Genomic DNA, 72,089 nt, shown 5'->3' on the forward strand with positions numbered 1-72,089 from the left:
ATTTTAAACTTTTATCTTACTCTTAATAGGTTTTTTTTGAGAAAAAAGTTTAAAAAACAAATTATTACAAAAAAGAATATTCACATACTTATAGAATATATTTTATTTTTATTTGTAAAGAGAAAAAGAAAATTTACAAAAAATATTTATTTATTTTTAATTAGAATTTTAATAAATAAGCTATGGGATTTTTCTTAGTATAATTTAGACTATAGTATAAATATTTAATTTTCTTATATCTATAATATATATAAGTCTAAAAGTAGTTGGCTAATATTTTTCGCTATGTATTTTACTTTCTCTTTTCTTCATTTCACAAAAAAAAAAAAAGAGTATTTTTAAGATAGGTAACTAACGAAAAGAACCAAAAACAAAAGATACAAAATAAGAGTAAACACGACAAAAAGATTTCTTCCTATCCTAACTAACCCCATGACCCCCTCTTCCCAAGCTCATCAGATATTTATCCCCTAACTTCCCCCACCTTTCATGTCTCTCACGATCACTGGCGCACACACACGATCACCCATATTTATTTTAACCACCTGCACAACTCCTACACATAGGCATATATAGAGAAAAACTTTAATCATTCAAGGGGGATTTGTTTTTTGGAGAAAACAATTGGCAGTGAGAAGAAGAAAGCACATATTGGTTTTCTTTGGTTTTTGAGTCGGAGAGATAGAGTAAAGTGAAGAAAAATACATAAATATTTGAAGTTCCTTCATTTATACTTTATTCCGGTCTTTTCTTCTAAGAATAAAAGTTTGAAAATCATGCTCGAAATGAAGTAAATGGGGTTTCTTTGTTCGAGTTCTGGGAGTTAAGGTTCAAGTCAAATTTCTTTTGGTTCGTGCTTTGTTGTCATTGTTCAAGTTTGGCGTTGAATATCATTATATATGCTGGATTTTCTTTTCTTCTCAACATATATTGAAAAACTTCACTGGCAAAAGGTTAATATTTATGTTGCATCTTTTTATTTTATTTTCCATCTGTGATGATTCTCTATGCGCATAATAAGGCCGGATGTTAATCTTTTAAGTGGCGTTTATCTTCTGCTTTTCTTTTTATGTATTTGATAATTCACTTTCTTTACCTTCTTTTCTTTTAATACGTAGGCTAGACTTTGGTAGCAATTTTATATGCAGGTTTTGGTTGAAATATTTTAACTTTATTGTTGATAGTCTTTATTTTAGACTTTTCGTTCCATGTATCCTACGATGTACTCGTTCTTTTATATGTGGATGTAGCGACCCGATCGGTCGTTTTGAGTATTACAACCTCGTTTCACCATTTACTGCTCAATTTATACCTTACATTTGTTATGTGACTTACCGAGGATAATTGGTTCGTGTCCGGTGAGGTTTTGGAATGATTTGGAACACTTAGTTCCAAGGTTTAGAATTTAAGTTGAAAGGTTGACTGAATGTTGACTTATGTGTAACGACCCGAAGAATTTTTGCTAAGGAAATTAAGATTCTTCAATACACTCACAACTCGAGACTATACGTCAAATCAAGACCGAAATCAAGTACCCAATAGCAAACTCTTGGGTCATAAGCAAACTTTATTCGTCACATTCAACCCATCTGAACACATCCCGCAATCACATCATACTTACCATATAACCATTCAATCGCTCATCGAGCCACAAATCATACTCGTGGGGATATTACCGGATATAGGGGTCCATATGTACAAGTTCTCACAACCGAAACTACCGAGCCTAAGATGTGGTCTAACCTCGGCCTCAAGTCCTCAAGACTGGCCCATCAACAAAACACAGACTCGAACCTCATTCATAGAATCACAAGTCGGCGATGCACAACTGATACCGAGCGCTCATATGCGCATACGAAATGCGTGGAAGGAATTCAAAGAGTTATGTTTCAAGATGAATCAATTCCACACGATAGAATGCAAGAAAGTGAAATTTTTCTAAGGGTTTGGTAACCTTTCTAAGATAAGTACAGACGTCTTCGTACCGATCTGCAAGACTCTACTACACTTACTCATGACTCGTGAGACCTATGTAACCTAGTGCTCTGATACCAACTTGTCACAACCCAAAATCCTAACCTTTTGTGATGGCGCCTATCTCGATACTAGGCAAGCCGTCAATATTAGTAAGCCACAATTTCTTATAAATTTGAAAACAGAATGATTAAATTCAGCGGAAGAAATCTCACAAGTACAAATATAAATAGTCCCAAAACCTTGTGTCACTGAGTATATGAGGATTTAATATGAATACAAGTCTGGAAATACGGTCCATAATAGTCTGAGACCAAATGCAGTACATAAGAAGATAGGGAAGGAGAGGCAAGGTCTGTGGAACACGGCAGCTACATCTGAATCTTCGAAAAAGTCCACCGTGTTAAAGAATCAACACACGCTATATAAGAAAATATCTGGATCTGCACACGAAGTGCAGGGTGTAGTATGAGTACAACCAACTCAGCAAGTAACAGTAATAAATAAGGAATTGAAGATAGTGACGAGCTACATAATTATAGTTCATTTTCAGAAATTCCAGCAGAGAATAGACATGTTTTAAATCCAACAGTTTAAGTCAAGTCAATTTTATACAGCTCAAGTTCATGAAATCCAGATATAAAATCTTTCAGAGAATTTCACAACAATGACAGACAGCAATTAAGTGCAACAATAAATGAAAGCAAGTACAACCTCTCAGGGTAACAGTCACTCCACTCGTCACAACAACTCAACCACTCGGCTCTCAGCCCTCAGCACTCACACTCAATGGGTACCCGCGCTCACTATGGGTGTACAGACTCCAGAGGGGCTCCTACAGCCCAAGCGCTATAATCTTCACGGACAACTCACGTGTTGCATGGACAACTCACGTGCCATAGTATAATGGTCTGGATCTGCACGGACAACTCACGTGTTGCAGGGACAACTCACGTGTTATAATATAATATAAGGATCCGCACGGACAACTCACGTACTGCACGGACATCTCACGTGTTACAATATAATATCTCACAATTAGGCCCTCGGCCTCAGTGAGTCATAAATCTCTCAAGTCTCTCGTGCTCTCAGAAATCATGAAATCAGCCCAAATAACAATTATATAATGCATCAATAATGAACAATAGAGACTGAGATAAAATAATCAAGTAAACTGTGAATGAGTACAAAACAACAATTAAGCAGATAGTTCAACATGTACATGACCTCTGTGGGTCCCAACAGTACCAAAATATAGCCTAAACATGATTTCTAACATGGTTTATAGTCAAATTTCCACAACACATAGAGAGCACATAGCTAACAACAAGTTATTCAACTTTACAGTTTCACGGGATGGATCAAGTCACAATCCCCTCGGTGCGCACCTACACGTACGTCACCTAGAATGTGTGTCACCTCCAAAATAATCACATGATACAAAATCCGGGGTTTCATACCCTCAGGACCAGATTTATAACTGTTACTTACCTCGAACAAGACGAATCAAATACCGAACAAGATAAACAATGATCCGAAAATCCCATTCCGCGTGTATCAACTTCTGAACGGCTCGAATCTAGCCACAATAAATTTAATTCAGTCCACACAATTTATAAGAATTAATTCCATATCAAAATACTAATATTTTTCCACAAAATCCGAAAATTACACTCTAAAAAATCACTTGTGTGGCCCATGTCTTGGAATTCGATGAAACTCACAAAATCTGACAACCCATACAATTACAAGTTCAACCATACTAATTTCACTCAATTCCGACTCCAAATCGATGTTCAACACTCAAAATTTGTTGTTTATGAAATATAGGAATTTCCTTCTATTTCTCTTGAAGATTCGATAATCTTACACCAAAAATGAAGATTAATTCATGAAATATAATCACAAGGGAGTCAAGAACACTTACCCCAAGTTGTTTGGAAACGTTCCTCTCCAAAATTGCCCAAACTGAGCTTCAAAATCCGAAATGGTGAAAAATCACGAACCCTCGGACTTAAAGGGTTTTTTCCAATTGTAACGACCCGACCGATCGTTTTGAGAATTTAAGTCCCGTTCGGTGGCATAAGGCCCTGAGCAGCTTCGTATTATGTGTATTGATTTGCGTGCATGGTTGAATTCAGTTACCGGATGATTCAGAATGATTTGGGATATTTAGTCCCTAAAACGGAAGTTTAAGTCTTAGGATTTTGACCGTAGTCGAAACTATATGAAGACGACTCTAGAATGGAGTTATGTCGGTTCCGTTAGCTTCGTTGGGTGATTTTGGACTTAGGAGCGTGTCCGGACTGTGATTTTGAGGTTCGTAGCTTATTTAGGCTTGAAATGGCGAAAGTCGAATTTTTGGAGATTTGGACCGGTAGTGAAATTTTTTTATAACAAGGTTGGATTTAGATTACGGAAATTTGAATAGCTCCATTACGTCATTTATGACTTGTGCGCAAAATTTGAAGTCATTCTGAATTGATTTGTATGTTTCGGCGCAAAATATATAAGTTGGAAGATTTGAAAACTCATAATTCGATTCGATGCGCGATTTGTAATTCTGGCATTGTTTGACGTGGTTTGAAGTCTCGACTAAGTTCGTATTATATTTTGGTACATGTTGGTATATTTGGTTAAGGTCCCGAGGGCCTCGGGTGGATTTTGGAAGGTTAGCAGATTGTTTGGAAATTTTTGTGAATGCTGGTTTTTGGCAGCCATTGGTGTCATCGCATCTGCGGTAAAATTGACCGCAGATGCGCCATCGCAGAAGTGAGGCTTAGGTCGCAGGAGCGAAATGGACAGGTATGGGCAGTGGTCGCAGGTGCGAAGAATTTCCCGCACCTGCGTGATCGCAGATGCGGTACATGGAGCGCAGAAGCGAGAAGCTTCGCAGATGCGCAGTTGGTCATCGCTTCTGCGATTGCGCAGAAGTGAAGAGAATTCTGCAGGTGCGAGGGCCTCTGGTCAGTGGACCTCCATAGAAGCGGATTTTGGTTCGCAAAAGTGGCTCCGCGGATGCGGCAACTTGTCCGCATGTGCAAAACTGGGCAAAATGTAAAGACCCAAAAATGGTCATTTCGCCATTTTCGATTGAGATTTTGGAGATCGGTGTTTGGGCGATTTTGGAGTTCTTCAAGACTTTGACTTGTGTAAGTGTCATATATCCTAAAGTGTTTATATTTAATGAATCTATGATTATATTCATCATTTATTTCGGATTTAAATAGAATAAATCAAGATTTTTGCAAAATCTTCCAAAAATAAATATTTCAAGATTTAGGGGACGATTTGTTATAGGAATTCGATAAAATTGGTATGGTTGAACTCGTATCGAAATGAGTATTCGGATTTCATGAAAATTTTGTCGGGTTCCGAGAGGCGAGCCCCGCGTTGACTTTTGTTGACTTTTTGGAATAAATTTTTAAGTCGACGTATTATTATCCGGAATTATTTCCGATGAGTTTTAATGAGGTTATACAATTAATTTGGATAACTTTGAGAGGTTCGGAGGTCAATTCAAGAAAGAAGGAAATTCTGGAATATCGGCATAACTTCAAAAAGGTAAGTATCTTGCCTAACCTCGAGTGGGGGAAATAACCCCTTAGGCATTGAGTCTTATGTGTAATTTGTGTAATTGAAAACTATTTACGCGAGCTGACGAGTACGTACTTGGGCTATATATGTAAATTACATCCTTAGACGCCCTTATATATTAAATAAAAAATTATTGGTACTTATTAAATCCTTTAATTGTCTTGCCTAAATTCTTGTTTTGTTGGATTTGTTTCTATATGATGATTTGGTAGGATTTCCACCCTGATTCTTATGTGAAATATTATTTGTTGAGTTGTTCACTCCCGGATATATTTGTTAAAATTTTGTGCACACTATGGTCGTGCCAGGGGCTCCTTATTATGGAAATTTATTTATTATTGAATTTTGTGGAAAATTGTAATATTTGAGCACTTGGTGTGCAAAATTGTGATATGTTGTAATAATTGAGCACTTTAGGTGTAGTTTATGAGATGTCATATTGGCACGTTATTTTGTTGGAAAGTTTTGTTCGGGTGTTTGCACGAGGTTTCTATCGTGCTATTGTTACTATTGATATTTGCACATGCGGCGTATATATATATATATATATATATATGGGGGGGTTGCGCATGTGGCGAGATAAGGTGGAAACATTATTATGCACGTGTGACGAGACAAGGCGGGCACTTACTTTATTATTGCACATGTGGCGAGACAAGGTGAGATATGTCGGGAATTGAATTGTGATGTATTGTGATAGCCTGGGGACATTGTTGTTGTTGCATATTTACTTTTGAAACTACGAGACGGTATCGCGGGAGTTCCCTTTTGTTGACATCTCTCTAACTTTGCACTTATCTTTGGTTATTGCATTTCCGTGTTAGGACAACCTTTGTGATCTGTTATGATGTATTATTTGATTTTCACTGTGTGTTTGTATTCCTTATTGTATTGTGTTGGCTTGGGCTTTTTAGTACGAGACTCTAAAGATTTATATTCCTGGTTTTTACCGATTTTGATGACTTAGTTGTTTTAAATAAAAGAAGTTACTATTATGTTTCAAATTAATAAGTTTTACATCTGAAGAAATAGATTATCCGATATTTTATTTTAATTGAAATGTCATTTTTCTTTACTCAAACTATTTCTAAAATAAACTCATTTCTTTATTGAATTCTTACTTGGTTTAAAATTTGTAACCTTACTTTATTAAACATAATTAAATCGTGTGGATTTATGTATTGAAATATTTAGCATGAGAGTTGTTCGTGCGGTTGTGATAAAGATATGGGAACGAGATACCGTGAGAATATGACAAGGGGTTGAGAACTATACCTTATGATTATGATATGAGATAATTATTTGAAAGAGTTTTTATATTCGAAGGATACTTATTGGAAGAAATATATTTGGAGGGTATTCATTTGAAGAGATTATATGTGAATGACTTGTTTAATTGGTTGTACTTATATTCCTTTTTATTTGTCAGAGTAATAATTGTGGTGTTCTTGCTGCCTTACTGTTTATATCACTGCTATTTGTTCGCGATTATTTTAGTACCGCACAGGTTATTTGACTAGTGAGTGTCTTGACTGTACCTCGTCACTACTCTACTGAGGTTACTGTTGATACTTACTGGGTACTGCTGTGGTGTGCTCATTATATACTTCTGCACATTTTTGTGCAGATCTAGGTATTGTCTGGTAGTAGCGGTGCAAGTCGTTGCTGTGGAGACTCAAGGTAAACCTGCTACTGCGTTCGCAGGCTTTGGAGTCACCTTCAAGTTTTTATTTTGCACTGTTATTCTTATTTCTGGACAGTTGTATTTAGAAGTTTTCTAGCAAACACTTTGTAGAGCTTATGACTTGTACTACCGGTTTTGGAAACTGTAAGAGATTTCTATTTAAATAATGTTGTTGTTTCAATTAATGTTAGTCTTACCAAGTCCTTAAGACTAGGTGCCATCACGATACCCAAAGGGATGGGAAATTGGGTCGTGGCAAGTTGGCATTAGAGCACTAGGTTCATAGGTACTACGAGTCATAAGCGAGTTTAGTAGAGTCTTGCAGATCGGTACTGAGACGTCCGTACTTATATTTGAGAGGCTACAGAACTGTTAGGAAATTTCCACTTCTTTCATTCTTGTCATGCGAGTTCATTGATCTCGAAGTTTGAACTTTTATCATTTCATTCTCTCACAGATGGTGAGGACACAAGTTGCAGTTGCTGATAACTTTACCCCCGGAGCAGATGTCACTAGGGGTAGAGGCAGAGGCCGACGAGGAGCACATGCCGCAGCCAGAGCACCTACCAGAGTAGCAGTTAATGAGCCGCCAGTAGTTTCAGTTGGAAGGGGGTAGGTACCGGAGGCACCTGTTGTTACCCCCGGACTTCAGGAGACCTTGGCACAGTTCCTGAGTATGTTTGGTACATTAACTTAGGCAGGATTGATCTCTATTGCACCAAGTATTTCGTGGATTGGAGGAGTAGCTCAGACTCCTACCACAACTCTTGAGCAGCAGGTTCACGTTGGTCAGGTTCATGTTGTAGTACCGGTACAACATGTTATTCCGGTTCAGCCTGAGGTCATGCCGGGGCATCAGAAGTAGAACAAAAGAGACTTGAGAGGTTTAATAGGTATAGTCCACCTACTTTCAGTAGCACAGATACTGAGGATTCCCAAGGACTTCTAGAAAAATTGTCATTGTATTCTCCGCACCATGGGTATTGTGGAAGTGAGCGGATTTTCCTTTACTATATTTCAACTTCCATGCGCAACGTATCAGTGGTGGCAAATCTATGAAGAAGGTAGACCAGCCGAGGCAACACCACCAACTTGGGCTCAATTTTCAAAAATATTCTTGAAAGAGTTTGTTCCCCAGACTCTCCAAAATGTGTGGCGCACAGAGTGTGAATGGTTGCGTCAGGGCACTATGACAATGTCAGATTATGCTATCAGGTTCAGTAATTTAGCATGTCATGCACCTGTTTTGGTTCCTACTGTCAGAGAGCGAGTCTGCAAATTCATTGAGGGGCTCGATTATGATCTTAAAATATGCATAGCTCGAGAATTGTAGTCTGATACTCTATTTCAGCAAGTAGTAGAGATTGCCAAATTGTTATAACATGTTAAGAATGAGGAAAGGGGGTCTAAGGAGGCCAAGAGGTCTCAAAATTCTGGAGGATTTAGTGGATTCTACTCTACATCTAGCACTCATCGTGGTGGAGACTCGGGCAGTCGGTTAGCCCAGTCCGTAATTCAAAGTACTCGTAGTGCTCCAGTTAATACTTTTAGTGCATCACCGACACAAGGTTCTTATAGTAGTTATTCTAGTTATCCGGCACACACTCAATACGAGCAGTCGCGACCTCAGAGGGGTTGTTATGAGAGTGGTGATACTAGACACATCAAGAGAAATTGTCCCAGACTTGGGAGGGGTGGATTTTATCAGAACACTCAGGCTACAAGCTTTATTCCAGTTAATACTCCATGTGCATAGCCGGATAGGGGTGGAGGACAGGCGGGTAGAGGGCGCCTAAGAGGTGGAGGCCCGGCCCGTTGATATGATTGTTATAGTGTGGCTGAGGCCACTACACCAGATGGTATCGTTACACGTATGATCCTGATTTGTTATAAAAGGATATTTTCCCTTAATTTGATTCGGATCTGAATACTGAGGTGAGTTCTCCTATTATGCTCCGCTTATGGGTGGGCTTCGTAATTTTGTGACTCACTTATATGTTTATCCCTATTGGGAGATTTGAAGATGTGAGCCTGTGTCTGTCACTTTTCACTTTTGGGCACCATTGAGGGCTATAAGTCCAAAAGTAATTTTTATTATTCATTACAGTGGGTTTGATGTGTTTTGGAATTATTAATTCCAATTTTATGAATTATATGCCCTATCAGTATGAGGGTTCATTATGTGTTATGAAAAATGTTTACGGAATTTATTGAAAAGAAGAAAGAAAGGAAATTGATATTTCAGTTGGCACAATGTGCAAAATACTTGTGATTCGGAGTTGAGGACGAGATTCTAGCATTTTTTATATGACGTGAAATATTGAAACCAGGCTACAAGCCGCAGTGAAAGTTATATAAGGACGAGGTCCTTGTGGTGAAATATTTATGAGTTTAAATTCTCCCTTTGTGAAGTTTAATTCGTATTATAGTATTAATAGGGAGTCATGCCTGTTAGGCTTATTTGATAATTTTGTACGCATATTCTGTGCATATTTAATCATATTTATGTTGTAATTATTGAGTTTTAGCCTACGAGGTGAGTGCCCAGGTGGCGTTAAATGTGACTCGTTAATTCGGATAAATAATTATGAGGTATTCATGCCTCACATTCTGTTGGCAGTGTTGTGAAAAATTTGAAACGAGGCTTTGGTTAATATGAGGTTAATTGAAAATGTTGTAATCAATTATGAACAACTATTAAGACCAGAGATGTGGTAATGGGCATACATATAATGTGCTTCATGTCCTGATATCATTATGATAATGTAGTGCTTGTAATGCTAAGAGTAGTGTTATTGATATATACATTGTGGTACCTCGTTGGGCTATGGATGTGTTGTTAGGAGTTGTTTTTGTGTTACTCTGGCAGTTCGTTAGGCCATTTACAGGGGAGACTCTGCCGAAATATCTGAAAAATTCGGGAGTTAGAAAAATTTGGGAGATTGTTATGTGCGAAAGAAGAAAAATGTTATGTAATGTGTTTGAGGGCGAACTCTACTTCGCATTCAAGGGCGAATGATCCTAAGCGAGGGAAAATGTAACACCGTACTTCAACACTATCAAGAAAGTTGATGTGTACATAAGCACGAGTTGCTATATCCAGTTGAGACTAATACCGTGCGTTGTTGTGAAAAATCAGGCCTTTTGAAAATGTTTGGAGTGTAAGAAATTGGCTTTAAAGTTTACAAATATGGATAAAAGAAATAATCTCAATTGAGATGGAATTGTCAGGCTTATCTAAAATGCGGTAATGTGGGATCATCCGTGAGTATATGTGTAAAAATAAAAAAATAATCATCAATTTGGTAACTTCAGAATAATTCTTAACACGTTCGAGGACGAACGTTTGTTTAAGAGGTGGAGAATGTAACGACTCGGCCGGTCGTTTTGAGCATTTAAGTCCTGTTCAGCGGCATAAGGCCCTGAGCAGTTTCGTATTATGTGGACTGACTTGCGTGCGTGGTTGAATTCAGTTACCAGATGATTCAGAGTGATCTGGGACACTTACTCCTTAAAACAGAAGCTTAAGTCTTAGGATTTTGATCGTAGTCGGAACTGTGTGAAGACGACTTCAGAATGGAGTTCTGTCGATTCCGTTAGCTTCGTTGGGTGATTTTGGACTTAAGATCGTGTCCGGACTGTGAATTTGAGGTCTGTAGTTTATTTAGGCTTGAAATGGCGAAAGTTGAATTTTTGGAGATTTGGACCGGTAGTGGAATTTTTTTATAACGAGGTCAGATTTGGATTCCGGAAATTTTAATAGCTCCATTACGTCATTTATGACTTGTGTGCAAAATTTGAAGTCATTCTGAATTGATTTGATACATTTCGGCGCAAAATATAAAAGTTGGAAGATTTGAAAACTCATATTTGATTCGATACGCGATTCATAATTTCGGCGTTGTTTGACGTGGTTTGAAGCCTTAACTAAGTCTGTATTGTATTTTGGGACATGTTGGTATATTTGGTTAAGGTCCTGAGGGCCTCGGGTGGATTTAGGAAGGTTAGCGAATTGTTTGGAAATTTTGTAAATGCTTGTTTTTGGTAGCCACTAGTGTCATCGCATTTGCAGTGAAATTGATCGGAGATGCTCCATCGCAGAAGCGAGGCTTAGGTCGCAGGAGCGAAATGGACAGGTCTAGGCAGTGGTGACAGGTGCGAAGAATTTTCCATACCTGTGTGATCGCAAATGCGGTACATGTAGCGCAAAAGCGAGAAGCTTCGCAGATGCGCAATTGGTCTTCGCGTCTGCAATTGCGCAGAAGCGAAGAGAATTCCATAGGTGCGAGGGCCTCTGGTCAGTGGACTTCCGCATAAGTGGATTTTGGTTCGCAAAAGTAGCTCTACGGATGCGGAAACTCGTCCGCATGTGAGAAACTGGGCAGAATGTAAAGACCCAAAATGGTCATTTCGCCATTTTTCTATTGAGATTTTAGAGCTCGGATTTTGGGCGATTTTGGAGGAGTTCTTAGACTTTGACTTAGGTAAGTGTCCTATATCCCAAAGTGTTTATATTTCATGAATTTATGATTATATTCATCATTTATTTCGAATTTAAATGGAACAAATCAAGATTTTTGCAAAATCTTCTAAAAACGAAAATTTCAAGATTTAGGGGACGATTTGTTATTGGAATTCGATAAAATTGGTATGGTTGAACTCGTATTGGAAATGGTGTTTAGATATCATGAAAATTTTGTCGGGTTTCGATAGGCGGGCCCCGCATTGATGTTTGTTAACTTTTTGGAATAAATTTTTAAGTCGACGTATTATTATCCATAATTATTTCCGATGAATTTTAATGAGGTTATACAATTAATTTGGATAGATTTGAGCGGTCCGGAGGTCAATTCAAGCAAGATTTAGGCAAGATACTTCAAAAAGGTAAGTATCTTGCCTAACGTCGAGTGGGGGGAAATTACCCCTTAGACATTGAGTCTTATGTGCAATTTGTGTAATTGAAAACCATGTACGCGAGGTGACGAGTACGTACTTGGGTTATATGTATAAATTACATTGGTTAAAATCCTTAGACGCCCTTATGTATTAAATGGGAAATTATTGGTACTTATTAATTCCTTTAATTGTCTTGCCTAAATTCTTGTTTTGTTGGATTTGTTTCTATATGATGATTTAGTGGGATTGCCATCCTAATTCTTATGTGAAATATTATTTGTTGAGTTGTTCACTCCCGGATATATTTGTTAAAATTTTGTGCACACTATGATCGAGCCAGGGGCTCCTTATTATGGAAATTTATGTATTATTGAATTTTGTGGCAAATTGTAATATTTGAGCACTTGGTGTGCAAAACTATGATATATTGTAATAATTGAGCACTTGAGGTGTAGTTTATGAGATGTGATATTGGCACGTTATTTTGTTGGAAAGTTTTGTTCGGGTGTTTGCACGAGGTTTCTGTCGTGCTATTGTTACTATTGATATTTGCACATGCAGCGTGACAAGGCGGGATATATATATATATATATATATATATATATATATATATATATATATGGGGGGAGGTTGCGCATGTGGAGAGACAAGGTGGGAACATTATTATGCACGTGTGGCGAGACAAGGCGGGCGCCTACTTTTTATTGCACACGTGGCGAGACAAGGTGGGCTATGTCGGGAATTGAATTGTGATGAATTGTGATAGCCTAGGGGCATTGTTGTTGTTGTATATTTACTTTTGGGACTACGAGACGGTATCTCGGGAGTTCCCTTTTGTTGACATCTCTCTCTGGTTGCACTTGTCTTTGGTTATTGCATTTCCCTGTTAGGACAACCTTTATGATCTGTTGTGATGTATTATTTGATTTTAACTCTATGTTTATATTCCTTGTTGTACTGTGTTGGCTTGGGCTTTTTAGTACGAGACTCTAAAGATTTATATTCCTGGTTTTTACCGATTTTGATGACTTAGTTGTTTTAAATCAGAAAGTTACTATTATGTTTTAAATTAATAAGTTTTACATCTAAAGAAATAGATTATCCGATATTTTATTTAAATTGAAATGTCATTTTTCTTTACTCAAACTATTTCTAAAATAAACTCATTTCTTTGTTGAATTCTCACTTGGTTTAAAATTTGTAACCTTACTTTATTAAAAATAATTAAATCGTGTGGATTTTATGTATTGAAATATTTAGCACGAGAGTTGTTTGTGCGGTTGTGATAGAGATATGTGCACGAGATGCCGTGAGTATATGACACAGGGCTAAGAACCGTACCTTATGATTATGATATGAGATAATTATTTGATAGAGTTTTTATATTCGAAGGATACTTATTGGAAGAAATATATTTGGAGGGTATTCATTTGAAGAGATTATATGTGAAAAACTTGTTTAATTGGGTGTACTTGTATTCCTTCTTATTTGTCGGAGTAATAATTGTGGTGTTTTTGTTGCCTTATTATTTATATCACTGCTATTTATTCTCTATTATTTTAGTATGGCACAGGTTATTTGACTAGTGAGTGTCTTGACTGTACCCCGTCACTACTCCACTGAGGTTACTCTTTATACTTACTGGGCACCGCTGTGGTGTGCTCATTCTACACTTCTGCATATTTTTTGTGCATATCCAGGTATTGTCCGTTAGTAGCGGTGCGGGTTGTTGCGGTGGAGACTCAAGGTAAACCCGATGCTGCGTTCGCAGGTTTCGGAGTCACCTTCAAGTTTTTATTTTGCACTGTTATTCCTATTTATGGACAATTGTATTTAGAAGTTTTCTAGCAAACACTATGTAGAGCTTATGACTTGTACTACCGGTTTTGGGAATTGTAAGAGATTTTTATTTAAATAATATTGTTGTTTCAATTAATGTTAGGCTTACCTAGTCCCTAAGATTAGGTGCCATCATGATACCCAAAGGGAGGGAAAATTGGGTCGCGACACCAGTCAATTCGCACCTGCGGACAAGAGGTCGCACCTGCAACTCCCGCTTATGCGGAAAAATGGGCGCATTTGCGAGCCAGACCGCTTCTGCGGAGAGCCAAGCACGGATGCGACTCCGCATCTACGAATAACAATTCCGCACCTGTGCTGCCCGGCTTCCTCACCATTTTCCGCTTCTGCGCCATCCCTTTGCCATACCTCAAATCTAACTCTATGAACTTTGAACTTTTAAATTCTATATCTTGTGCCGAAACACATCAAATCAATTTGGAATGACTTCAAATTTTGCACACAAGTCACATTTCACATTACGGACCTATTCAAATTTTCAGAATCGGATTCCGACCCCGATATCAAAAAGTCAATCCCCCGGTCAAACCTACCAAAAATTTGACTTTCGCCATTTTAAGCCTAATTCCACTACGGACCTCCAAATAATTTTTCAGACACGCTCCTAAGTCCAAAATCACCATACAGAGCTATTAGAATCATCAGAATTAAATTCCAAGGTCGTTTACACATAAGTCAATATTCGGTCAACTATTTCAACTTAAGCTTCCAACATAAAAATTCATTCTTTCAAGCTAACTCTGAAATACCTTAAAACCAAAACCGACAATTCACACAAGTCATAATACCTCGTAGGAAGTTATTCAAGACTTCAAATAGTTGAAAGGAGCGTAAATGCTCAAAACGACCGGTCGGGTCGTTACAAAAGATGGGTAATTAAAAGTATGATTTTTGAGTGTTAGAGTATTATTTATACATGCACATACCAATAAGGTTTATGGAAGGATTATTGAGTTCAAATGGGTAAATATTGGATTGAAAATGGTAGAAATCTTCAAAGTCTTTAATTGAAGATTTGAGGGTCGAGTTGATGTCAGAATTTGGTGAAATTTGTATGGTTGGACTCGTGGTTGGATGGGCGTTCATATTTTATAACTGTTGTCGGGTTCCGAGACGTAGGCCCCACGGATGATTTTTGAGTGAACTTCTGATTTTTATTGGAAAATTAGTATTTCTTTATGGAATTAATTACAATAATTAGTATTGACTGAATCAAATTAATTGTTGCTAGATACGAGGCTTTCGGAGACTAATTATCGGGGCAAGGGCATAGTGGAATAAAGAATTATACGGTTTGAGGTAAGTAACAATTCTAAATTTGATCCTGAGGGTATGAAATCCCAGATTATGTGTTATGTGATTGGTTTTGAGGTGACGTACATGCTAGGTGACGGGAGTGTGGCGTGCACTAGAATTGTGACCTGGTCAAATTCCATGGAACTGTATAGTTGAATTATCTCTTGATATCTTTACATTCTCTATGTGTTAGAGAAAATTGAGCTGAGACTCGTATTAAAAATCATGCTTAGACATATATTGTTATTATTGGTACCCACTGGGGTCATTTCTGTGGTTGAATTATATGTTCAAATTGTAATTTCACACTCAGTCATGTTTATTCACTTCATATCATATCTCAATATCTGTTGCTATTTATTAATACATCATATTATCATTTTTGGGTTGATTTTCATGATATCTTGAGCCCGAGATACTGGAGAGGTTGATGACTGAGTGAGGCCGAGGGCCTAATTGTGAGGATATATATTAGATCGGGTTGCACACCACAACATGTTTCATTGTTATATGCCATGATTGGCTTGTTATAGCGCTTGGGATGAAGGAGCCCCTCTGGAGTCTATACACACCCCCAGTGAGTGCAGGTACCTACTGAGTGCGAGTGCCGAATGTAAGTACTGAGTGCTGAGTCATGAGTGACTGTAAGGAAAGAGTGACTGTGAGGTTGGAGTGAATGGGAGGATCGAGTGAATGTTACTCTAAGAGGATGCATTGATTTCATTATTTGCTGCTTTTCAGCTGTCATATATCACTATTGTGGAAATTTCAAAAAAATATTATTTTCTGTTTCGGTCAAACTTGATATGAAATTTCAGTAAAATCTTAAATGTTGAATTTGAGAGCATGCCTAATCTTTTATATTGGAAGGTACTGTATTTGGACTTAGATGAGAAGCTCGTCATTACTTTCAGTTCTTTATTTACTATTGTTACTTACTGAGTTGGTTGTACTCATACTACACTCTACACTTCGTGTGCAGATCCAGGTGATCCCGGACATAGTGGGTGTTGATTATTTCACACAGTTGATTTTCCGGAGATTCAGAGGTAGCTGCTATGTTTCGCAGACCTTGTCTCTCCTTCCTTACCTTTTTTGTTTATTGTATTTAATCTCGGATTATTATAGACCGGGTTTCCTATACTTGTAATGTATAGATGCTCATGTACTAATTGACACCAGGTTTTGGGAGTGTTGTATCAGAATTTGCTAGATTTTCGGTAACGTATTAAACATTATGTTTTCAAACTTAAAGAAAATAGTGGGTTATTGATGTTGTCGGCTTGCCTAGTACTGAGATAGGCGTCATCACGATAGGTGTGATTTTTGGGTCGTGACAGTGGATGATTCTTATATCTAAAAACAGAGGCTCTATTCATTGAAGATAAGTGAATTTAATTGCTAAAGGAAAGTAATAACCGGGGTATGGTAATTTAGTTATTTTTTAGTGTTTAGCATTTTGAAATTAAAGGATGTTTGAGTTTTAGTATTGTTTGCTTTTGATTTTGTTCTTTTTGTCTTTTCATGGAATGAAGTAGGATATTTAAGGTGGAATTTAGATTATCAAGAAGTGTAGATATAATTATGTTAATAATGTAAGGATTTAATTCAATGTAATAAATTTTCTTTTCTTTCGTTCTCCTTTTTTTTTTTTAGAAGTCTTGTTTATAATTTATTTATAAAGTGCCATAAATGCTTTAGAAATCAGTTGAACGCCAAAGCCATTTCCATTATTGATAGGTTTAAAAACTAATGAATTTTAAGTTGGATCATGTCATGTTTTGATTATATCAGCTTTTTGATTTTTTTTTATTTGAATGACAATGACCATCTTACTTGGGTACATTTTATTCCAACTCCAATTTGTGTCGAGATCTTTAGTAGAAAATAGGATAGGCGATGTTGCGTGTTAAGAACGTAGTTAATTGGGGCTAGACATATTTCGAGGCCTATTACTAGAAAATAGTTATAAATGAGAGATGCATATTACAAATTAATTCAAACTCCATTATGATATATATATATATATAGATAGATAGATAGATAGATAGATAGATAGATAGATAGATAGATAGCGGGATGAGTTAGGAACTAATTCAATACTCGTTGTGATAAGTAAAATATATATTCAATACCAGTGGTCTGCCATTGGCAGTTTTACCAACAAGAATGGCCCGTTCCTACAACAAGAAAGTACGGCCCATGAGATTTGAAGTGTGGCAACTCGTCCTGAGACGTCTTCTCCCGCACCACGAACAAGCTAAGGGAAAATTTGCTCCAAATTGAAAAGGCTTGTACATTATAACAAGAGTGTTGCCAAAGGGAGCGTTGTATTTGGGAGACATCGAAGAAAATGTCTCTCAGACAATAGTCAACGCAGATGCAGTCAAAATGTACTATGTTTGACTCACTACTCGATGTTAACATTCTTTGATTGGGATGACCAAGACTTTCATTCTCACTTCCCAAACACTTTTACCCCTTTCAAAACTTTGAGGCGGATACTTTTTCCTTGATCACCCTCTTTGGAACCTTGTATGTAAAAAAAAGGGAGAAGAAAAGAAAAACAAAAACAAAATAAAAAACAAGGTTCATTTAATGAACTATGTCTAGCCTGATTCCGAAAGGATACGTAGATAGCCTCACTCTAGGGTTCGGTCACACTAATAAAAAATTCACATTCCCCTAAAAGTGAAAACAATAGCAGACGTTACAATGGTTCAGTGATGGGCTTTCCCGAAAGGTCCCAAAGTTGTAATTCAGTCCAAATTCTTTTTACCCAACTCATTTCAAGTCATTCCGATCAATCGGCGAGAATGTTCAAGAATTGGAGGATGCAGTTACTTGGATCAGATGCAACCAAATAAGAGAAATAAAATGAGAGAGTCTTATTGATGAAAATCATTGTGGGCACTGTAGGACGATGGTGAGTAGAGAAAATAAAAATGAGAAAGTCTTGTTAGTGAAAATTCGCAAAGGGGACTATAAGACGATGGCGAGAAGAGAAATGAGAGAGGTCAGCTAGTGAAAACCCGCAAAGGGCACTATTGATTGAAAAGAGGATCCACGCAGTCACTACATCAACACAGTCTTGAGCAAGGTTTCTCGATTTTAAGTCAAAAGTTGTGATGCGTTTCTGAGAGTCGGACGGTTTACACATATCAGGCATCCAGTCCAAAAGGCATGTCATGTTCATTGAAGTCCGCATGTACTCCCAGATAAGTCCTTCTTTATGTTCCCCGAAAGGGACACCTCTTGTTTTAAACTCATTCTTTATTCCATTTTTTGTTTTTTTTAATCCCTTCCGGTCTAACTTTGTTCCAAAAATAAGGCAATGAAAATACGGCAAGACCGATTTACAGGGTTCTCGTTTGAAATGAGTTGATATATTCAAAAGGCGCCCAGCCTCGGCAAGGGAATCAAGTCGACCCCGACTGACCATGATTGGCCGATGCTTTGAAATTGAAAACTTTGGAAGAAGAAAATCATATTGAAGCATCAGAAAAGGCAAAAAAAAAAAAGCTGAAAGGTTAAGCCCCACGTGACTAACAGTCATTCGCAAAGTTTGAAAATCCAAAATTCCCCAGTGCTCCGAAATTGAAAACTTTGGAAGAAAGAAGTCAAAAATGAAATGCCAACAAAGGCAAAATAAAGTTAAAAAAAAGTTAAGTCCCACGTGACCAACCATTATGGAAAAGTTTGGAAAAGCCAAAGGCTCTTCGGGATCAGAAATGCAATTGGTATTCAGGAAATAACCAGTTGCAGTCGAAATCATTAAAGAATATGAACCAAGATTAAGAGACTTAAATAATCAAGGCCACAAACCGACCTCCATTTTAAAATTAACAAATCTTTCTTTGTTCATAACATGAACAAAATAATTTTAGGAAACAGTTCGTGAAAAGACGAATACCACCAGGTGAAGTTCTCAAATCCTTGATTTTCTTCCAATATACATGTAATCATTTTATTTTTAGTTTCATTATAGGGAAACTAACATAGGTCCATGAGAGCCACGAGCCTCATTTAATTGCCAACATAGGGTACGATATTCCCTGGTAGCATCTCAGAGAGCCGTGATCCTCATTTTATCGCAAACATAGGGTACAACATTCCCTAGTAGCATCTCAGAGCGCCAGGAGCCTCAGTTTATTGCCAACATAGGGTACGACATTCCCTAGTAGCATATCAGAGTGCCACGACCCTTATTTTATTGCCAACATAGGGTACGACATTCCCTAGTAGCATCTCAGAACACCACAAGCCTCATTTTATTGCCAACACAGGGTACTACATTCCCTGATTGCATTTTTTATTGCCAATATAGGGTACGACATTCTCTAGTAGCATCTCGGAGCGCCACGAGCCTCATCTTATTGTTAACACACGGTACTGCATCCCCTAGTTGCATTACTTTCTGCCAACATAGGGTACGACATTCCATAGTAGCATCCTAGAGTGCCACGAGCCTCATCTTATTGTCAAAACAAGATACCACATCCCCTAGTTGCCTTCCTTCTTATTAACATAGGGTATTACATCCCCTGATTTCATTCCCTACCGCAAACATAGGGTACGACATTCCCTAGTAGCATCTCAGATTGCCACGAGCCTCATTTTATTGTCAACATAGGGTATGGAATCCCTTATTATTTAAAAAAAAACTATTTCTTTTTCACTTCTTTATTCTGCAATAGCAAAGATAGTTTATTGTATTTTCAAACTCACAAAATTTTTGTTCGCTTTGTTTGTTTGTGATGGCTGGTAGGTTTTTTTTTTTTGCAAAGCACGGATTGGACGTGCAAAAAATAAGATTCTAGCTCTCGCCAGAGAAAGTGGAGCGTTTGATCTCAGTATCAATCGCAACCAGCTTTGACATAATACATGCAGAGACATAGGATCTCAAGATCCATCTTCTCATCATCTGATCAAGAAACAGGCATGTGAGAATATTTCATAGTCTGTTACATCGAGAACATCAAGTTTCAGTCTAAAGTGAATAGAGGAAGCAAGTCAAGAATCAAGACAAGACTCCAAATGGTATTTAGATAGGAATTTTATAACTCTTAGATTTCAAGAGTATGTACTTTGCTTTTCATTTTGATGTAATAGTAGGAACCGAGGATCGGAACCTCGACGGAACTTCGCTCGACTCTCCATCTAAGCATACTCTAACAATCATTTTCCACTTGAACTACACGTGACATGATTCCCTTACAACCCGAGATATGTAGGCTGCCTAAAGCCAAGGTTCGGTCACATCTTTTTCTTTTTCTTTTTCTTTTTCCTTTTTAAATAATAGTGAGGTAAAAAATCAGTCACCTTGTTCATTTTTCTTTTCGTGAAAACTCTTCATGTTTTCAAGCAAAGAGGGGCATGCTGTGAACAACTAATTTTTTACCACACCCAAATTCTATATAGTATTTTAGTATAAATATTTCTTTTAGGTCTAATCTTAATATTTTAAACTTTTATCTTACTCTTAATAGGTTTTATTTGAGAAAAAAAATAAAAAAAAATTATTACAAAAAAATAAATATGTACATACTTATAGAATATATTTCATTTCTATTTGTAAAGAGAAAAAGAAAATTTACAAAAAATATTTATTTATTTTTAATTAGAATTTTAATAAATAAGCTATGGTATTTTTCTTAGTATAATTTATACTATAGTATAAATATTTAATTTTCTTATATCTATAATATATAAGTCTAAAAGTAGTTGGCTAATATTTTTAGCTATGTATTTTACTTTCTCTTTTCTTCATTTCACAAAAAAAAAAAAAAAATTTAAGATAGGTAACTAACGAAAAGAACCAAAAAAAAAGATACAAAATAAGAGTAAACACAACAAAAAGATTTCTTCCTATCCTAACTAACCCCATGACCCCCTCTTCCCAAACTCATCAGATATTTATCCCCTAACTTCCCCCACCTTTCATGTCTCTCACGATCACTGGCACACACACACACACGATCACCCATATTTATTTTAACCACCTGCACAACTCCTACACATAGGCATATATAGAGAAAAACTTTAATCATTCAAGGGGGATTTGTTTTTTGGAGAAGAAAATTGGCAGTGAGAAGAAGAAAGCACATATTGGTTTTCTTTGGTTTTTGAGTCGGAGAGATAGAGTAAAGTGAAGAAAAATACATAAATATTTGAAGTTCCTTCATTTCTACTTTATTCCGGTCTTTTCTTCTAAGAATAAAAGTTTGAAAATCATGCTCGAAATGAAGTAAATGGGGTTTCTTTGTTCGAGTTCTGGGAGTTAAGGTTCAAGTCAAATTTCTTTTGGTTCGTGCTTTGTTGTCATTGTTCAAGTTTGGCGTTGAATATCATTATATATGCTGGATTTTCTTTTCTTCTCAACATATATTGAAAAACTTCACTGGCAAAAGGTTAATATTTATGTTGCATCTTTTTATTTTATTTTCCATCTGTGATGATTCTCTATGCGCATAATAAGGCCAGATGTTAATCTTTTAAGTGGCGTTTATCTTCTGCTTTTCTTTTTATGTATTTGATAATTCACTTTCTTTACCTTCTTTTCTTTTAATACGTAGGCTAGACTTTGGTAGCAATTTTATATGCAAGTTTTGGTTGAAATATTTTAACTTTATTGTTGATAGTCTTCATTTTAGAGTTTTCGCTCCACATATCCTACGAAGTACTCGTTCTTTTGTACGTGGATGATTCTTTTCTCTAATAACAGAGGCTCTATTCATTGAAGATAAGTGAATTTAATTGCTAAAGGAAAGCAATAACTGAGGCATGGTAATTTAGTTATTTTTTAGTGTTTAGCATTTTGAAATTAAAGGATGTTTGAGTTTTAGTATTGTTTGCTTTTGATTTTGTTCTTTTTGTCTTTTCGTGGAATGAAGTAGGAAATTTAAGGTGGAATTTAGATTATCAAGAAGTGTAGATCTAATTATGTCAATAGTGTAAGGATCTAATTCAATGTAATAAATTTTCTTTTTCTTTCATTCTCCTTTTTTTTAGAAGTCTTATTTATAATTTAATTATAAAATGCCCTAAATGCTTTAGAAATCAGTTGAACGCCAAAGCCATTTCCATTATTGATAGGTTTAAAAACTAATGAATTTTAAGTTGGATCATGTCATGTTTTGATCGTATCAGCTTTTTGATTTTTTTATTTGAATGACAATGACCATCTTACTTGGGTACATTTTATTCCAACTCCAATTTGTGCCGAGATTTTTAGTAGAAAATAGGATAGGCAATGTTGCGTGTTAGGAACGTAATTAATTGGGGCTAGATATATTTCGAGGCCTATTACTAGAAAATAGTTATAAATGAGAGATGCGGATTACAAATTAATTCAAAGCCCGTTATGATATATATATATATATATATATATATATATATATATCGGATCTAAAAAAAGATAAATAAATGAAATATTCTAATATGCAATTAGCCCATGTGTTCATGCACGAACATTGAATTTATATGCTTAAATAATAAAAGGATTTGTGCGCATTCTCACATCTCAATACCTTTAAGTTTAAAATAATTATGTTTTAACCGTGTGTACATTCCGTACATTGGTTTAATATCTAATTTCTAATAAGTACTTTGTGTGCATACCACATCTAGGTAAAAAAATAATAAAATATAAGAATAGCCAAAAATTGATTTAAGCCTTACATTAGTCGATAAAAGCGACCTTGCTAGAACCACGAGACTCGAGGGACACCTCACACATCCCATCGGTCAACAGAATTCCTTACTCAATCTTCTGTTTTCGTAGACCATGAGTCAAATCTTCCATTTGATGAGGGTTTCAAATAAAAATGTGACTTGAAACATCAAAACTCAATTCCAAGTGGCGACTCCAAATAATTAATAATCCATTTTCAAAACGTCACTTCAATTGAAAAAACTCTTCTAACTCAACCTCGTAATAGGGTTGTGTGGGAAAAGGGAGGTGTGACAGTCTTGAGAGGTGATCCATAATTGTCATTTGTTACTCTCTTAAGATTTTGACTGTTTCAACAACGTGTTCATCATACGCATCGTCAAGAGTTGGACTTCTCACATGTCGAGGATTTTGACTTTCGCGAACTGGAGTTGATTTATCTCCTTCATTGCGGGGTTTGTTGGTTGAATCATCATATTGAATCATATCTTCACGTTCATTGTGAGCTCCAACATTTTAGGAACTATTGACATTATTAACTGTCATATCTAATTTTTCTTTTGCTAAGAAAGGAATCAAAATTTGTTAGTAACACATGAATGCATCAAATCAATTACACAGTTGTCTATGCCCCACGGTAGGCGCAAAACTATTTACCCGTAAAATGGTACAACTGAATTTGTAACACGATTTATAAACACGTGAATTAATTTGACCCAAAAATATTAAACAAATAAGAACATAAATAAGATTATAAAATGAACTTAAAGGAAATACAAGCCTAGCTACGAATTTTAGCTTCTCTAGTATCAAAAGTAAGAACAATATTAAGAACAGGGTAGAAGAATAATGTTATAGAATGAGAGTTGATTCAAGCTTTTGTGTACATAATATTTTTTTTTCCTACAATGGATACTAATTCTCCTATTTATAGTTATATTTAGGGTGGCAAGATTCTCAAATTAATCTCCTCTTGAATGAGAATAAAACCGTCATTGATGGCTGCATAACGGTTGGATATTAATGCAGATATTCTCTGTAACGTCTGTTTATTGAATGCTATCCGATATCAATTATATAAATATTTGTTATCGGTTACCTTGTCTTCGAAATTTACCCAACATCGGTCACATGCTTGCAACCGGTATCAACTACTTATTGACTCACATGTTACCTGTTTTCAGCACCACATGTCATCTCCTCATTCATCCAGCTGTCACTAATCAATTTTATACGTACACCGACATTGTGGTTCGCAGTCATACATCTTAAAAAATAGCTCCATTTGTTTTCTTGTTTATCTATAAAAAAAAAAGTAATACTAGTTATATGACACGAGGGTCTAATTATTTAATTTTTGATGTAAATTTGAACATAAATATTTAAACGAAAATTTATATATTTGTGGTAAAAACCCCGATAATTTTTTAAATAACATTTTATCACCTTTTAGCGACCTAAAGGGGAAGGAAAAACAAGGAGTATACTTCTTCTCTTACGCAGTCTCCCTTTCCTCTCCTACAGCAGGCTCTCGTCTCAGTTGCTCTGAGTACACAGCCGTAAGTTTTACACTTCCCTTTGTAACAGAGTTAAAACCAAGAAAGACAATGGTTTCAAAGCCATTACCTACTCGTTCAACCTTTATTGATAAACCTGCAGTAAGTACCCTCTTTTCCCCCCACTTATTTTTTTCTTCTTTTTTATGTGCCAATATATTGGAATTCACGCATGTATATTTAATGCAAAAAAGATTGTATTATTTATTTTAATCACGTTCGTGGTGATGTGATTTTGGATCTTTCTAAGTTGACTGTCACGACCCAAAATTCCACATGTCTTGATGGCGCCTATCTCAATACTAAGCAAGTCGACAATCTCAATAAAATACCATATCTTTTAAATTTGAAAATATAATATTTAATTTCAGCAAAACAAATCTCACAAGTACAAATATAAATACTCTCAAAACTCGGTGTCACTGAGTACATGAGTATCTAAATGATAACAAAGTCTGACTGCTAAAAATACTGTCTAAAAATATAGAACAGTACAGAAACTAAGAGAAAAGAAAGTCAAGGTCTGCGGACGTCAAGCAGCTACATCGATAATCTTCAATAGATAAAACTCTGAAAAACTAGCAATCGTCGTGTCCGGAGGTACCTGGATCTGCACACGAGGTGCAAGGTGTAGTATGAGTACAACCAACTCAACAAGTAACAATAATAAATAAGGAACTGAAAGTAGTGACGAGCTTCATAGTTGAGTCCAATTACAGTAATTTCCCATATAATAATGTAGGAATGCTTTCAAGTTCAACATTTTATCCCAAAACAGTAATTTCATGTCAAGTTCAACTGAAACATAAGATAATATTTCTCAAAAAATTTCAAACTGTGATATATGACTGCTGAAGTGCAAAAATAATGAAATCATATGCATCCCCTGAGGACCACAGTCACTCTGCCATTTCATTCACTCAACACTCATCACTCGCACTCAGTATATACCTGCGCTCATTTGGGGTATGTACAGACTCCGGAGGGGCTCCTACAGCCCAAGCGCTATAATCCGCACGAACAACTCATGTGATATAGTATAATATATGAATCCGCACGGACAACTCACGTGCTGCACGGATAACTCACGTGCTATAGTATCAATATTTGGATCCGCACGGACAACTCACGTATTGCACGGACAACTCACGTATTGCACGGATAACTCACGTATTGCACGGATAACTCACGTGCTATAGTATCAATATCTAGATCCGCACGGACAACTCACGTGATATAGTATAATATCTCACAAACAAGCCCTCGGTCTCACTCAATCATAAATATCTCCAGTCTCTCTGGCTCTCAATGATCATGCAAATCAATCCAAACAACAATAATATGATGCATCAATAATGAACAATGGAGATTGAGATAAAATAAATAAGTAAACTGTGATTGAATACAAAATAACAATTAAGCAGATAGTTCAACAGGTACACGACCTCGGTCGGTCCCTACAGTGCCAACACATAATCTAAATATGATTTGTGGTTCAATTTCTCTACTACACGGAGAATGTACAGATAACAATAAATTATTCAACTACATAGTTTTATGGAATTTTTTACCAAATCACAATTTCTACGGTGCACGCCCACACGCCCCTCACCTAGCATGTGTGTCACTTCAAAACCAATCATATAACACATATCCGGGGTTTCATACCCTCATGACCAAATTTAGAATTGTTACTTACCTCAAAGCCGCATAATTTCTTACTTCGCTATGCCCTTGCCTAGTGAATTGGTCCCCAAACGTTCCGAATCTAGCCACAAGTAGTACAATATAATCAATATAGGCTAAAGGAATTAATTCCACAAGAAAATACGAAATTATAGCCAAAAATCCAAAATCAACTCAAAACCGGCCCCCGGGCCCGGTCTCGAAACTTGAAAAAAGTCATAAAACCCGAAAGCACATTCACTCACGAGCCTAACCATACCAATTTTACTCAAATCCGATAACAAAATCCCATTCAAAACCTCAAAATTCTAGTCCAAGAACTCTTTCTTATTTTCCCCCAAATTTCCATCTCAAAACACTAATTAAATGATGAAAACAATGATATATTCGTGTATATTGACCAAATCCGAGTTAAAATCACTTAACCCGATGTTTTTCTTGAGAATCTCTCAAAAATCACTTCTCCCCAAGCTCCAATTTTTCAAAAATGGAAAAATATGGGACGAAACCCCCGTTTAGTAACTTAAAGTTGCTGCCCAGGCCTGGCCTCGATTTTCATGACCTCGATTTCCTGGCCTCGATTTTCACGACCTTATGATCTTGATTTTTCAGGACTCGCTTTTTCATGACCTCGATTTTCATGACCTTGATTTTTTCAGCAGCAGAAATTTCCAGCAGTTGTTTAAGTCCAAATTTTGATTTGCTAACCATCTTAAACTCACCTGAAACCTCCCGGACACAAACCATATATGAATTTCAATCATAAAACACGCTACGGACCTGCTCGCGTACTCAAAACACAGAAAAGAGGTCGTCTTGACCCGATATTGACCATGGTCAAACTCCCAAATTTTTTAACTTTACTAGTCTCTCAACCAATGATCCAAAAAAAGAAATACACCCAAGCCCCCCGGCCCCCGAGACCCGTCAAATCATACCAACAAGTCCTAAAACATCATACGAACTTAGTTGAAACTTTAAATCATGCCAGGCAATGATAGAACCACGAATCATACATCAATTCAAGTCTAATGAACTTTGAAATTTCAAGTTTCCACAAACAACGTCGGATCCTATCAAATCAAGTCCGATTGACCTCAAAATTTGCACACAAGTCATAAATGACATAACATACCTATTAAAGTTTTCAGAATCAGATTTCGACCTCGATATCAAATAGTCAACCCCTCTGTCAAACTTCCCAAAAATTTGACTTTCGCCATTTAAAGCCTAATTCCAATACGGATATCCCAATAATTTTCCGGACATGCTCCTAAGTCCAAAATCACCATACCGGGCTATTGAAATCATCAAAATTCAAATATGAGGTCATTTACATATAAGTCAATATTTTGTCAACTTTTCCAACTTAAGTTTTCAATTATGAGACTAAGTGTCTCATTTCACTCCGAAATTCTTACGGACCCGAACCAACTAACCCGGTAATTCATAAAATAACTGTAAAGAATAACTTAAGCAGTAAATGGGAAAACATGGTTATAATACTCAAAACGACCAACTGGGTCATTACATTCTCCCCTCTTAAATAAACGTTCGTCCTCGAACGAGTTTTGAATTATACCTGGAGTCTCAAATAGGTGTGGATATTTGCTTCGCATCTCCTGCTCAATCTCCCAAGTAGCTTCTCCGACTGGCTGCTCTCTATTGTACCTTCACTGATGTTATGTTCTTTGACTTCAGCTTTCGAACCTGCCGATCTAAAATAGCCACCGGCTCCACACCATAAGTCAAATTACTGTCCAGATGCGTTGTACTGAAATCCAAAATATGAGACGGATCCTCGACATACTTTCGGAGCATGGACACATGGAACACTGGATGAACACCTGATAGACTAGGTGGAAAAGCAAGTTCATAAGCCACTTCTCCAATCTTCTTAAGTATCTAAAAAGGCCCAATATATCGAGGGCTCAACTTGCCCTTCTTCCCGAACCTCAAAACACCCTTCATGGGTGAAATCTTGAATAGAACCTTCTCCCCAATCATGTAGGCAGCATCACGGACCTTCCGGTCAGCATAACTCTTCTGTCTAGAGTGCGTCGTGTGAAGCTGCTCCTGAATCAATTTAACCTTCTCCAAAGCATCCTGAACCAAATCAGTACCCAATAGTCTAGTCTCACCTGGCTCAAACTAACCCACCGGAGACCGACATTGTCTCCCATATAAAGCCTCATACAGAGCCATATGAATGCTCGATTGGTAGCTGTTATTGTAAGCAAACTCTGCCAGTGGCAGAACTTTATTCCAAGAACCTCCAAAATTAATGACACAAGCGCGTAGCATGTCCTCCAATATCTAAATAGTGCGCTCAGACTGTCCGTCCGTCTGAGGGTGAAATGTTGTACTTAGCTGAACATGTGTACCTAATTCTCGCTACACTGATCTCCAAAACTGTGATGTAAACTGTGTGCCCCGATCTGAAATGATGGATACTGGCACACCGTGTAGGCGAACAATCTCGCGGATATAAATTTCAGCCAATCGTTTCTAAGAATAAGTAGTACCAACTAGAATAAAATGCGCGGATTTGGTCAACCGATCCACAATCACCCAAACATCATCAAACTTTCTCAAAGTCCGTGGGAGCCAATTACGAAATCCATGGTAATACGCTCCAATTTCCACTCCGGAATTTCAAGTCTCTGAAGTAATCCGCGTGGTCTCTGATATTCATACTTCACCTGTTGACAATTTAAATACTGAGCTACAAACCAAACTATATCTTTCTTCATTCGCCTCCACCAATAGTGCTGCCTCAAATCCTGATACATCTTCGTGACACATGGATGAATGGAGTACCGCGAGCTGTGAGCCTCCTGGAGAATCAACTCACGCAATACATCCACCTTAGGCACACATAGCGTACCCTGCATCCGTAACACATTGTCATCCCCAATAGTGACTTAATTGGCATCACCGTGTTGAACCGTGTCCTTAAGGACAAGCAGATGAGGACCATCATACTGGCACTCTCTGATGCGATCATATAAAGAAGATCGAGAAACCACACAAGCCAAAACTCGATTCGGCTCGGAAACATCCAATCTAACAAACTGGTTGGCCAAGGCTTGAACATCCAAGGCTAAAGGCATCTTTACTAGCGGTAAGTATGCTAAGCTACCCAAACTCTCTGACTTACGACTCAACGCATCGGCCACCACATTGGCCTTTCCGGGATGATAGAAAATGGTGATATCATAATTCTTAAGCAACTCCAACCACCTCCGCTGCCGCAAATTAAGATCCTTCTGTTTAAACAGATGTTGTAGACTCCGGTGATCGGTATAAACCTCACAATGGACACCGTACAAATAATGTCGTCAAATCTTCAAGGCATGAACAATAGGTGCTAACTCAAGGTCATGGACCGGATAATTCTTCTTATGTACCTTTAACTATCTGGACGCATAGGCAATCACCCTACCGTTTTGCATAAGCACTGCACCGAGACCAATACGCGACGCGTCACAATACACAATATAAGATCCTGAATCTGTAGGCAACACCAATACTAGAGTTGTAGTCAAAGCTGTCTTGAGCTTCTGAAAACTCTCTACACATTCATCTGACCACCTGAACGAAGCACCTTTCTAGGTCAATTTAGTCACAAGCGATGCAATAGATGAGAAACCCTCCACGAAGCGACGATAATAACCAGCCACGTCGAGAAAACTCTGAATCTCATTAACTAAAGATGGCCTGGGCCAACTCTGAACTGCCTCTATTTTCTTCTGATCCACCTTAATCCCTTCACTGGACACTATGTGTCCCAAGAATGCCACCGAACTAAGCCAGAATTCACACTTAGAGAATTTGGCATATAGTTTCTCCCATCTCAGCCTCTGCAATACAATACCCCAAGTGTTGTGTATGCTCCTTCTGGCTACGAGAGTACACCAGGATATCATTAATAAATACCATGATAAATAAGTCAAGATACGATTGGAATACACTATTCATCAAGTGCATAAATGTTGCTGGCATTGGTCAGCCCAAAAGACATCACGAGAAATTCATAATGACCATAACGGGTCCTAAATGCCGTCTTTAGAATATCCGAGTCCCGAATTTTTAACTAGTGATACCCCAATCTTAAATCAATTTTTGAGAATACCTTCGCTCCCTGAAGTTGGTCAAATAAATCATCAATAAGCGGTAAAGGATACTTATTCTTGATTGTAACTTTGTTCAACTGCCTGTAATCGATGCACATCCGCATAGTACCATCTTTCTTTTTCACAAACAGAACTTGTACACTCCAAGGTGACACATTAGGCCTAATAAACCCCTTTGCAAGGAGTTCCTGAAGTTGCTCTTTCAATTCTTTCAATTCAGCAGGTGCCATACGATACGGAGAAATAGAAATGGGTTGAGTTTCCGATACCAAGTCAATACCGAAATCAATATCCCTGTCGGGTGGCATACCCGGCAGGTCTGCAGGAAATACATCCGGAAAGTCTCGCACTACCGGTATTGAATCAATAGTAGGAGTATCTGCATTGACATCTCTCGCAAAAGCCTAATATGACAAAAACCCATTCCCAACCATACGTTGGGCCTTCAAATAAGAAATTACCCTGCTGGGAACATGATCTAGAGAACCTCTCCATTCGACAACCCCTGTATTGCTAACGTCACGTTTTTGCGTGGCAGTCCAGAATAACATGACATGGAGACAACCAATCCATACCTAGAATTACATCAAAATCAACCATACTGAGTAGTAAGAGATCAAATCTAGTCTCCAATCCCCTAATGGTTACCACACAAGACCGATATACATGATCCACAATAATAGTATATACGAACAGGTGAAACTACGGACTCACGGGGCATATCCAGATAATGAGTAAAGTATGATGATACATACGAATAAGTATAACCAGGGTCAAATAATATAGAAGCTTCCCCGTGGCACACTGAGACAATACTTGTGATAGCTGCATCTGAAGCAACAACATCTGGCCTAGCAGGAAAAGCATAGAATCAGGCTGACTGAGCCCTACCCCAAGATGGATGAACGGGTGGAGTAACTACTGGTGTTGGTGCCGTCAGCCGAGAACTCTGTTGTGGAGCCCCGCTCAACAGCCTAGGACAATCTCTCTTGTAATGACCAAATTCTCCGCACTCGAAACAACACATCCTCTGACGGAACTGTTGCTCCTGATAACTTGAGGAATTACCTGTAGAAGCCTGAGCGAACGAGGCATGATGAGAACTCTGCGCTGGTAGTGCACTGAATGAAGGCTGGCCTATAAGAACCGTGGCTAGCTGATGCACCACGATGAGCTGAATGTGTTATTTGAGAGGGCCTATAAGGGCAACCCCTGTTATGGTAGGACTGTCCCCCAAAATGTATCCCACCAAAATTGCCCGAACCTCGAGGCCTCTTAGTCTCCCCGTCACCACGCTCCTAGCTATGGACTACCTCTATCTGTCGAGCAATGTCAACCACCTCGTCAAAAGTGGCACCAGATACCCTCTATCTAGTCATAAGCAATCGTAGCTAATACGTGAGGCCATCAATGAACCTCATAATCCTTTCCCTATCAATGGGAACCAACTAAAATGTGTGACAAGCCAATTCAGAAAAACCTCATCTCGTACTGGGTCACAAACATGCCATCATGCCGAAGTTGTTCAAACTGTTTGCACAACTCCTCCCTACGAGACTGGGCCACGAACTTCTCCAAAAAGAGAATAGAGAACTCATGTCATGTAAGTGGCACTGCATCGACCGGCCTGCGCCTCTCATAAGCCTCCCACCATTTGAAGGCAGCCCCAGAAAACTGAAAAATAGTGAACCAGACCCCAATGGTCTCCAGAATACCTGTTGTCCGAAGCATCCGTTGGCACCTATCCAGAAAACCCTGAGCATCCTCTCACTCAACACTGCTAAATGATTGAGGTCGAAGCCTCCCAAATCTCTCAAGTCTCCTTTGCTCATCATCTGCCATAGCATGGACTACCGGGGCCTTAGCGGCTGCAACTGGCTGGGCGGGTAGTGCCCCCAGTATCTGAAGTCCATGTACTACCTGATATGGAGTACGGGCAATAGGGGTACGAGTACCTCCATCGGCCTTAGAAGTGGCAGGTGTGGCTTGAGCTGAAACCACCTGAGCAAGACCATTGCAAACTGTCAATATCTGGGCCAAGGTCTCCTGAAGGCCTCGAATCTCAATGGGCACAGCTGGTGCCTAAGCTCGAGCAACTCGTGGTACTATAGATGCTGGTCCAACTGTGGTACAAGCTTCACCTAGACTTCTACCTCGGCCACGGCCTTTCGCGGCCCTAACTTGTGGTTGACCATCCGATCTGTTAGTACGTGTCCTCACCATCTATGAGAGAATAGAATAACAGAAATTCAGTTTCCGGAATCAACAAATTTGCATAATAGAATACAAGAAAGTGAAATTTTCCTAAGGGCTCGGCAACCTCTCGAAGATAAGTACAGATGTCTATGTACCGATCTACAAGACTCTACTCAACCTGATATTGAATCGTGAGACCTATGCAACCTAGACTTTGGTACCAACTTGTCACGACCCAAAATCTAACATGTCGTGATGGCGTCTATCTCAATACTAGGCAAGCCGACAATCTCAATAAAATACCATATCTAATAAATTTGAAAACATAATATTTAATTTTAGCGGAAGAAGTCTCACGAGTACAAATATAAACACTCCCAAAATCTGATGTCACTGAGCACATGAGTATCTAAATGATAATAAAGTCTGACTGCTAAAAACACCGTCTAAAAATATATAATAGTACAGAAACTGAAAGGAAAGAAAGTCAAGGTATGCGGATGCCAAGCAGCTACCTCAATAATCTCCAACAGATAAAACTTCGAACAACTAGCAACCGTCATGTCCGAAGGTACCCGGATCTGCACACGAGGTGCATGGTGTGATATGAGTACAACCAACTCAACAAGTAATAATAATAATTAAGAAACTGAAAGTAGTGACGAGCTTCATAGTTGAGTCCAATTAAAGTAATTTCCAATATAATAATGTAGGCATGCTTTCAAATTCAACATTTACACCCAAAATAGTAATTTCATGTCAAGTTCAACTGAAACATAAGATAATATCTCTCAGAAATTTCCAAACAGTGATATATGACAGCTGAAGTGCAAAAATAATGAAATCATATGCATCCTCTCAAGACCACAGTCACTCAGCCATTTCATTCACTCCCAGCACTCATCACTCGTACTAAGTAGGTACCTGCGCTCACTGGGGTGTGTACAGACTCCGGAGGGGCTCCTATAGCCCAAGTGCTATGATCCGCACGGACAACTCACGTGCTATAGTATAATATATGGATCCGCACGGGACAACTCACGTGTTGCACAGACAACTTATGTGCTATAGTATCAGTATCTGGATCCGCACGGACAACTCATGTGATGCACCATGCACGAACAACCCACATGCTATAGTATCAATATCTGGATCCACACGGATAACTCACGCGCTATAGTATAATATCTCTTAATCAGGCCCTCGGCCTCATTCAGTTATAAAATCTCTCCAGTCTCTCGGGCTCTCAATGATCATGCAAATCAGCCCAAACAACAATAATATGATGCATCAATAATGAACAATAGAGACTGAGATCAAATAAACAAGTAAATTGTTACTGAATACAAAACAACAATTAAGCATATAGTTCAACAAGTACACGACCTCTATGGGTCCCTACAGTGCCAACACATAATCTAAACATGATTCGCGGTTCAATTTCTCTACTACACAGAGAATGTACAGATAACAACAGATTATTCAACTACACAGTTACATGGAAGTTTTGACCAAATCACAATTCCAACGGTGCACGCCCGTCACCTAGCATGTGCGTCACCTCAAAATCAATCATATAACACATAATCTGAGGTTTCATACCCTTAGGACTAAATTTAGAAGTGTTACTTATCTCAAAGTCGCGTAATTTCTTACTTCGCTATGCCCTTGCCTAGTGAATTGATCCCCAAACGTTCCGAATCTAGCCACAAGCAGTACAGTATAATCAATACAGGTAAAAGGAATCAATTCCACAAGAAAATACGAAATTATAAACATAAATACGAAATCGGCTCAAACCCGGCCCTCATGCCCATGTCTCGAAATCCGACAAAAGTCACAAAACCCGAAATCTCATTCACTCACGAGTCTAACCATACTGATTTTACTCAAATCCGATAACAAAATCCCATTCAAAACCTCAAAATTCTAGTCCAAGAACTCTTTCTCATTTCCCCCAAATTTTTATCTCAAAACACTAATTAAATGATGAAAACAATGATATATTCGTATATATTGACTAAATCCGAGTTAAAATCACTTACCCCGATGTTTTTCCTTGAGAATCTCTCAAAAATCGCCTCTCCCCAACCTCCAATTTGTCAAAAATAGAAGAAAAAAAAATGGGACGAAACCCCCGTTTTGTAACTTAAAGTTTCTGCGTAGGCCTGACCTCGATTTTCATGACCTCGATTTTCTGGCCTTGATTTTTCATGACCTCGATTTCCTGGTCTCGATTTTCATGACCTTGATTTTTCATGACCTCGATTTTTCATGACCTCGATTTTTTCAGCAGTAGAAATTTCCACTAGTTGTTTAAGTCCAAAATTTGATCTGTAAACCATCTTAAATTCACTTGAAACCTCCCGGACACAAACGATATATGAATTTCAATCATAAAACACACTACGGACCTGCTCGTGCATTCAAAAAACTGGAAAGAGATCGTTTTGACCCGATATTGACCATTGTAAAAGCCCCAAATTCTTAACTTTACTAGTCTCTCACCTAATGATCCAAAAAAATACACCCAAGCCCCTCGGGACCCGTCAAATAATACCAACAAGTCCAAAACATAATACAAACTTAGTCGAAACTTCAAATCATGCCAAACAACACTAGAACCACGAATCATACATCAATTCAAGCCTAATGAACCTTGAAATTTCAAGTTTCCATAAACGACGCTGGAATCTATCAAATCAAGTCTGATTGATCTCAAATTTTGCACACAAGTCATAAATAACATAATAGACATACTAAAATATTCAGAATCGGATTTCGACCTCGATATCAAAAAGTCAACCCCTCGGTCAAACATTCCCAAAATTCTGACTTTCGCCATTTCAAACCTAATTCCACTACGGACCTCTCAATAATTTTCCGGACACGCTCCTAAGTCCAAAATTACCATACGGAGGTATTGAAATCATCAAAATCCAAATCTGAGACCGTTTACGCATAAGTCAATATCTGGTTAATTTTTCCAATTTAAGTTTTCAATTATGAGACTAAGTGTCTCATTTCACTCCGAAATCCTTACGGACCCAAACCAACTAACCCGATAAGTAATAAAATAATTGTAAAGAATAACTTGAGCAGTAAATGGGAGAACAGGGTTATAATACTCAAAATAACCGACCGGGTCATTACATTGACTAACCAAACCATTAAGTTGGGTGGCGGCCTACAACAAGTTTTGTTTCAGTAGGGTTAATTTCATATGGATGCTTTGATTATTTTCCGTGTAGCTACTGTGACTTTCTGAACTCTACTAGTTGGGGCACATGGATTTTGATACAATTATGATTTTTTGTTCAATACTTATTAGCAATGAGTAAAAGAACTAAATTTTTTTCACCATTTTCCACGTATATGGTTTCCTTTTATATAACCCAAATAATTTCATTAATATAACACCGAGATATTTTGAAGAATATATTCAAATTGTGTATATGGCTCAACTCGTGCCAACAAGAGTCGTCTAAAGTTTGCCCAGCTGCCTATAGAGCATGGTCTTATCTCCTTGCACAAAAAAATACATATAAAAAAGGTTCCATTTATACTTTATACATCACTTTTGCCATTTTTTTCCTTCAACAAATTGGGATTTCATTATTCAATGCAACAAAATTCTAAAAACTATGTACATTTATAATGCTTTAGTTCTTCTCAAATTCAGGGTGTCTGCCAAATCTATCAATGATTCTGGATCATTTATATACTTGACTTTACACCACAAACTCAAATTAGAAGATACCGTTCTTGCTATTTTGGGAAAATCTTCTATTTCTTTCATTTCATATATACCAAAAAGAGATACATAGGTAACATATTCAAGCTAGACACTGATCCTGTGAGATCTCCAACTTGTAGTTGCTTCCCCCACTGTTCTGGGACATTTCCTGTATATATGGTATTTTCCTTTCTGGATGATAATAATCGATTTAGCATTATTTGAGTTATGGTTTGAATATTGGTACTTGAGAAATTTATATCATACTTTTAGTATGCTCAAAATACAATGAGGTAATACAACAGTATCTTAGATTTTCTAACTACTGTTAAGATAAATATCTCTGATCTTCTATACATATGTTTGCCGCTTTGGCAGGACATGATGCTATAACTGTGGTCAAAGCTGGTATTTTGAGGTTTTCAAAGCCAAACAAATACTGGATCGAAAGCTCACGCAAGAGAGTGAGTGCAATGCTATATTTCTAGAATTTTTTTTGTTGCTGACGAGAAATCCCTCTAGGGCCAACCCTTAGTATGGCTGTCCAACGGGACGGGATGTCCTGTCCCACTTAATTTTAAACGGGATGCCCCCATGTTAAACGGGACACAGGATGGGACGGGATGGCCATTTCGTCCCGTTTCGTCCCGTCCCGCGTCTCTTTTCTTAAATTATAGCCGTTGGGCAACGACTATAATTGCAAAAATAGCCGTTTCCAACGGCCATATTTGGCCCCCACTCCCACCAAAACACCCCCTACCCCCAAACTTTTAATATAATCCATAAGTTTATTAAATTATACTTTGGCCCTATTTTCTACTATAAATACCCCCAATCCTTCTTCATTTCTTCCCACGAAAATAAATTATTCTCTCTCAAATCCCTTTCATTCTATCTATATTATTCTCTCAATTTTCTCGCAATCAAGTGATAAGTTTCAAGTATTTGGACAAATATTTGGAGCAACTTTCAAGCTTCAAATTAATTTATCAAGTATTTGGAGCAATAGTTTGGGCAATTTCTTCAAGTTTCAATATTTAATCACGGTGCACTCGTTCCATCTCCTAATTTTAATATATATTTTTTGCGCATTATTTTAGTGCTTAATTTTTGTGTTTACTTTACGTGTTCTATTTTCGTATTTCATTTGTGTTTTTAATTTTTGTGTTAACTTTTTAAATTTAATTTCGTATTTAAATTATGGAACCTAAAAATGTATTTGGCGTATTTAAAAAAACTAGTAAAAAAAGTAGTAAAGGTGAAAGTAGTAGTAATCATAATCCTAGCCCTTCTCTTATAATTAGAAAACATATAGATGAAATGACTCATGTTGATGAAACTTCATTTTCCCAACCCCCCGCATGTTATAATATTAATTTCAGAGAACAACTAGATCATGAAACTTTACAAAGACAATTTGGCAAGGATATTTTTATTGAGGACGAAGAAAATGAGGATGAAGAAAATGAGGAAGAAGAATTAGATGAAACACCCACTAGTCCCGTAACACAAGCTCCAACTCAGAGTCAATCTCGATCTGGAGCTTTACCCCATGTACCTCCTGTAAGGGGTAAGCCTAAGGGTGAACGTCCCGAACATCACTTGTATGGAAATTTTTTAAACATGATAAAGTCAATCAACGTGCTACATATAAAATATGTAAGCAACGATTTGTGCACACCAAAAGTGGTGGGACGGGGGGCTTATCTAGGCACTTAGATAGGGACCACAAAGCTTTATGGATACAAGCTAAAATAGAAGCCGGACAAATACCGGATCCTAGCACTGGTACTAGCACTCCTAGTATATCTGGCGGGGGTTCTAATTTTTTACAACAATAGCTTGACCCTGCTTCTGGTACGATTTTATGCCCATATAACAAAGATAGAGATCGTGAGAACTTAGCAAAAATGATAGCTGTATGTGGCTTACCTTTTACCTTTCCTTCTCACCCTGCTTTTGTTCATTATATACAAGAAACTTATAATCCTTCTTTTCAAGGTTTTCTTAAGACTACAGTTAGAAATGATGTTTTTAAATTTCAAACCGAATATCTTCAGTATATTCGTTGTGTATTTTTTCACTTAGATTGTAAAGTGTCCATCACATCTGATATAGGTCGTAGTCCTAATGGTTGTGATTATTTAACTGTTACATGTCATTGGGTTGATCATCACTTGAACATGCAAAAACATATTATTGGTTATAAATTTGTTGATTCAAAACACACTGGAGCATATATTGCAACTACTGTTCTACAAATACTTGATTTTTATGGACTCATTGATAAAGTTTTAACTATCACCTTAGATAATGCTTCTGCTAACACAACTGCAGCAACTAGTTTAAGAACTAGATTTTGTCTAATTAATCCTGCAATTTTTCATGTTAGATGTGCATGCCATATTTTTAACTTGGTTGTAAAAGATGGTATTAATTTATTTTATGATGCTTGTAGTAAAGTACAACATGCGTGCGGCTATATTTTCCGGGCTAATAAAGCGAGTAGAATTCGTGAATTTGCTCAACAGTGTGCTAGTGCTAACCTTCCATATAGAAAAGTTCTAAAAGATGTTTGTACCAGGTGGAATTCTACTTATGAAATGCTTAGAGTTGCTTATGATTATCGGGTGCCTATACAAAAGGTATTTAATATGCATAATGGTATTCTCGCTGATCAAATTGTTGATTCTGATTGGGATCAGATCAAAGAGCTTACTAAATTTTTAGAAAAATTTTATTATGCTACAAAACAATTTTCTGTTATATATTATCCTACTATTACACAAATATTATGGTATATTTGTAGAATTTCTGTTGTATTTGGTAAGTATAAAACTAATCCAACTTATGCACCGGCCATTAATGAAATGATTACAAAATTTAAAAAGTATTTTTTCCCTATTCCCCAAGTTTATTTAATTTCTACTATACTTAACCCATCTTTAAAATTAAGAGGTGCAAAGGGACTGGTTCGTAAAATTTATGAGAATTTAGCAATTCAAGAAAATGAACAATCATCTCTCGAAGAATGCCAAGCAAACATATATTCTTATGTTAGATCAATGTCTGATAAATATAAATCTATGGAAATAACAGGTGGTGAAACTGCTCCTTATACTTCTAAGTCTAGAGTAGAAGTTTTATGGGAAGATATGGATGATATAATAGGTTTTGATTCCTCTATTGATGATGAACTTGATTCTTATCTTAATCAAGGATTGGAAAGTATTAAAGACGAAGAAGGCAACGAAAAACTTTTGGCATGGTGGAGGGAGCGTGGCAAGGCTTTTCCAACACTTTCCATAATGACCCGAGATATCCTTGCTATTCAAGCATCATCAGTAGCATCGAAGAGTGTTTTTAGCGCGGCAAGATTTCAAATCGGAGATCATAGACATTCATTAGCAGAGGACAGCCTAGAGATTTCCGTATTATTCAGAGATTGGATTAATTCAGAAAGAAAAAATCTTGGTTTTGAAAAATTAACCACTAGGGAAGAAGAAGAATACAATGAGATACTTAGCACTGGGAGCGATGACGACATGGAACTCATGGAACATCAATCAACATTGCCAATTCCAGAACAATGTCCGAGAGAAATTATAGATAAGTTACAACGAAGTTATATAGGAGCTTACAAATATTAGTATGATAATTTTTTATTGGCTACTAAGAGGCCTAGTTCAAAGTTCAAACAGAACCCTTCCTAGAAGGTGGCTGCATAGATTAGGTGCTCTTCAAAAGAATTATATTTGTATGTGAGATTTGAAAGTTCTATTAATAAAATAAAATGCTCTAAGCGTTGAATTTGTTTTATGAATTCTCTTACACTCGAAATTATATTAAATAAATTATAACTCTATTATATATTTATAATTGCTAGAATATTTTATTACAAGTCTTTTGTTTTAATATTTTATAATTCTTTACTTAGTTTCCTAATTTTCGTTTAATTTTTATTGAATAAGTCAAAAAAATTAGATGTTGCAAACTTTAAAAACTTAGTCATTGCCAAAAGAATATCCGTTGTCAAACTCAATGCTAATGGCACTTAAGGCCCGCGAACCCGTCCCGTCCCATCTCATTTGTTAGCGGGATGGGATGGGCCTACCGTCCGTCTCGTCCTGTTTGTTAGCAGGACGGGATGGGCCTACCGTTTCATCATATTTGTCCCGTCCCATTTCGTCCCGTCCCGTCACCGTCCTGGCTAAATGTCGTCCCGTCTTGTCCCGTCCCGTCCCGTTGGACAGCCATAACCCTTAGGTACAACCACAGTCTTCGAAACTTGGGGATAATGGGAGCCTTAGAAAATTATCTAAGTATATACTTCTGTTGTTATTTTCAATTGATGTTATTGGAAAAACTCCAGGTTATTGCTTTCTTCAGGTGGTTGGCCAATATCTTATGTCACGACCCAAAATCCATTAAGGTCGTGATGGCGCCTAACACCACTGCTAGGTAAGCCAACAATAGATGACCAACTTAATTACTCATTTTAGTATTTTTGAAACCATATTTTTTTATCATTTAAATAGTAAGAAATAGAATTTACAGGGTTACTGAAAATGGTTTCACATATGCGATAAAGGAAAAACCCAAAAGCACTCTCAAAACCCGATGTCACGAGTGCATGAACATCAGATAAATAATAAAATAAAATACAACATCTGTTGAAAATACAAATTAGACAAGGAGAAATACAAAAATAACAATGATGGAGACTCTGCGGGCTGCGAATCGTAACATGAAATGCAGCTCACGGTAAGTCTCCGCACTAGCCACGTCTTTGCGCCCAAAATCTCACCAGACATATATGTACCTACACAAAAATGTGCAGCAAGTGTAGCATGAGTACGCAAATCAACGCTTACCCCGTAAGTATCCAGCCTAACCCCAGAGAAGTAGTGACGAGGGGTCGACATCGACACCTACTAGTGGTCCAATAAGACAGATACAACAAGAAGTAAACATATATGGGATATAGTAAATAAACGAATTAAACAAGTATAATTATGTGGTACGATCCTTCTCTCAACAATAAGCTCAACTCTCGATTAGCAGTCACCTCCTCCACCGGAGTGTATATATATAATGGACCTCACCACATGGGCCGTCATAATTCAAATCAGGAAACTCCCAGATACACTGGCCTTTTGACAAATAATACGCACGATTCCATAGAAGTATTTTACAGAACTGTCGAGGCGAATGGCCCGACCCCATAAGATGTGCGCACTACCGAGGGTCGAACGACACGAACCATAGATGTATCTATCCTACCGAGGCGAACGACCCGATCCCATAAGAATAAAAAGCTTTGACAGGTCCTTGACCCCACTCACGAATGGACATGTGAGTTTTAGGAAAGCTTTGGGGAAAGCCCTTCGATGGGAAAGCGCAACGCGGGGAAAATTCGTAAGAGGAGTACAATTATTCCGTGGCAAATCATAAAGTCCGCCCGGTCTCTACAATAATGAGTCTACCACTCTACACAAGTCTATTCTCAAATTTTAACATGTAGTAAAGGAATCTAATAGGTAAGAGACAACCCAAATAGTACAGTTATAGCATGGTATAAACCTAAGTCTACCCCGGACAATAACATGAATATAGCTACGTACGGACTCTCGTCACCTCGTGCGTACGTAGCCCCCACAACAAGTAGCAAATATCAATTACAACACCTAGGGGTAGTTTCCCCCTCACAGAGCTAGACATGAGACTTACCTCGCTCTGAAATTCTATAACCGGCTCCAAAGCCTCTCTAACAACCCAAATCTACGCCAGTCGCTCCAAAACTAGTCAATCAATATGCAAATCCATAAATACATACTATAATACTCATTATAAATCAATTTATAACAAATTTCCAACTCCGCTCAAAAAGTCGATAAATTTACCCTCGGGTCCACATGCCAGAATTCCGAAAATTTTCAAATATAATCATTACTCATAATACTACGAACTCAAATATATGATTTATTCCCAATTTCATGTCCAAATTCGTGGTCAAATCCAAAAATACCAATTTATAGATTTTTCTTCAAAAATAATTTTCATGTTTAAATCCATATATAAACCATGTATTTAACTCACAATATGTGGGAATTACTTACCTCATGAAGGATGACAAAATGGCACTCCAAAATCACACCCAAGACTGGCTCCAATGAGAGAAAGGAGGTGAAATGAGCCAAAAACTGATTTGGCTAACAAATACATTCTGCCCAGGCGACTTTCGCACCTGCGAAACCAAAGGCTGCTTCTGTGGCGTCACTTTTGCGGCACCGAGACTGCTTCTGCGAAAAACACTAGAGGCTTCCCCTTCGCACCTGCGGACAATGCCCCGCTCATGCGACATCGCAAGTGCGCAAATCCACCTCGCTTCTACGCTTCACTCCACTTCTGCGCTCCCAAGAGGCCGCATCTGCTCCATCGCAGATGCAGAAAAAGTCTAGCACATGTGGGTACTGCCCAGCTCACCCAGAACCGCTTCTGCGACCCTTCGGGCCGCTTCTGCGGGTCCGCACCTACGACCAAACCCTCGCAGGTACGGTTACACAAGATGGCAGCAGCTCCGGCATTCCTCCAAGCCCAAACTTGATCCGTTTACCACCTGAAATACACTTGAGGCCCTCAAGACCTCAACCAATTATACCAACACGTCCCAAAATGAAATGCGAACATAGTCGAAGCCTCAAACCACACCAAACAATATTGAAATCATGAATCACGCTTTGAATTAAACTTACAAATTTCCAAATTATATAACTTGTGCCAAAACGTACCAAATCAATCCAGAATGACTTCAAATTTTGCACACAAGTCCTAAATGACATTACATACCTATTCCAGCTTTCATAAATCGGAATCCGACCCCGATATCAAAAAGTCCACTCCCGATCAAGCTTTTCAAAAACCTTTGAATTTTTAACTTTTGCCAAATGACCCCGAAATGACCTACAGACCTCCAAATCCACATCCGGGACGCGCTCCTCATACCAGAATCACTATACGGAGCTATTCCCAAGCTCGAAATCCCAAACATACATCGATGACATTGAAATACACTTCAACACAAATTCATGAAATTCTTCCAAAGTACCAACTCCCCACAATAGGCGCCAAAACGCCCCGGGATCATCCGAAACCCGATACGGACACACGCCCCAACCCAAAATCATCATAAAAACCTATTATAACTTTGAAATCCCGATTCCGAAACCGTTTACTAAGAATTCAAACCTTAGTCAATCCCTCCAACTTAAAGATTTTAAAATTAGAATTTTCTTCCCAAATCAACTCTGAACTTTCCGAAATTCAATTCCAACCATACGTGCAAGTCGTAATACTTGATGTGAATCTACTCATGGCCTCAAACCATCGAATGATGCACTAGGTATCAAAACGTCCGGTCAGGTTGTTACATCTTAATACATGTAAAAGTGACCTAAAAATTATTTTGTTTCACTATTACATTCGTCTGATGATTGATGGTAAACTGGCCATTGGATTTTCTTACAGGGAAACACAAAGGGGATAGGTACTAAGTAACATAATGTAGCACTTATTCACTGTTTAGGTTGAATTTTGGAAATTGATGTAACTCATCAGCTTTGAGGTCGTACTATAGTCTAAATAGTTATAGTATATAAGTTGCATTCTTGCTAAAATGAAAATATCATATAGGGTTTTGTGTTTCTAAGCCAATGTGCCTTATGGGTGGATTTGCAAAATTTAATCTCTTATATCAACTATATGCAAAAAAAATCTATATCTTGGGAAATGAGCGATCTCTCTCTCTACTTGAACCATGTTCCAACGACTTTTCTTGTTACTATCACTCTGTTCTTCACCGGGTTCACATGGAAAACAAGATTATTTTTATTGCAGGTGATAAATCTTTTGAACTGATCGATTCCGGGGAAGGATGGTTCGTTTTAATTGAAAGGGGCAGACGATTCTCGGCCAAAATTAGATTGGACGAGGAGAACCTTCGTCGGGTGTATGGAGCTTTCAGGCAAGCATCAAGAAGTTCATGAGATCATTACATGCGATGGGGATGGAAGTCACAAGCATACACATACAAAGTGTTTCAAAAATTCAAAACATATGGCAGATTCATCAGAATAGAAACTTGGACATGGGATAGGAAAAAAGGAGTAATTATTCCCGAATCAGTTTACAATGGGGGATGGAGTGACATGCTAATAAGATCGTACATTTACTGGAGGAACTACCCACAAAACAGATACCAGTACGCTTCTGCTCCTCAGATAAGATCATATGTTAATACAACAAAGATCACTCAGTGGCCGAAGATCTCAACAACGAAGGCAGGAAATGTGGGAAACATCACAGCAAAAGTAGCCGACCAGAATCACCAATTTCTCTCGCGGTGTCATCCAAAAATATTCGTTTTCTTCTTTAGAAGTCTTTCTTTTGTAAATGTCATAAAAAAATAAAAAATTGAAGTCCAAAAATATTTTCGCTTTTATTTAGAAGTACTTTCGTAAATTAAAAAAAAAGATCCAAAATATTTTCATAAAAGTCCCTCTTTAGAAAATTTAGAGGCAACATTCAAAATCCAAAAATATTTTTTTTCTTATTTAGAAAAGGAGAAAACGAATGGAAAAATAATTTTTAGAAGTCTTTCTTTCGAAAACAAAATTAAAAATATAATTTAAAAAAAAAAAATCAAAACCTAAAATCCAAATTATTTTTTTCATGATTAGGAGTCATTTGTTTCCTGAACTATGTAATGATCTGATTCATGCGGTGTCATGATACGTAAGTAATCCCCATCGGATTCGATCATAGCCATAAATAAATTGAGTAAAAAATAAATCAAAAAAAAAGGAGAAAAATTGAGTGAAAAAGAAAGAAAAGAGTGACAAAAAATAACAGAGAAAAACAACAAAAAGAAAAAAAATCAAGATGTGAAAGATCCAAAAAAAGGAAAGGAGAGTGGAAATGAAAGAAAAAAAGGTACAAAGTGAAAAAGGACATTTAATAGCTGGGATGAAACACGCAACCGTTTAACACACATGGTAGAAGCGTTTAATTGTTAGGTGCATTGCATCCCAACATGCGATTTCCTATATGTTAAATGCCTCAAAACTAACAAGGTTGTGGCGTGTGCAAATTAGCAACGTTCTGTTCAGGTGGTTGGTTCTGTTGATAATATGGCTTCATATCCATACTTCACAAGATCTAAATGCAAGGTTCGTATGGCCTCCGACAGTCATCTACCAATTATCGATCCTGAGGATAGCCCAACATCGGCTATTCCACAACCATAATCAATAATTGCTCAAGAGAATAGGATATTGCATCTCCGCGTGATAGAAATATGGGACGTTTGGTCTAATGGTAGGAAACCACCAAATGTAATCCCCGGGTTCCCTGAGTTGTGCCAACGGTTCGTGATACTACAGAGGGGTTATAAGGGAGCCAGGGTTGCTCAACCATTGTTACAACGTGTCGTCCAGATCGAGGATGTAGAAGTATTGAGAGATCATTGAGTTGTGCATATGGGGGTGCAACAGGTTCTGACATCTGGTTGATAAGTATGACTTTAAGAAGGTTTAATTAATTGCCTAATTATCACAATCGTGGTAGGATCACGGGATGGATGTAGATCTGAAGATAGTTGGTGGTATTAGAGACTATGTAGTTCATATGGGATTTCCATTTAGTGAAAGGTACATACTAGTAGTCAAGGCACTCGATGAAGCAATTTTGACTGTCACGAGGATGACATGCACCCAATAAATGGCTTGATGTGTCTTATGACTAGTGACATACGAGCGGCGAAGGTTAGTATTGTGGATCATCAGACTGTGTCCTATGACTTCACACCAAGTGAGGGGAGTCCACTATCAACGATCAGATTGCGAGGTCATGTGTTATATCAATTTTGGCCTGAGATGTATTTATGTGGTATTGAAAGGTTCTCCAAAACTTGTATATGATTAAGAGTTGAGATTTGTATGGGATGACGCTAAGACTTGCGGTATCCCCGCGTCCTTAAAATTCTACATTTTAGTATCTACAGTGTCATGGAAATAATTTCAGAATACTCGGAGTACTCCAGTAAGTTCTTTTAATGCACCACCGACACAAGGTTTCTATAATGGTTATTCCAGTTATCTGGTACAAACTTAGTATGAGTAGTCGAACCTGCAAAGGGGTTGTTATCAGTGTGGAAATACTAGGCACATCATGAGAGATTGTAATAAAACAAAGAATCGGAACAATTGAAGGAAATTGGCTCCGTATTGGAAAGATCCATACATGGTAACGAGAGTACTGCTAAAAGAGAGCGTTGTACCTAGAAAACATCGAAGGAAATGTCCCTGAAATAACTGTCAACGCAAGTGCAGTCAAAAGATTTATGTTTGATCCTCTATATAGCATTAATGCTCTGACTGGGATGACAAATGCTTTCTTTCTCGCTATCCAAACACTATTAATCCTTTTGCCAACCCTTTGAGCCAGTTACCTTCCTTTGATTACCCTCTTTGGAACCTGGAAGTTTATTGATATTAAACAAAAAGATGAAAAAACTAAAAAAAAAAGGAAAGAAACAAAAGAAAAATAAAAGACAAAAGAAAATCAAAACAAAGTTCCTTGAATTACATTTGACTTGATTCCAAAAGGATTCGTAGGCAACCTCTCTTTTGGGGTTTTGTCACACCAAAAAAAAAATTCACATTCACCCAAAAGTTGAAACTCAGGCAGAAGTTATAATGGTTCGGCGATGGTTTCGCTTGAAAGGTTCCAAAGTTGTAATTCAATCCAAATTCTTTTTACCCCAAATCCTTTTCAAGCCCTTCCGATCATTTGGCGAGAATGTTCAAGAATCGGAGAATACAATTACTTGGATTTGATGCAACAAAAATGAGAGAGTCTTATTGGTGAAAATCCTCTCGGGCGTCGTAAGGCGATGGGGAGTAAAAAAATTGAAATGAGAGTCTTATTAGTGAAAACTCACAAAGAGCGCTATAAGGCAATGGTGAGCCTGATCGAAAAAGAGGGTCCTCACAGCCATTAGCATCGACATTACCCTGTGCGAGGTTTCTTGTTTTCAAGGCAAAAGTTGTGATAAATTTCTGAGAGTCAGACGGTTTATAAATATCAGGCATCTCGTCCAAAAGGCATGTAATGTTCATTGAAATCTGCATGTACTCCAGATAAGTCCTTCTTTCCTTTCCCCGAAAGGGATACCTTTTGTCTAAATTCATTCTCCATTTTACTGTTTATTTTTCTTTGAATCCCTTTTGGCCTAACTCTGTTACAAAACTAAGGCAAAGAAGGGATGGCAAGACTGATTTACATGGCTCTCGTTTGATGCAAGCTAAAGAAGGCACCCAACCTCGGCAGGGGCATCAAGTCAACCCCGACTGGCCATGGTAGCTTATGTTTTGAAATCGAAAACTCTCGAAAGAAGGAAATCAAATTGAAGTATCTACATGAGCGGAAATGAAGTTGAAAAGGTTGAGTCCCACACGACTAACCGTATTGACAAGGTTTGAAAAGCCAAGGATTCCCCAATGCTCTGAAGTTAAAATTGGAAGAAAGAAGTCAAAGGCCTAAAGAGGCAAAATAAAGTTAAAAAGGGTTAAATCCCACGTGACCGACCGTTATGGCAAAGTTTGGAAAAGCCAAAGGTCTCAAGGCCATAAATGCAATCGATATCCAGGAAACAACTAGTTACGGTTTAAATCATCATCAAAGAAGCCGATCAAGATCAAGTGGTTGAAACACTTAAGGCCACAAAACCAACCACCGTAACTCACAAATTGTTCTTTGTTTGAAAAACAGGAAATACGTGCAATCCAAAGCAACCTTGCAAGAAGTAGGTGCAGCCAAAAGAGATCGCGCGAAGACTAAATAGCTTTGCGACGTCAACAATTCCAAAAAAGGAAGTCTTCTCCAAAGTCTCTCCCGCATCTTACTTATTCTCTTAAAGAAGAAAGAAAATAAAGAAAATTCAAAATCATAGTAGTATAGGGTCTCCAATCCCTAACTGCATTTTTCAACATAGGGTATCCACTCCTTATTTGATGTTATTTTAGACATAGGGTCTCCACTCCCTAGTTTCTTTTCCAACATAGGGTCTCCACTCCCTAGTTAATATTATTTTAGACATAGGGTATCCACTCCCTAGTCTCCTTTTCCATCATATGATCTCTAATCCCTAGTTGATTTTATTTTAGACATAAGGTCACCACTCCCTAGTTTATTTTCCTACATAGGGTCTCCACTCCCTAATTGATGTTATTTTAGACATAGGGTCTCCACTCCATAGTCTCCTTTTCCAACATAGGGTCTGCACTCTCTAGTTGATGTTATTTTATACATAAGGTCTGCACTCTCTAGTTGATGTTATTTTAGACATAAGGTCTCCACTCCCTAGTCTCCTTTTCCAATATAGGGTCTCCAATCTCTAGTTGATTTTATTTTAGACATAGGGTCTCCACTCACTAATCTCTTTTCCAATACAGGGCCTCCACTCCCTAGTCTGCTTTTCCAATGTAGGGTCTCCACTCCCTAGTTGATGTTTATTTTAGACATAAGGTCTCCACTCACTAGTCTGTTTTTCCAACATAAAGTCTTCACTCCCTAGTTGATGTTAATTTTAGAGACATGGTCTTCACTCCCTAGTCTTTTTTCTAACATAGGGTCTCCACTTCCTAGTTGATTTTATTTTCAGGCATAAGATCTCCACTCCCTAGTCTCTTTCCCAACATAGGATTTTCACTCCCTAGTTGATTTTATTTTAGACATAGGGTCTCCACTCCCTAATCATTTTTTCAACATAGGATCTCCACTGCCTAGTTGAGTTGATCTTAAATGAAGGATACACCATTTCGAAGAATCATGTTTTCCCGTGGCACACCTATCCCGACATTTTATTGCTTTCAATAATGAAGTAGTATAGAGTTCTGTTACAAATAACTCACGAAATTTTCCTAGTGAAAACTGGGGCAGAAAATTTTTGTTTGTTTTGGTATCTGAGCAGGTTTTACCTCGAGGCACGGGGTTTGAGATAACCAAAAGAAGAAGTGTCGAACCAAAATAAAGAAAAAGAAAAGAAAAGAAAAGAAGTGAATCCAAAATGCAGAAGCAGGTGATAGGATATGGACTACTCAAGACATGACTAAAGTCACGAGCATTGCATTTCCCGTTTTGACTGCAGCTAGCAAGCATCAAGATTCAGATCAGAATCTGTGTGAAGAACCAGCTAAGACTCAAGATCAAGCTTCAAAAGACTTATATAAAGGAATCTTGTAACTCATAGTTGATAGTTTTGTTTAGTTTCTTTTCATTTTGATTTTGGTGTACGTTAGAGTTCAGCAAGCAGCAACAACAACAACAACAATTAACTCACAGTAGTCCCAGCTACCAAAATTCTCAGAACTATACTGACCTGATTCCTTTATAGCCAAGGATATGTAGGCAACCTCCGAAGCAAGGTTCAGTCAAACTTTTTCAAAATGCTTTCGAATGGAGTGTCAAACATGCAAAAATTGCTCGCTTTATCTTTGCCCAAAAACTCTTCATGTTTTCGATAAAAAGAGGGGTAGCTGTGAGCACGTAATTTTTGCCCGCAAAAAATACTCCCAGAAAATCCACAAAAAATATATTTTTTCTAATTGTTTTGACTTTTATAGAATTTTTAATGGATTTCTTTTTAATTGTTTGTTTGCATTTAGTTTCATTTTTATGCATTTTAAAACCATATAAAATACCATAAAAATGTTCAATTCTTCATTGCATAGCATTTTAGATTTTAATTGTATTTTTAGGATTTAATCACATATTAATTGCATAATTAATAAATGAAAATCACAAAATACCCTAATCATGTTTATATTTTAGCTTTTAGTTTAAATTAATTAGTGTTAAGTTAATGGAAAATAAGTAAGGTTAATTTTGCAAGGTAGATTAAGTTATGATCTAATTTAGGATTTTATTTAATTTGCTTAGGATTTAAAAATCAAGGAAAAAGAGAGAAAGAAAGGAAGAGGTGCCTTTTAAGCTTCAAAAACGGACTGGGCCAGCTCTGAATGGCCCATTTGCTTTAAATCACCAGTCCATCTGAAAGTCCGACCCAGCCCAATCTTCACCTCCAACCGGACCCTCCCCCCTCTTAAAAAAACCCTATCTTCCCCTTTACAAAAAAAGGACTGAGCTGCCACCCCCACCTCTCGGATTCTCTCGCAATAGGGAGGGACTTCACTCTCATCTGGAAATACACACAATTCTCACCTCTCTCTTGGATTCATGGATACACACACATAGAAAACTGGGATTTCGAACAAGATTTGGGGAGTAATTGATTACTGAATTTTCAAAGTTCTATTTCCTCTTCCTTGGATCTATAAAAGGTTGTGTGAATCTCGCATTTTGTGGCTGTTTGTTACTGTTTCTGTACCGGAAAATGTTCATGTTGCTCTGTTTAGCTAAAAAATCTGGAAAAAAATTGAAAATTCATGAGCAGCTGAGAAAGGTTTCTGCAATTCAAAATTTCTAGCTAAAGTCTGAGCTTCATATCACTTGCTATCTTCTGCATTAAGATTCACTTTCGTCTTAAGGTACTGTTCGATTTCAACTTTGTAATACAGCTTGGTTAAATAAAGTTCACAATGTTGTTGAGTTTTGCTTGTTCAAATTTGAATATGTCGCATGCCAATTCTATACTTCCATAGATTATTTGGATGATGATATTCTAGGTAATTTATATGAATTGAAAGTGTAAATATCTGTTTGATTCGGGGTTCATAATGGATTGGTATATGAGCACTAAAGTAACTTAAAATATCTTAATGATAGTTTCCCTTTTACTGTTTTCCTCTTGATGAATGTTTGGCAATCACCTGATAGCTAGTCTAATGATGATCAAAATAAGGGATTCAGAGGTCAATAATTGCATAATTGCAGATCTGGCCACGGGTTGGTCTGATTTACATTTTAAGACCTGAGTGAAGTTTTATCTCTGTTGGGCAGTGCTGTTAGGGGTTTGTAGCTATTAGACATCAGTTAGAATTGAGATCATAGTGAATGTTAGCCAAAGCTGTATTCTTCAGTGGAGTATGAATGTTGTAATTTTAGCGAGGTAATCTATAATCGACAGTATAGTTGTTTGGATGGCTATTCGTGCAAATTATGAATGCTTAAACTGATAGAAGCTCATCGCTTGATCATTTACTTTTATTTATTGAGCTATAACATTGCCGTCCAGTTATTGAACAATATAGTTGGTTTTGTAAAAATATAAGGCATGTAAGCTAGTAAAGATTTCATAAAGCATTTGAACAAACTAAGTTAAGATAATGGCTTTCCAGATTCGCAATCCTCAAGTGTAAACTTATTAACCGACGCTTTATCCCAATAATGTTCTTATCAATTGGCTTTGGATCCATCTCAAACGTTATATACCTTATCCATACTTTTTTTTCATAACCAATGACTTTACAAGACTAAGGAATATGAACATTTCTTGAACACCGTTGTTTGCTTTAGGTGCGATTAATAAATCATCGTGGCCATGGGTACGGTTTCCGTGGCATGGTCACGATACGTAAATCCCAACTCAATTGTGCGTTTCACGTGACTTGACCTCAACTTCAAATACTAATAAAAATAAACATGTTGTAAATCGCGGGTGCGTTTCACGTGGCGTGATTCGCAATATGTACGAAAACAAACGAGTGCGCTACATTGTGACTTATTTAAATAAATTCCATGAATCCCAAAAGCAACAAATAATTAAAAGTGGTTAGAAAGTTAAAAATGCACAATAGGTTTTAAACATGTAATAAATCATATAGTTAGGCCAATTATTAATAGTTGAGCGACCGTGCTAAAACCACGGAACTCGGGAGTGCCTCACACCTTCTCCCGGGTTTAACAGAATTCCTTACCTGGTCTTCTGTGTGCGCGGACTATAAAATGGAGTCATGATTTTCTCGATTTGAGATTTTAAAATAAACTGTTGACTTGGGACATCATAACAATTATCCCAAGTGGAGACACTGAATGAATTAAATAATCCCATTTCGAAAAATGTCACTTTAATTGAAAAATTCCCTATTCTTCTGAAAAAAGTAGTTGTGACAGTGTTCATACCTGAACTTTGGATTGATATGCTTAAATAGTAAAAGGATTATGTGCGCATTCCCACATCTCGATACCTTTAAGTTTAAAATAATTATGTTTTAACCGTGTGTACATTCCGTACCTTGGTTTAACATCTAATTTCTAAGAAATACCTTGTGTGCATACCGCATCTAGGTCAAAATAACCAATAAAATATAAGAATAGCCAAAAACTGATTTAAGCCTTACATTAGTCAATAAAAGCGACCGTGCTAGAACTATGTGACTCGAGGGGTGCCTCACACCTTACTCTTGGTCAACAGAATTTCTTACTCAGTCTTCTGTTTTCGTTGACTATAAATAAGGTGTCAAATCTTCCGTTTGATGATGGATTCAAATAAAAAGGTGACCTGGAACACCAAAACTCAATTCCAAGCGGCGACTCCAAATAATAAATAATCCCTTTTCAAAACGTCACTTCAATTGGAAAAACTCTTCTAACTCAACCTCGTAATAGGGTTGTGTGGGAAAAACGAGGCGTGACAGTCTTGAGATGTGATCCATAATTGTCGTTTGTTGCTCTCAAGATTTTGACCGTTTCAACGTGTTCATCATCCGCATCATTAGGAGCTGGACTTCTCACATGTCGAGGATTTTGACTTTCGCGAACTGGAGTTGTTTCATCTCCTGCATTGCGGGTTTCGCTGGTTGAATCATCACATTGAAACACATCTTCACGTTCATTGTGAGCTCCAACATTATAGGAATTATTGACATTGTTAGCTGCCATATCTAATTTTTCTTTTGCTAAGAAAGGAATCAAAATTTGTTAGTAATAGATGAATGGATCAAATCAATTACACAGTTGTCTATGTCCCACGGTAGGCGCTAAACTGTTTACCCGTAAAATGGTACAACTGGATTTGTAACGCGATTTATAAACACATGAATTAATTTGACCTAGATATGAAATAAATAAGAACATAAATAAGATTATAAAATGAACTTAAAGGAAATACAAGCCTGGCTACGAATTTTAGCTTCTCCAGTATCAAAAGTAAGAACAATATTAAGATCAAGGTAGAAGAATAATGTTATAGAATGAGAGCTGATTCAAGCTTTTGTGTACATAATATATATTTTTTCCTACAATGGGTACTAATTCTCCTATTTATAGCTATATTTAGGGAGACAAGATCCCCAAATCAAGCTCCTCTTGAATAAGAATAAAACCGTCATTGATGGCTGCATAACAGTTGGCTATAAATGCAGATATTCTATGTAACAACTGTTTATTGAATGCTATTCGATATCAATTCTTCAAATCTTTGCTATCGGTTACCCTGTCTTCGGAATTCACCCAACACCGGTCACATGCTTGCAACCGGTATCAACTACTTGCTGACTTACATGCTACCTCTTTTTAGCTCCACGTGTCATCTCCTCATTCATCCAACTGTCAGTAATCAATTTTATGCGTACACCGACATTGTGGTTCGCGATCATACACCTTAAAAAATAGCTCCATTTGTTTTCTTCTTTCTCTCTGAAAAAAGTATTACTAGTTATATGTCATGAGGGTCTAATTATTTAATTTTTGGTGTAAATTTGAACATAAATATTTAACATAAAATTTATATATTCGTTGTAAAAAACCCGATGATTTTTCAAATAACATTTTTATCGCCTTTTAACGACTCAAAAAGGAAGGGAAAACAAGGAATATACTTCTTCTCTTACGTCGTTTCCTTTTCTTCTCCTACAACAGGCTCTCTGAGTACACAGCCGTAAGTTTTACACTTCCCTCTGTAACAGAGTTAAAACCAAGAAAGACAATGGCTTCAAAGCCATTACCTACTCGCTCAACCTTTATTGATAAACCTGTAGTAAGTACCCTCTTTTCCCCCACTTATTTTTTTCTTCCTTTTTATGTGCCAATATATTGAAATTCACGCATGTATATCTAATGCAAAAAATATTGTATTTTTGATTTTAATCAGGTTCCGGGTGATGTGATTTTGGATCTTTCTAAGTTGACTGACCAAACCATTAAGCTGGGTGGCGGTCTCCAACAGGTTTTGTTTCAGTAGGGTTAATTTCATATGGATGCTTTGATTATTTTTAGTGTAGCTACTATGACTTTCTGAACTCTCCATGCTGTGGCACATGGATTTTGATACATTTTGGTATTTTGTTCAACACTTACTAGCAATGAGTAAAAGAACTAATTTTCTTCCACCATTTTCCCTGCATATGGTTCCCTTTTATATAACTCGAACAATTTCATTAATATAACATCAAGGTTGTTTGAAGAATATGTTCAAATTGTGTATATGACTCAATTTGTATCAACAAGAGTCATCTAAAGTTTGCCCAACTGCCTAGAGAACATGATTTATTATCTCCTTGCACAAAAAAATACATATAAAAAAGGTTCCATTTATACTTTATACATCACTTTTACCATTTTTTCCTTCAGCAAATTGGGATCACTACTCAATGCAACCAAATGCTAAAAACTATGTACATTTATAATGCTTTAGTTCTTCTCAAATTCAGGGTGTCCGCCAAATCTGTCAGTGATTCTGGATCATTTATATACTTGACTTTACACCACAAACTCAAATTGGAAGATACCGTTCTTGCTATTTTGGGAAAATCTTCTATTTCTTTCATTCCATATGTACCAAAAAGAGATACATAGGCAACATATTCAAGCTAGACACTGATCCTGTGAGATCTCCAACTTGTGGTTGCTTCCCCCACCGTTCTGGGACATTTCCTGTATATATGGCATTTTTCTTTGTGGATGATAGTAATCGATTTAGCATTATTTGAGTTATGGTTTGAATATTGATACTTGAGAAATTTCTATCCTACTTTTAGTATGCTCAAAATACAATGAGGCAATACATCAGTATCTTAGATTTTCTAACTGTTGTTAAGATAAATATCTCTAATCTTCTATACATATTTTTGCCGCTTTGGCAGGACCATGACGCTATAACTGTGGTCAAAGCTGGTACTTTGAGGTTTTCAAAGCCAAACAAATACTGGATTGAAAGCTCACACAAAAGAGTAAGTGCAGTGCTATTTTTCTAGAATTTTTTTTGCTGACGAGAAATCCCTTTGGTGCCAACCCTTAGGGAAACACAAAGCGGATGAGTACGAAGTAACATAATGTAGCACTTATTCACTGTTTAGGTCGAATTTTTTAAATTGATGTAACTCATCAGCTTTGAGGTCGTACTATAGTCTAAATAGTTGTAGTATATAAGTTGCTCTTTTGCTAAAATGAAAATTTCATATAATGTTTCTAAGCCAATGTGCGTGGATCTACAAAATTTAATCTCTTAAATCAACTATTTGCAAAAAATTTCTCTCTTGGGAAATGAGCCCTCCCTCCCTCTCTACTTGAACCATGTTCCGACGACTTTTCTTGTTAATATCACTCTGTTCTTCACTGGGTTCACATGGAAAACAAGACTTTCTTCATTGCAGGTGATAAAATCTTTTGAGCTGATCGATTCAGTTGAATGGTGGTTCGTTTTAATTGAAAGCGGCATGCGATTCTCGGCCAAAATCAGATTAGACGAGGAGAACCTTCGTCGAGTGTGTGGAGCTTTCAGGCAAGCATCAAGAAGTGCAGGGGATCATTACAGGCGATGGGGATGGAAGTCACAAGCATACACATACATAGTGTTTCTAAATTTTAGCCCATATGGCAGATTCATCAGAATAGAAACTTGGACATGTGATAGGAAAAAAACAGTAATTATTCCCGAATCAGTTTACAATGGGGGATGAGGTGACATTGCTAATTAGATATTACATTTTCTGGAGGAACTGCCCACAAAGAGATACAAGCAGGCTTATGCTCCTCAGATAAGATCATATGTTAATACAACAAAGATCACTCAGTGGCCGGAGATCTCAGCAACGAAGGCAGGAAATGTGGGAAACATCACAACAAAAGTAGCCGACTTGAATAAGTGGAATATTTGTGCTGGTATTAGTCACGCCTCTCTCACAACCAGTTTCTATTTGAGTTTCCTTCAAGACAAGAAGCGATGAGAATACATGTTGGTGAATGGTTTTGGAATGGTCGTCGTCTATCTCTTGAGTGGTGGTCACCGGTGGCAGGAACTGATTTGGGATGATCAGAATACAAATGGGTCAAGGCTTTTGGTATTCCCATCCACGCGTGGTCACTTGAACCTTACTATTGGTGATCTTTGTGGTGGTTTCGTCGGAATTGATGAAGGCACAAAGCATCGTAGCCACTATTTCTGGGCAAGAATATGTGTCAATGCTAGCAGGAACAAATGCCCAGATAAAATCGAGCTTGATGTGGAGGATTGGAGGTTTGAGATCTCGATTTTAAAGGAAGTTGCTTCCACACGTACGCCATTTCCAACTAGAGTCCAGTTACAGGGGAGAAGTGCTGGAGATGCAGGGGAGAATAGACCAAGGAACGTCTCGGGTATTGTGGGGTGGCATAAGATAACTTTAATTTAAATTTATCTGGTCCCACTCCAAGTTATATGGACACTAGGGCTGATAAAAAATATCCTCTGACAAGGCCCAATCAAGCAAGCTGCTCAGGAGTTAAAAGCTCTGCATATTTGGGCCTAATAGAAACTCAGTCTTGTTATTTCAAAACCCCAAGTCAGAAGGCCCAAACAAAGGGCAAATCAAGGAAGGCCCAATCAGTATGGAGAGTAAAAGACCCTAGCCCCCAAACTCATAGCAACAACTCTCCAAATATCATCAAAACTTTGCCAAAAGACAACTCATAGAAAACTCACATCCACGGAACTAGAACAGAATCATCTTCACATGCCCATCAACGACACTGAAGTTGATAGAAACTCAGTCCTGTTATTTCAGAGCCCCAAGTCAGAAGGCCCAAGCAAATGGCAAATCAAGGAAGGCCCAATCAGTATGGAGAGTAAAAGACCCTGGCCCCCAAACTCATAGCAACAACTCTCCAAATATCATCAAAACTTTGCCAAAAGACAACTCATAGAAAACTCACATCCATGGAACTAGAACAGAATCATCTTCACATGCCCATCAACGACACTGAAGTTGACGACGAAGCAGATGATAGAAACTTTTGTAAACAATCTCACGAGTCTTTTAAATCGTCTAAATTGGTCAGATGCTGCCTCGACAGCTCTTGTTTGCCCAGACACTGATTCCTACGGTGAGCCACTCTACCTCCCCTGGCATGAGGAGAATCTCCTGCAATCACAAGTAGTTCAACATCCCAACACAATAGATACTTCCAGATGGACAAATTTGGTTATGGGTAAAGCATGCAAAGCTTTTGGGATTAATGCAGTTGGGTTCGAACATGAAATCTTGGATTTAATCTTGAGGATGGATCAGAACCGGCAAGCTCAAATTCAGAAAAGAGGGCCATCTGCCACAACGAATAAAAAAGGGAAGAAGAAAGGGGAAATTGAGGTGCAAAATTTAATTAGTGAGATTAACTATGATGAGTGTAGTAGCAAAAGGGGCATGTATTGCAAGATTGTATCAAGATGAAAGTTAAAATCTTAAGTTGGAACATACATGGTCTTAATGGTAGGAAAAAGAGAACACTTTAGCATCACTAGTCCGAAAAATGGAGGGCAGATATATTGTGTCTATAGGAAACCAAAATGGAAAACATTCCAACTAGTTTCATTCATCATATTTGGGGGAACATGTAGGCTGGATGGGTAGAGTTAAAAGCTTGTGGTACTAGAGGTGGCATTATCATCCGATGGGGTAAACGATTGTGGAAATGCACCGACTCTCGTCAAGGCAACTACCCAAACTTGTATGCTTGAAAGCATGCATGCGGATTTTAGGTGGTCTTTTACCGGAGTGTATGGCCCACATACCAATTCTGAGAGGGAAGATTTATGGCTGGAAATGGGTGATTGGAGTGGACTTTAATGTATGTAGATCCACAACTATTAGGAACTTTATAGAAACTATTTTGGAGCTTCAATTAATTGATCTACCTCTACATGGGGTACAATACACCTGGAAAAGGGGAGAAGACATTCTACATGCATCCATGATAGACAGATTTCTTGTTTCTACATAGTGGGAAGAGAGCTTCAAAGCAATCAAACAACTGGCTCTTCCAAGACCAATTTCAGACCATAGACCATTGTTGTTGGAGTGTGGAGAATGGGACTCTATACACTCCTATTTCAAGTTTGAAAACATGTGGTTACAACAAGAAGGGTTCATAGATATGTTGAAAGGGTGGTGACAAAGTTACATTATATGGGGTAGTCCTGATTTCATACTCGCTCAGAAAATGAGGAATATGAAAAAGGACATCTCCAACTGGAACAAGGAAATCTTTGGTAACCTGGAAGTCAGGAGAAACAGAGCACCGGAAGAACTTGCTGGATTAGAACATATCACAGAAAATAGAATCCCAATACAATTTGAGAAGCAGAAAATCTGGAGTTTAAGGGAGTTGGAGGAACTAGCCAAAGCTGAAGAAACATCTTGGAGACAAAAATCAAGGTGTCAATGGTTAAAAGAGAGTGACAGGAACACAAAGTACTTCCAATCAATTGCTAACTCTCACGGAAGATTCAACACTATCGACAAGCTCCAGGTGGATGATGAATTAATAGAAGACAAGGCAAAAATCAAAGAAGAGATTTTGAGTTTTTATCAGAACCCGTACACAGAGAATGAGGGATGGAGACCAACAACTAACTTTGACGAAGTTGCTACACTTTCAGGGGATGACACGGAGATGCTAGAAAAAACCTTTGAGGAAGAAAAGTGCATAATGTTATTCTTTCATGTGCCCCAGATAAAGCTCCAGGTTCAGATGGCTTCACAATGGTTTTTTTTCAAATATCCTGGGAATTTAAGAAACCAGAGGTGATGTATGGCTTTTTCCCAAAAATCCTGGGAATTTATGAAACCAGAGGTGACGTGGGCTCTCAATCATTTCCATCAGCAATGTTACATGGTGAGGTCATGCAATGCTTCTTTCATTGCCTTGATCCCTAAAAAGAAAGGGGCAATTAAGCTCAAAGACTATATGCCAATAAGCCTTAGTGGAAATGTTTATAAGATTGTGGCCAAGCTGCTAGTAGAAAAGTTGAAAAAGGTTATTGGTATACTTGTGTCTAGTCATCAGAATGCCTTCATCAAACATAGACAAATCACATATGCAACACTTATAGCTAATGAAGCTCTAGATTAGAGGATTAAAACTGGGGATCCTGGTATTATGTGCAAGCTGGACAGGCTTTTGACCAACTCAACAAGTCCTATCTAATCTCTATACTGAGGAAGATGGGATTTGAAGACAAATGGTTAAGGTGGATCAAATTCAGCATCTCTACAGTCAAATACTCAGTTTTAGTCAACATGGAACCAATGGGCTTCTTCTTCCCTAAAAAAGGGATCATGAAGGGAGACCCACTTTCCCCTTTCCTGTTCATTTTAGCCATGGAGGGGCTAAGCAAGATGTTGGAAAAAGCCGGAGAAATGCAGTGGATTAAGGGATTCAAAGTAGGCTCCAATATTGGGAACTCAGTTACGGTTTCTCACTTGTTATATGCTGATGACACTTTGATCTTCTGTGAGGCAGATAAGTCACAAGTTATGTACCTAAACCTAACTCTTCTCCTCTTTGAAGCTTTGTCAGGGTTACATGTCAATGTGCTGAAAAGTATAATTTACCCTATCAATCAGGTGCCAAATGTAGAGGAGCTGGCAGGCATTATGAGTTGCAGTATTGAGACTCTGCCTACATTATACTTGGGCCTACCACTAGGTGCTAAGTTCAAAAACTATGAGGTATGGAATGGGATCATTGAAAAATTTGAGAAGAGACTAACCTCCTGGCAGCTTCAATATATATCCATGGGTGGCAGATTACCCCTCATCAGCAGTGTGCTTGACAGCATACCAACGTACTACTTGTAACTGTTTCCCATTCCAAAGAAAGTACTAAAGCAATTGGACAGATTCAGGAGAAACTTCCTAGGGTAATAAGAACACCCACAAGTTTCATATGATAAAGTGGGATAAAGTCACTCAGCCAAAATGCAGTGGAGGATTGGGAGTTAGAGATCTAGCAACCCACAATAAATGCCTACTAATGAAGTGGCTTTGGAGATATGGCACGGGAGAATCAAGCCTATGGAAGAAAATGATCACTGCCAAGCATGGGAAAAGAGATAACTGGAGCACTAAAAGTTCTAATGCACCTTATGGTGTGTGTCCTTGGAAGTACATCAGTAAATTGGAGAATGACTTCTTCCAGTACATCCATTTCAAACCAGGCAATGGGGTTCACATAAGATTCTGGAAACTAGGATGAGTATCCTAGCCTATATCAGATTACTGTCTACCAGAATTCCTCTATAGCTCAAAACAGAAATGGTAGCAACTGGGATGTTCAATTTAGAAGAGCAGTGCAAGACTAGGAAATTGATAGCCTATTTGATATGCTATCAAAAGTGGAGGGGTACAATATTGATGTGAGCCAACAAGATACCATCTGTTGGGGGAATAAGGGGACCTTCACAGTAAAAGAATGCTACAGGCATATTGGTTCCCAGAACCAGGTGCTAGATGCATGGCCCTGGAAGTTAATATGGAAGACCAAACTACCTATCAAAGTCATTTGCCACAACTGGATTGTCCTCAATGAGGCCTGCTTAACTCTCAAAACAACCTCAACAGAAGAGGTTTCCAGTTGGTCAACGAGTGTTATCTATGTCGGGGAGATGCAGAAACTGTCAACCACCTGTTTTTGCACTGCCCTGTGGCTTCTGACCTTTTGGAATGTGTTCCTCTGCATTTTCGGCCTGAATTGTGTCTTGCCACAGAAGATGAAAGAGGCTCACCTGAGCTGGAGTTTATGGAGAGTTGACAAGACCATAAAAAAAATTTGGTTGATGATCCTTGGTGCTATTTTTTGGTGTTTATGGAATGAAAGGAATAGAAGTTGTTTCGATGGAATCTCAACTCCAAATCACACTTTCAAAGCTATTTTCCTACTCAATCTTTTTTGTTAGACTAAGTTAGCTCCTCTAATTAGCACTGACCAATTTTTGGACTTTGTCTCCTTGGTCTTAGACTGACACCGTAAAGGGAGCTATAATTTATATATATATATAAATTTCTTTTTTTCTTTTCTGCATTTCATTACTTTTGTAATTTGTATCTCCTTGATGCCTTTTGCTAATGAAACACCTTATTTCATTAAAAAAACAACTATTTGCACAAGTCCGTTAATATTACTATATCTGAGAGATAAACAAGATTATCCAATTCAGAATTATCCGAGTCTTTTGTGGTTTTTCTTGTACTCATTTAACTCGGGAAAATAATGAAATTACAAAGTTAAACATATTGTGTTGAACCATGGACTGAAAAGGGAGCCATAGTACTAAATGATTCCATCAGTGATACTTGATTTCTACTGTAGTTTTGACCGTCTTCATTTGTTTTTGACTTTAGATTAGGATGATCTCTTTTTCTTGAGAAAGTAGATTAGGATGCTCTCTTCTAATCGAGTTGAACTTTCTTTCATTTGCTGATCCACTGTAATATATTTACAGTATATACCTTCCGTGGGGGACAGTGTTCTTGGAATTGTGGTGGACACAAGAGCGGATGTAAGCATTTTTAATTATTTTAAAACTGCTGCTTATTCTTCTTATTTGCAAGTAATATCTCTGCTTATTGTGAGTTCCTTATTTTTGATTTCTTTTGAATAGTTATAATTACTTCGGTCCTAGCTGTGTCCTTAATTCTACTTACTGCAGCGTGAACTCTGTAGCGGCTACACTTCTAAGTTCTTGAATACTATCTGCATTTATGAACTATTCTTTTTCAGCATTCCACTATCCTTTTCTTTTAAATGAGTTCAGAAGTCAAGGTCCTCATATTCCTTTTTTTCCGATAAGTAATAACCATATATTAATATCATTATCTTTTTGACGAGTTGCCTTTGTTTCTGGGGAACTATTTACCTGTCTTCTGTTTGCTTTGTATAATTGATGCTTTGACTAGGAGCTTCCAGCTGCATTGGATTTTTTGCTTGTGTAGTATGTGCAACCAGTGCATGAATTTTGCCCCTAATATTTGAGGAGGTTTATGATGTGTTTTTGGATATTTAGTGTAATTTGTTAAAGTTTTGTTGAAGCCAACTGTAGGGTTTTAGGTTCTAAACCACCACTAAGGACACATCAGCGGATGTTGCGCAAAAAGGGAAGGGTAATGATCCAAGTCTGCTGGGGAAAAAGTTTTTCTTTGGAGTGTATTGATCATTGACCATGTAAAATTACATTCATATTACTGTCATGGGGAGTATATGTTGATAATTGACCATACAAAATTACTTTCATTGAGGTAAAAGGTTGGTCCAAAAAATTTCTCCTCTATTTGCTAGTACTTTTGATGAGAGATTTCCTGTCGTTTTGTCTATTTTCCTGTCATTTTCATGAAGTCATTACCTGGACAAACTTTACATTGATCATTAAGATCTATGAATTTTCTTTGTACACTTCAAATTCACTTTTGAGTTTTCTGGCAGAACTTTTTTGTGGACATAAAAGGGCCAATGATGGCATTCTTGCCCGTGCTAGCATTTGAAGGAGGGACTAGGAGAAACATACCCAAATTTGAGGTGCAATCCTAAGTTCCATGATATTTGCTCATATTCTTTGTTCTTTTCTCCTCTGATTTTCTTTTTTATGATAAGTAATTGTGCAAGTATTTAATAATTCAAATGGAGATGCTTCTTGCACTTTTATCTGATTGCAATTTTTCACTTTATGAATCTTGATCATTTGAAATTGAATGACAGCTTTAGTGTTTAACGAGATAGATGAATTAGAAGGCTACTTCCGAATGGGGCAAGCTTGACTTTCCTTTAGTTGAAAAGTTAATTTTTTAATAATTGCTGGTTGCTAGTTCAAGAATTGCTTGATGTTGCCACTTGAATTAGAAGAGATCACATTAGTTCATTGATAGCAGTGTAATTTAATACCCTCACCCCGCCTTTAAGTGAGTAGCAGTCATGCTGATATTGTGGCGTTATAGGTGTTTTTATTGAATGTAAAAGGAGATATTGTGCCAAATGCCTTTGAGAGCAGTGCTTTCCTCCATGGTGGCAAACAAATTACTCGACTACTTAACTCATAAATTTTATGCGAGTGCCTCTTAGTAACTGGCCTTCACATTACTTGTTCACTTGTATAGATAGCTTTATATGGTATTCACATCCAATATGCCTGGATAAAACATGTACAGTTCTACAGCTATAACAACAACAACTAACCCAGTTTGATCCCAACAGGTGGGGTCTGGGGAGGGTAGTCTGTACGCAGACCTTACCCCTACCTAATGCAGGTAGAGAGTATGTTTCCAATAGACCCTCGGCTCAGGAAGGGCAAGGAAGGAAGAAAAATGGAAGAGAAAAGAAAAAGGGAGAGATAAAGGATAAGTAGTACCCAATAATAGCAACAGGAAAATACAATACCTGAGGCGAACAAAACCACATAACGTAATAAAAATCTAAGAATATGAAGAAATATGCATGCTACTAAGACTATCGGTGAACAACTATAAACTACCCACTAACCTTCTACCTTAATCCTCGACCTCCACACCCTCTTATCAAGGGTCATGTCCTCAGTGAGCTGAAGCAGCGCCATGTCCTGCCTAATCACCTCTCCCCGGTACTTCTTAGGCCTACCTCGACCTCTTTTCAAACTCTCCATGGGCAACCTCTCACACCTCCTGACAAGAGTATCAATGCTTCTTCTCTTAACATGTCCGAATCATCTTAGCCTTGACTCCCACATCTTGTCCTCCACGGAAGCTACTCCCACTCTGTCCTGGATAGCTTCATTCTTAATCCTGTCTCTCCTGGTACACCCACACATCCATCTCAACATCCTCATCTCTGCCACTCTCATCTTCTGCACGTGGGAGTTCTTGACTGGCCAACACTCAGCCCCATACAGCATAGCCGGTCGAACCACCACTCGATAAAACTTACCCTTAAAGTTTTAGCGGCACATTCCTATCACACAAAACACCGGAAGCGAGCCTCCACTTCATCCATCCCGCTCCGATGCGATGCGCGACATCTTCGTCAATGACCCCGTTACCCTGGATAATAGACCCGAGATACTTAAAACTCGCTCTCTTGGGGATAACTTGAGCATCAAGCTTAACCTCTACGTCTGCATCATGGGTCCCGTCACTGAATTTGCACTCCAAGTATTCTGTTTTGGTTCTACTCAGTTTGAAACCTTTAGATTCCAAGGTCTGTCTCCAAACCTCCAACCTCGCGTATTCTGTCTTGGTTCTACAGTTCTATAGCTATCCTTTCAAAAATCTTCAGTTGGAAAAATGAGTTGATTTCTGAGATTATTAGCCGGGAAGTGTAGAATAGAAATGAAATAGAGAATAAACAAGAAAAGAAGAATGAATGAAGAAGCAGAAAAGAAGCTCAAAGGATAATTTGCAGAAGACGACTTGCACAAAGAAGAAAAAGAACAAAAACTCATCTTGACGAAGAAAAACAATAAGGAAATAACCCAAGGGAAAAGCAAAGATAGTAGAGTCTTAGCCATTGCAAACCAGAGAAAAGGAACAAGACAAAAGCCATAGAGAGAATGCTCAAGCATATATGGAGAGGAATCCCAGTACTCAATTCTGTTTATCCTTTATTCTGTCCCCCTCTCTCTCTCCCTCCCTCTCTCTCTCTCTCTCTCTCTCTCTTGACGTCAAATTCAAAAGATGTCAAATTCAAGCGCTGATTTACTTTTTAATAACACTGGATTTTGGATTTACCTTTTAACCTCAATGTAAAGTTTGTGATTACCTGGACAAAAAAATGATGATTAGATTAAATCTCGATCGCATGAAAGAAAGTTATATGACATGAAATTTTTATGTGAGTTTGTCTGATCAGAACCATGAATTAGATTTGGTCCAATTTGTTTATGTACTTAAAGGTTGAAATTGCTCCAGTGAGCTAAAAATAAGAAAAGGGAAATAAAAACAACTTGATAGGTGAACTAACTATTATTCCACAACAAAAGAAAGTTATCCAGTATAGAGCTTTTCATGTATCATTGTCAGGCTGAGTTTTTGCTTGTAAACATGACAGCACCATCTTATTGCTATTGTGCAATAAAATGACTTTCTTTCTTTCAACAATAAATCGATATTGTACTAATTAAAGAAAAGGACTATTTGCCTACTGGAACACCAATTAATGTCATGTCCCCATATTAAATTCGAATAAACCATAGGATTTATCTTAATAGTTTTTCTTTCAGGTAGGTACTCTAATTTATGCCCGTGTAGTCAAGGCCAACACTGGAATGAACCCTGAGTTATCTTGCATGGATGGTTGGTGCCTTCCTAATTAATTTGCAACAGGAGTTTTTGTATTTCATAATCTATCTGCTTTTATTCCTAATTTTCAAATAATTATCTTATTCACTACAGCTTCTGGAAAAGCTGCCGAGTTTGGCCATATCAAGGGTGGCTATATGTTTGAATCGTCAACTGGTTTATCACGGATGTAAGATTCTGTTTTGGCTTTAACTTACAACACATATCTTTTCTCAGGTTATACTGTAAACTTGCTGATCAGAAAAGAGACAAGAAAAAGGTTGAAGGTCTTGTTACATGCTATTCAGGCTTAAGCTACATGTTCATCCTTTTTGTATTTTCTTCTTAGGTTGCTGAGTTCACCAACATGTCCAGTTCTTGAGGGTCTTGGAAAGAAGCTAGCTTTTGAGATAGCTGTTGGTTTAAATGGCCGTGTGTGGGTATGAAATTAGTTCTCTTTTTTGTTGCGGTTGGTCAGGTTCATTTCTTTCAAATTGTCAATTAGTGCTTCCTTTTTCAATTTAGACATTTGTTGTGCTATAGGTAAATGCTGAGCACCAATCCACAATCATTCTTGTTGCAAATGCAATAATGAACTCTGAGTCCTTGACTCCAGTGCAGCAAAAGATCATGGTGGAGAGGCTGCTTGATAGAGTAAATTGAACTCAATTCAGCACTTTGACCATGTAGCCAAATGAATTCATGTATAATGTGTTATATGGGTTGCGTCCATCCAATTCTTCACTCATGTAACTGCACTGCTTGTTAATGTGATTCCAGTGAGAGTATAATAGCCAAAGGGTGTAACTTATATGAGTATATTTCGATGTTTAAAGACGACTGTCTGTCTGTGGTTGTATTTGTTCTTCATATACCAATACCAATCATTTCTTCATATCATCCAACATATATATAACTTGAAATTATATGACTGCTCAGTTTTGCAATATGAATTATTCCTTTTCACGAGATATATCTACATGGGTCGCTCCATTTCCTTATATAGGTTGTAACGATTTCTCATATCCTACCACTTGTGTGTTCTGACATCCTATCATCATCATCATCATCATCATCAATAATCATCGGTATGTTTGCACCTTATGTTCAGATTGTTGGAATTTTAAGCTTGTGTAGCTTAAAGAGGGTGAATGAGAAATGGAGGGAAAATGAAATATTTGAGTTCCCCCCTCCTTGGCAAAGTGACATTGTCCCATATTGGAGGAAGAAAAAGGCTTTTGATGGTATATATATAATTGCTCTTCTTCTAGCTTTTAAAGAGTTAAGAAGAAGTCAAGCCTCGCGCCGTCGTTGCTCGGCTCGACTTCGGTCAAAGATTGATTGATTAATCTTTTTGAATAAATTTTTTTCAATTATTTAATTAATTAATTAAATAATTAATGAAAAATTCAATTCGAAATAACCCGTGACCCGGTCCGATCAGCAATATTTCAAACAACCTGTTCCAACAGCCATGGCTGTTTCTGAAAGGTTGCAAACCTTTTCAGAAACAATGCCAGCAACTTTATAAATATACTTTGAATCCCAGAATCTTTCCTTATGAAATTTTCTGATCTTTTTCTTCTGCACAAAAATTTCAGTGTGTTTTACAGACTTCGAGTGGTTCGCTGTTCACCGGCGTTTTTGGTACCAGCCTTCGAGTGGTTCGCTGTTCACCGGCGTTTTTGGTACCAACACTCTGGTGAGTTAAATCGTTCTATCATGAGAGGATATATTCAAGCACCTCAGGTACTTGAGGGATATAATTTTGTAAGGACACACTGTGTATTCAGTGGGCTCGATTTATTCTTATACTGTTTTTCCAGAATTTATTTCGTTAAACAAGTATTACTAACTTTCTGTTTTGTTTATATATTTCAGAAAGTTTAATGGTTTAATTGTTTATTACAGCAATACAGATTTATAACACAGATATATATAATATGCACAATGGAGATGGTTGTTACTTCAGACTGCATAATGTATGCACTGGATAATGAGATAAGCAGCTACATGTTGCTCAAAATTCCATGGAGTCTTAAGATTAACAAAACCTCGTTTGAAAGTGGTCCTGGAAATTGCATGCTTTCCGTCTATCTCGGAAGTTCATTATTTGACCAAAACAAGACAGTATTCTTGATTTTGATATGAAAAGCAAAACTACTTTGTCTTTTGTGGCAACTCCAACTATCAACCCATGTGTATGCAGATATCTATATTCAGCTAGTTGTAGTTCACAATTTCCCCAGGTGAGAAGAAAATATCTCAAGCAGCATTTTATAATTTCTATAGGATGAGAAAGCTTTCACTTAACAGAGTGTATTGTCCTCAGCTCATATTTTCCTCTCCTAGTAATAAAATGTAATTCAGTACTCCTACTATCGATTCATTCTTGTTGGGTATTTCATACCACTTCATATCTCTTGTTGATAGGGTTTGCTGGTGTGGTCTAATCATTAACTATGCGAAGCCTCATAAATTATCTAGTTAAATGAACCTACTACCATCAGAAGCCTCATACTGAAAACAAAATTATCTAGTTATTGAATATGCACAGTATTATATCCAGCTAATTAATATCAAATCAGTCCATTCATTTGAGAAATTAGGTCAATATATTCCATTAGTTGCTAAAGCAATTTTTCAAGAATACAGAAAAAGACCTCATAATTTCACCTTGCAGCTTCTACAACAACACAAGTTCCTGTTTTTAGCAAAAGATTCGTCCAATACTCCCAATTAAACAAATGGTTATTAAATGTAAATACTATCAAGCTACTATTTCATTGCTTAACAAACTAAATATGACAACCACCCATAAAAGAAAAAGAAGCAGAACAACATACTCCTATCAAGTTAAAGATAAAAAGGCACAAACATCATAAAGTACAAAAAGATCAATTTTTTAATAGAACAATCTTTATTCAGATAACCAAATGAAAAAGCAACAAATTCAGTAAAGAATGAAGAGCAATTAAAAGGGTAGCTGGATTCTGGTTATTCTCGTCTGATTGAGACGCCACGTTAACCAACTCCTATGAACTGAATTTCAAGGGAAAGAAAAGGAAAAAAACCATCTTGCATTTAAAGCTAAATTGACTCTTGATTGGAGAGAAGGTATCTGTACACATAAATACCTAACTACGTGAGCTGCTATCATGTAGGTAAACTGAGTTGCGGAGCATGTCCATTGGATATTAACATTTTATTGTTATGTTCTCTTTTTTATTACTTCAACATGTTGGGTTTCATGGGCTAGATCTTCTTCAACCACTAAATGCAGTAACAGACTTCTTAACAGCAATCATAAGTGCATATATGTTGCTGATAAAACATATGTTATGCGTGAAGAAAAATTACAAGATATTAGAATATGCGGTACTCTAAATTTCTTGTATTCTGAGAACTGCTTACTGCGAACTTCTGTCGTGGTTGAGATCTAATAGTTGTCGTGCACTTCAGCCAATTGTTTATAAGCTTATCTACTCAGCACTCTTCTGCTTTGCTCTATGAAGTCCCATTGCTTAATTTTTAAATTTAATAGTGATGTACTAAATTTTTGAGTTAAATAGATGTATAATCCAAACTTTAATATCATGAAGCAACAGCTGAAGATCATCAAGATTCCAAGCCTGAGGCTACAAATGGGAGCTCTCCGACTTCTGTGTTTGTAAACTCCGAACCAATTCGGGAGGATCAAAAGTTAGGGGATCTCCAGTCATGTATAGGCGTTCTTTTCTCGAGAGAAAGGGTCTCACGAAGGAGGAAATAACTTGTTACCATTAATGATATGATGGTGATTTAACTTGTGTTCCTCCACAGAGAAAAGGTATTTTGAGGAGCTGACAAGTCTGTTAAACTACCAAGTACGTGAGATGAAATCAATGACAAGTGCTATAGAGAAACTGGAAGGTAGTAATACAGTTGCTTTTCATCACGTACTTTTGTGCCCTCTCACCTGTATACGGTCGAATCGGGCATGTTAGATTTTATGGGCACGAAGAGCTGCCTCGAGAGTAAGTTCGTAATAAACCAGGCTCGAGCTCGATAGCAAAGTACGAAGCACGAAAATCGAAGTGCTCGCTGAAGATCGAGACCGAGCATGACCGACTTCGAGTAAGGCATAATAACGGAATGGCGAGATATTAGCAACCGACCGAAGATCTCAGCGGAAATCTCGAAACATATTAAATCAAGCGGTTATTGACGTCAATCATGGGAATTATTTTCGTGATTAGAATTGTACCTTATTTAGGATTCCTCTACTATATAAAGAGGGACCCTATTCATTTGTAAGGGGCGTTGATTCATTGATAAAGATATACAAAAATGTTGCTTTCTATTTTACTTACTATCCATTACTGTTCATCATTGTTTATCTTATGCTCTTTATTGTTCTTCTTATCCAACCTCGAGATCATCTAGAATCGAGGTCGAAAGCGCTGCTAAGACACTGGTTTGATTTACTTTACTATTCAGATTATTTATTCAATTCCTTGTTTGTCAATTAGTATTGAATTAAATCACGTATCCTTAAAATCGGTTTAATTGTTACTCGAATTTTAGGGTAAACAGTATGGCACCCACCGTGGGGCTAAGGATAATAGTAATTGTTCAGTACTGATTCTGGTAAAACACACTATTTTACACTTGTTCTTATTGAGTGCCTTTGCTTTCAGGTTAAAACATGTCAAACTCACAAAACGCATCCACAAACAGTAACAATAGCCTCGGATTCCACGATGAGAATGAAAATGTGATCGCTCCAAGAATCGAGGTGCCACAGGCTAATCTCGGGGAAACACCAGTTGCCAACCCAGTCGATGTCAGTTCGCACGTTGCTCTAAACGTGGACCTAGGCGCAGATCTCGATGGGAGTGTACGCAGAGAAGGCCGATCTAGTGGCCAAGAAACATAGGACAGGGGATACGAAGGAGTTAGTCTCCAATTGATATTCGAGATGCTTCAGGCTCAGCAAGCTGCTATTGCTTAGTTACAAAGTCAATATAGAGCTCCGAATAGAGTCAAACCGGAAAATACTTGACGTACCGAGCCAGAACCGGAAAGGTCGAATGGTAACAAATCGGAGACTAATCCTGCGGAAATGAAAATGCTTGAGGAGCTCACCAAAAGAATTGAATCGGGGGAGAAGAGAATCAAAGCCAACGATAAAAAAAATGGAGACATACAACTCTCGAGTTGATCAGATACCAGGGGCACCGCCAATATTGAGGGGGATGGATTCGAAGAAGTTTGTACAAAAGTCGTTTCCTCCAAGTGCGGCTCCGAAGCCTATTCCAAAGAAGTTTCGTATGCCAGACATACCCAAATACAATGGGACTACCGATCTCAACGAGCATGTTACTTCATATACATGCGCCATCAAGGGTAACGATTTAGAGGATGATGAAATCAAGTCTGTGCTGTTGAAAATAATTAGAGAGACCCTTTCGAATGGAGCAATAATTTGGTATCACAACCTGCCACCAAATTCCATCGATTCATTTGCCATGTTAGCAGATTCTTTCGTAAAGGCACATGTCGGGGCCATTAAGGTCACAACCAGGAAATCGGACCTTTTCAAGGTTAGACAAAGGGATAATGAAATTCTAAGGGAGTTCGTGTACCGATTTCAAATGGAGCACATGGAATTGCCACTGGTCACAGATGATTGGGCCGTTCAAGCTTTCACCCAAGGGTTGAACGAACGGAGTTCGGTAGCATCACGACAGTTAAAACAAAATTTGATCGAGTATCCAGCTATAACTTGGGCAGATGTACACAATCGATATCAGTCGAAGATCAGGGTCGAGGACGACCAATTAGGAGCCCCTTCCGGTTCAGTATATCCAAACAGGTTGACAGTTAGAAACCAAAGGGATGTCGACAGGGAGCCAAGGTTGAACAAGGACCGATATCAATCATATACCGCAGATGGAAGGAACAATGGTTCAGGACGCAATCCCGCCCGGAACGTTCGAACAAGTGATCGAGGATAGAATTCTCGGGAACTTATGAGCAAAAGTGGTTTCGACAAGTATGTCGATCCCACAGAGGTACCTCGGTTATCGGAATATAACTTTAGCATCGATGTATCGGGCATTGTTTCGGCAATCAGAAGGATCAGAGATACTAGGTGGCCCAAACCCATACAAACCGATCCTTCCCAAAGAAACCCAAATTTGATGTGCAAGTATCATGGCACACATGGTCACAAGACCGAGGATTACAAGCAATTAAGAGAAGAGGTAGCCCGTCTATTCAATGGGGGTCACTTCGAGAGTTCCTCA

At 37.7% G+C, this 72,089-nt stretch overlaps 2 protein-coding genes and 2 long non-coding RNA genes across 6 annotated transcripts in view; all 4 read left to right on the forward strand.

Moving 5' to 3' along the window:
* The first annotated feature begins 36,569 nt into the window (after positions 1 to 36,569).
* Positions 36,570 to 44,829, forward strand: LOC138892650 (uncharacterized). The gene is made up of 2 exons (XR_011408217.1): positions 36,570 to 36,753; positions 44,186 to 44,829. It is a non-coding gene; the product is annotated as an uncharacterized lncRNA (long non-coding RNA).
* Positions 44,830 to 50,478: 5,649 nt separating this feature from the next.
* On the forward strand, positions 50,479 to 66,699 carry LOC104106936 (uncharacterized). Of its 3 annotated transcripts, none has more exons than XM_070190065.1 (10): positions 50,479 to 50,895; positions 54,167 to 54,284; positions 54,399 to 54,473; positions 55,390 to 55,476; positions 62,004 to 62,060; positions 62,981 to 63,073; positions 65,742 to 65,814; positions 65,914 to 65,989; positions 66,149 to 66,239; positions 66,325 to 66,699. In XM_070190065.1, the coding sequence occupies exons 2-10, from the start codon at positions 54,234 to 54,236 to the stop codon at positions 66,340 to 66,342; spliced, it is 621 nt and encodes a 206-aa protein (XP_070046166.1). In that variant the 5' UTR covers positions 50,479 to 50,895; positions 54,167 to 54,233; the 3' UTR covers positions 66,343 to 66,699. The 3 variants fall into 3 exon arrangements, with proteins under 3 accessions (XP_070046166.1, XP_009613891.1, XP_070046170.1); XM_009615596.4 differs by having other exon boundaries at positions 50,480 to 50,895; positions 66,343 to 66,699; XM_070190069.1 differs by lacking the exons at positions 50,479 to 50,895; positions 54,167 to 54,284; positions 54,399 to 54,473 and adding an exon at positions 54,836 to 55,191 and having other exon boundaries at positions 66,343 to 66,699.
* A 110-nt stretch (positions 66,700 to 66,809) lies between these two features.
* On the forward strand, positions 66,810 to 68,180 carry LOC117279355 (uncharacterized). Its single transcript, XM_033658841.2, has 3 exons — positions 66,810 to 67,043; positions 67,401 to 67,501; positions 67,711 to 68,180. Exons 1-3 carry the CDS (start codon positions 66,890 to 66,892, stop codon positions 67,948 to 67,950), a joined length of 495 nt encoding a protein of 164 aa, XP_033514732.1. The 5' UTR covers positions 66,810 to 66,889; the 3' UTR covers positions 67,951 to 68,180.
* A 1,189-nt stretch (positions 68,181 to 69,369) lies between these two features.
* The window catches only part of LOC104106935 (uncharacterized), a 13,534-nt gene continuing 10,814 nt past the window's right edge, over positions 69,370 to 72,089 (forward strand). Inside the window, exon 1 of the long non-coding RNA XR_011412498.1 lies at positions 69,370 to 69,711. This is a non-coding gene — a long non-coding RNA (uncharacterized lncRNA). The remainder of the gene's footprint in view (positions 69,712 to 72,089) is intronic.

Source organism: Nicotiana tomentosiformis, chromosome 1, assembly GCF_000390325.3.
Source record: "Nicotiana tomentosiformis chromosome 1, ASM39032v3, whole genome shotgun sequence".
Classification (NCBI taxonomy): domain Eukaryota; kingdom Viridiplantae; phylum Streptophyta; class Magnoliopsida; order Solanales; family Solanaceae; genus Nicotiana; species Nicotiana tomentosiformis.

Bases quoted from the DNA above. Each gene is read 5' to 3' on its own strand.
- LOC104106936 (XM_009615596.4), top strand. From the start codon at position 54,234: ATGGCTTCAAAGCCATTACCTACTCGCTCAACCTTTATTGATAAACCT. The intron at 54,285-54,398 runs GTAAGTACCCTC...GATTTTAATCAG, and splicing joins CCTTTATTGATAAACCTGTA to GTTCCGGGTGATGTGATTTT. The intron at 63,074-65,741 runs GTGCAATCCTAA...TTTTTCTTTCAG, and splicing joins GAAACATACCCAAATTTGAG to GTAGGTACTCTAATTTATGC.
- LOC117279355 (XM_033658841.2), top strand. From the start codon at position 66,890: ATGTTTGCACCTTATGTTCAGATTGTTGGAATTTTAAGCTTGTGTAGC. The intron at 67,044-67,400 runs GTATATATATAA...CAAAAATTTCAG, and splicing joins GAAGAAAAAGGCTTTTGATG to TGTGTTTTACAGACTTCGAG. The intron at 67,502-67,710 runs GTGAGTTAAATC...TGTTTATTACAG, and splicing joins TTTTTGGTACCAACACTCTG to CAATACAGATTTATAACACA.